This window comes from Pseudophryne corroboree, chromosome 5, assembly GCF_028390025.1.
Source record: "Pseudophryne corroboree isolate aPseCor3 chromosome 5, aPseCor3.hap2, whole genome shotgun sequence".
NCBI classification, from domain to species: domain Eukaryota; kingdom Metazoa; phylum Chordata; class Amphibia; order Anura; family Myobatrachidae; genus Pseudophryne; species Pseudophryne corroboree.
The window spans coordinates 52,125,327-52,197,415 of record NC_086448.1 but is presented as its reverse complement, the minus strand read 5'-3'; the positions used below and the strand labels follow the sequence as shown (position 1 = coordinate 52,197,415).

Sequence of the window (72,089 nt, the reverse complement as noted above, 5' to 3'; positions counted from 1 at the left end):
CGCCCTGGGGCTGGGGGAGGGGCTTCAGGTCTAAGCCTTATCCCCCTGCTGGCAAAACCACCGGGTACTGTGGGCTACTGAAAATGGTTTAGAGAGAAAACCTGACCTGCACCCATGCCCTGATGATCTAGTGGGATCGCCTGTACTGCCACAGTGTCCACCGCCAGCGCGCGCGGCCCGCCTCCCACTGACCGCGCCGGATCGCGATAAAGACCAGGTCCCGCAAGCGAGACCCACTTACCACCTCCCGAAGCGCGGCAACACGATCTCGGAGAGCCCCCGTCGTGTGTGCCTGACGTGAAGAAAACCGAAGCCTCCTGCTGTAGTTACCTGGCAACCAGGGCTCGGGAGTATACAGCGCCGCCGGGGAGAGCTGGAGCTGCAGCAGTGAATGTCTTCTGCTGCTGCCCTTGAAGTCTTCACCTTTTTCTTCAAAAAAAGCTCTTCTTCGGGCTGCCTGGAGCAGCCCCTCTGTTATGTGCCTGCTTACTGCAGCACCAACTACAAAACTGAGCTCCTGTGCAGGGAGGCGGGGATATAGAGGAGGCAGCGTTGTGCATTCTGGGAACAGTCAAAGCTTTGAGCCTGTTGGTGCCTCGCATCAAGATCCTACTCTACACCCCAATGTCTATCCTTGTGGAGCCCAGTGTACCCCGCAGCAGAAAAAGGTACTTCTGCGCATGTGTATGTGGCGCAATGCGCACGAGCGACGTACTACTACAAAGAACGATGTACTGTAGTTTCACACAAGGTCTAGCAAAGCTTTTCAGTCGCATTACTGGCCGCAGAGTGATTGACATGAAGTGGGTGTTTCTGGGTGTCAACTGACCGTTTTCAGGGAGTGTTGAAAAAACGCAGGCGTGCAAGGAAAAACGCAGGCGTGGCTGGGTGAACGCAGGGTGTGTTTGTGACATTAAGACAGGAACTGAACAGTCTGAAGTGATCGCAAGCGCTGAGTAGGTTTTGAGCTACTCTAAAACTGCACAAAAAAACTTTGTAGCCGCTCTGCGATCCTTTCGATCGCACTTCTGCTAAGCTAAAATGCACTCCCAGTGGGAGGCGGCATAGCGTTTGCACGGCTGCTAAAAACAGCTAGCGAGCGATCAACTCAGAATGACCACCAATATTGGCCCTCATTCCGAGTTGTTCGCTCGCTAGCCGCTTTTTCGCAGCAGTGCACACGCTAAGCCGCCGCCCTCTGGGAGTGAATCTTAGCTTAGCAGAATTGCGAACTAAGTATTCGCAATATAGCGAAAAGATTTTTCTTTGCAGTTTCTGAGTAGCTCGAGACTTACTCTTCCAGTGCGATCAGTTCAGTGCTTGTCGTTCCTGGTTTGACGTCACAAACACACCCAGCGTTCGGCCAGACACTCCCCCGTTTCTCCAGCCACTCCCGCGTTTTTCCCAGAAACGGCAGCGTTTTTTCACACACTCCCATAAAACGGCCAGTTTCCGCCCAGAAACACCCACTTCCTGTCAATCACACTACGATCAGCAGAACGAAGAAAAAACCTCGTAATGTCGTGAGTAAACTACCAAACTTCTTAGCAAATTTACTTGGCGCAGCCGCAGTGCGAATATTGCGCATGCGCAGTTAGCGGAAAATCGCACCGATGCGAAGGAAAATTAGGAGCGAACAACTCGGAATGAGGGCCATTGTTTTTAGGCCAAAAGGTTGCACCGAGGTAGCTGAATGACTTTGCTAAGCAACACAAGTGTGCGGCACTGCAGTGCCCATCTAGGAGTGGCACTGCAGTGTCAGACAGGATGGCACTTTTAAAAACTAGGCCCCAAACAGCACATCATGTAAAGAAGAAAAAGAGGTGCAATGAGGTAGCTGGATGGCTAAGCTAAGCAACACAAGTGTGCGGCACAAACACCTGGCCCATCTAGGAGTGGCACACAGTGGCTGAATGTCGAAAGTGTCCCGCAATTTTTCGGGCCACTGACAGCATCTCAAAAAATTCTGCACCACCAAATTAATTGTATGTGCAAAACATGGGACGTGCTGGAATTTGCCCAGATGTAATGCATGCACAATATTGGTGGACTTATACGGCAGTACCCCTGAACTTACACGGCAGTACTCCTGGACTTATACGGCTGCACCACTGGACTTATACGGCAGTACCACTGGACTTATACGGCAGTTCCACTGGACTTATACGGCAGTTCCACTGGACTTATACGGCAGTTCCACTGGACTTATACGGCAGTACCACTGGACTGGAATTATACGGCAGTACCACTGGACTGGACTTATACAGCTGTACCACTGGACTTATACAGCAGTACCCCTGGACTTATACGGCTGCACCACTGGACTGGACTTATATGGCAGTACCCCTGGATTTATAGGGCTGCACCACTGGACTGGACTTATACGGCAGTACCCCATGACTTATACGGCAGTACCCCGGACTTATACGGCAGTACCCCTGAACTTATATGGCTGCACCACTGGACTGGACTTATACGGCACTACCCCTGGACTTATACAGCAGCACTACTGGACTTATGGCAGAACAGGACACCACCACTGGATTTATGGCAGCATAGGACACCACATCTGGACTTATGGCAGCACAGGACACCACCACTGGACTTATGGCAGCACACCCTCAGATCACCTGGACTGCAGCTCACCTTCATATAATCAGGGGATGAGCTGCAGTCCAAGTGATCTGGGGGTGAGCTGCAGTCCAAGTGATCTGGGGGTGAGCTGCAGTCCAAGTGATCTGGGGGTGAGCTGCAGTCCAAGTGATTTCGGCCAGATCACTTGGGCTGCAGCTCACCCCCAGATCTCTTGGACTGCAGGGACAGTGAGGAATAAATAAAATAAATGTAAAAAAATTATATATATGTATATATCACAGCCGCCCGCCGCTCACCGCTGACCAACGCTCACTGCCACGCGCTGCACCGCCACTTAAAGCTGACCACCGCAGACCACAACTGGCGGTGGTCAGAGGGACATCAACGCCGCAGCAACAAAGGACAGCTTAGTACTGCCGCATCCCCCGCAGACCATGGGCTCCTCCGCCACCGCCGCCGACAGTCCCTTCCACACCTCCGCTGCACATATCAGGTAATGTTTGCCTGCTTCCCTATGTCCCCTGCTGTCACTTTCCCTGTCCCTTCTGTCAATCTCTCTGTCCCTGCTGTCACTCTCTGTCACTGCTGTCACTCTCTCTCCCTGTCCCGAAATGTGTATCATACCGTGTGCTGTAATGTGAATTTCGTCTCATACCGTTTGCTGTAATGTGAATTTCATCTCATACCATTTGCTATAATGTGAATTTCGTCTCGTACCGTGTGCTATAATCTGAATTTTGGCTCATACCATGTGCTGTTATGTGAATTTCGGCTCATACCGTGTGCTATAATCTGAATTTCGGGTCATACCGTGTGCTGTAATGTCAATTTCGGCTGATACCGTGTGCTGTAATGTGAATTTCGGCTGATACCGTGTGCTGTAATGGGAATTTCGGCTGATACCGTGTGCTGTTATGTGAATTTCGTCTCATACCGTGTGCTGTTTGGGAATTTCGGCTCATACCGTGTGCAATAATGTGAATTTCGGGTCATACCGTGTGCTGTAATGTAAATTTCGGCTCATACCGTGTGCTGTAATGTGAATTTTGGCTCATATTGTGTGGTATAAGGTGAAAGGGGCACAGAATAGTATAAGGGGTCCTACTACACTGAAGGACATGCCCCCATTTGAGTGGCCATGCCCCCTTTTCCGGAGGCGCGCGCATAACTAGTGCCTCCCCAGCCAATGTCCTCACCGCACGTCACTGCACATAAGAGCAGGTCGCCACCCCACGTGCCACACCACTTTCCCTCACAGACACTGAGGAGACACGTCCTCTCACTACACTCTCCAATTCCGAAGTGAAAACGGCGGTGATGCGCAGCTCCTTATATGGAATCCAAAACCTGCGAGAATCCGACAGCGGGATGATGATGTTTTGCCTCGTTCTGGTTTCCGAGTCTGGTGGGAAGTCCAGAACCAGGCTCGGGAGGTGATATTCGGGTGGGTTCAGTTCTCAGGGAAGCGATCCTGCTCATCCCTACTAAAAACACTGTAATAAAGATAGTACTAGGTGTGACATAATGGGGATACAGTAAACAAAAAAACTATGAACTTCAAATATCAAAGGCTGAGGCAGAAGACTAGTCAGGAACACTCCAAGGTCAGGGCTGTCAGAACAGGATCATAGGGCCTAATTCAATTATCGAATGACTGCGCATGCGTATGCACTGCAATGTGCAGGCGCAAGGCCAAACAGCGACAGAATGGTGCATACATTTTGATCACTAGGCGTACGCAAGGTGGTTGATAGGGGCCCTCATTCCGAGTTGTTCGCTCGGTATTTTTCATCGCATCGCAGTGAAAATCCGCTTAGTACGCATGCGCAATGTTCGCACTGCGACTGCGCCAAGTAACTTTACTATGAAGAAAGTATTTTTACTCACGGCTTTTTCTTCGCTCCGGCGAACGTAATGTGATTGACAGGAAATGGGTGTTACTGGGCGGAAACACGGCGTTTCAGGGGCGTGTGGCTGAAAACGCTACCGTTTCCGGAAAAAACGCAGGAGTGGCCGGGGAAACGGTGGGAGTGCCTGGGCGAACGCTGGGTGTGTTTGTGACGTCAACCAGGAACGACAAGCACTGAAATGATCGCACAGGCAGAGTAAGTCTGGAGCTACTCTGAAACTGCTAAGTAGTTAGTAATCGCATTATTGCGAATACATCGGTCGCAATTTTATGAAGCTAAGATTCACTCCCAGTAGGCGGCGGCTTAGCGTGTGTAACTCTGCTAAAATCGCCTTGCGACCGATCAACTCGGAATGAGGGCCAGGAAGCGGACATTTGGGGTGGTAACTGGCCGTTTTCTGGGAGTGTCAGGAAAAACGCAGGCGTTCCCAAGCGTTTTCAGGGAGGGTGTGTGATGTCAGCTCCGGCCTCGATCAGCCTGTTTGTATCGCATTGTAGGAGTAAGTCCTGGGCTACGCACAGACTGCACAGAATGGAAAAAACATTAGATGGTGAGTGAGATGCGAAAGGATTTGCAGCTGTCCGCTGTCTGGCAAAGTTTTCGCACGGCGTACAAATGCATTTGCACGCTTGCACGGGGCGGGTTTTCACTCTCTATGGGCGGTGGTGACTATCTGGTCGCAGTCCTCTGCAGATTTGCAGAGGACCGATCTGGTCTGAATTACCCCCAAAGTGAGAAGACAAGCAAAGTCAAAACGATGAACCAAAACACCAATTGTGAACAAGAGAACATCTGGTCACTACTGAGCAGGAACGATCACCTCCACGGCACAAGTGAAATGACAGTTATTTAAAGGCTGGGTAGCCAATGGGGTGGAGTGTAAATTCCAGATTCTTTTAATGAGTGACCATTCGCTGAGAAGAGAAGAGAACCTACTCTATCTTCTAGGCAACCTGCTACTTCTGACACACATCGCTGGGTAAATTTTATAAGGGTCGGTTTTGCCGTCTATTGCAATCCTATGAACGGGTGGTCTTCAGGTTGCCGACTGTCAGGATCCCGGCGCACAGTATACCGGCGCCGGAATCCCTTCAGCCGGCATACCGACAGTTTTTCTCCCTCGTGAGGGTCCACGACCCCCCTGGAGGGAGAATAAATAGCGTGCACCGTGTCCGCAGCGAGCCCGCAAGGGGCTCATTTGCACTCGCCACGCTGTCGGTATGCCGGCGGTCGGGCTTCCGGTGCCGGTATGCTGGTCGCCGGGAGCCCGGCCACCGGCGTACCATACCACACCCCTATGAACACTGCTGTCGAATTTCTGTCTAAAAAAACTGTACTGTATTTACTAGTGATGTGCACCGGACATTTTTCGGGTCTTGTGTTTTGGTTTTGGGTTCGGTTCCGTGGCCGTGTTTTGGATTCGGACGCGTTTTGGCAAAACCTTACCGAAAATTTTTTGTCGGATTCGGGTGTGTTTTGGATTCGGGTGTTTTTTTCAAAAAACCCTCAAAAACAGCTTAAATCATAGAATTTGGGGGTCATTTTGATCCCATAGTATTATTAACCTCAATAACCATAATTTCCACTCATTTTCAGTCTATTCTGAACACCTCACACCTCACAATATTATTTTTAGTCCTAAAATTTGCCCCGAGGTCGCTGGATGGCTAAGCTAAGCGACCCAAGTGGCCGACACAAACACCAGGCCCATCTAGGAGTGGCACTGCAGTGTCAATCAAGACAGGATGGCCCTTCCAAAAAATACTCCCCAAACAGCACATGATGCAAAGAAAAAAAAGAGGCGCACCAAGGTCGCTGTGTGACTAAGCTAAGCGACCCAAGTGGCCGACACAAAAACCTGGCCCATTTAGGAGTGGCACTGCAGTGTCAGACAGGATGGCACTTCAAAAAAATAGTCCCCAAACAGCACATGATGCAAAGAAAAAAAGAGGCGCAATGAGGTAGCTGTGTGACTAAGCTAAGCGACCCAAGTGGCCGACACAAACACCTGGCCCATCTAGGAGTGGCACTGCAGTGTCAGGCAGGATGGCCCTTCCAAAAAATACTCCCCAAACAGCACATGATGCAAAGAAAAAAGAGGCGCACCAAGGTCGCTGTGTGACTAAGCTAAGCAACCCAAGTGGCCAACACAAACACCTGGCCCATCTAGGAGTGGCACTGCAGTGTCAGACAGGATGGCACTTCAAAAAAATAGTCCCCAAACAGCACATGATGCAAAGAAAAAAAGAGGCGCAATGAGGTAGCTGTGTGACTAAGCTAAGCGACCCAAGTGGCCGACACAAACACCTGGCCCATCTAGGAGTGGCACTGCAGTGTCAGGCAGGATGGCCCTTCCAAAAAATACTCCCCAAACAGCACATGATGCAAAGAAAAAAAGAGGCGCACCAAGGTGGCTGTGTGACTAAGCTAAGCGACACAAGTGGCCGACACAAACACCTGGCCCATCTAGGAGTGGCACTGCAGTGTCAATCAAGACAGGATGGCCCTTCCAAAAAATACTCCCCAAACAGCACATGATGCAAACAAAAAAAGAGGCGCACCATGGTGGCTGTGTGACTAAGCTAAGCGACACAAGTGGCCGACACAAACACCTGGCCCATCTAGGAGTGGCACTGCAGTGTCAATCAAGACAGGATGGCCCTTCCAAAAAATTGTCCCCAAACAGTACATGATGCCAAGAAAAATGAAAGAAAAAAGAGGTGCAAGATGGAATTGTCCTTGGGCCCTCCCACCCACCCTTATGTTGTATAAACAGGACATGCACACTTTAACGAACCCATCATTTCAGCGACAGGGTCTGCCACACGACTGTGACTGAAATGACTGGTTTGTTTGGGCCCCCACCAAAAAAGAAGCAATCAATCTCTCCTTGCACAAACTGGCTCTACAGAGGCAAGATGTCCACCTCATCATCATCCTCCGATTCCTCACCCCTTTCACTGTGTACATCCCCCTCCTCACAGATTATTGATTCGTCCCCACTGGAATCCACCATCTCAGGTCCCCGTGTACTTTCTGGAGGCAATTGCTGCTGGTGAATGTCTCCACGGAGGAATTGATTATAATTCATTTTAATGAACATCATCTTCTCCACATTTTCTGGAAGTAACCTCGTACGCCGATTGCTGACAAGGTGAGCGGCTGCACTAAACACTATATCGGAGTACACACTGGAGGGAGGGCAACTTAGGTAGAATAGAGCCAGTTTGTGCAAGGGCCTCCAAATTGCCTCTTTTTCCTGCCAGTATACGTACGGACTGTCTGACGTGCCTACTTGGATGCGGTCACTCATATAATCCTCCACCATTCTTTCAATGGTGAGAGAATCATATGCAGTGACAGTAGACGACATGTCAGTAATCGTTGGCAGGTCCTTCAGTCCAGACCAGATGTCAGCACTCGCTCCAGAATGCCCTGCATCACCGCCAGCGGGTGGGCTCGGAATTCTTAGCCTTTTCCTCGCACCCCCAGTTGCGGGAGAATGTGAAGGAGGAGATGGTGACGGGTCACGTTCCGCTTGACTTGACAATTTTCTCACCAGCAGGTCTTTGAACCTCTGCAGACTTGTGTCTGCCGGAAAGAGAGATACAACGTAGGTTTTAAATCTAGGATCGAGCACGGTGGCCAAAATGTAGTGCTCTGATTTCAACAGATTGACCACCCGTGAATCCTGGTTAAGCGAATTAAGGGCTCCATCCACAAGTCCCACATGCCTAGCGGAATCGCTCTGTTTTAGCTCCTCCTTCAATGTCTCCAGCTTCTTCTGAAAAAGTCTGATGAGGGGAATGACCTGACTCAGGCTGGCAGTGTCTGAACTGACTTCACGTGTGGCAAGTTCAAAGGGTTGCAGAACCTTGCACAACGTTGAAATCATTCTCCACTGCGCTTGAGTCAGGTGCATTCCACCTCCTTTGCCTATATCGTGGCCAGATGTATAGGCTTGAATGGCCTTTTGCTGCTCCTCCATCCTCTGAAGCATATAGAGGGTTGAATTCCACCTCGTTACCACCTCTTGCTTCAGATGATGGCAGGGCAGGTTCAGGAATGTTTGGTGGTGCTCCAGTCTTCGGTACGTGGTGCCTGAACGCCGAAAGTGGCCCGCAATTCTTCGGGCCACCGACAGCATCTCTTGCATGCCCCTGTCGTTTTTTAAATAATTCTGCACCACCAAATTCAAAGTACAGATGTGTCCACTTACATCTTTGCTTTTTTACAAATTTGGCACAACATGCAAAACACGGCTAAGTTATTTTTCACAAGTAACGAGTGGATGAATTTTAAAATTTTTGTTTGCCATTATAGAATATGTATAAAGTAACATATTAAAGAATAAAATTAAGAAAAATGACAAGGCATGGCTAAATCTCTGAGTCTATGGCATGCAAAACTGTGCCATACATGGTGGGATATAGCAAAGATGTATGTGGACACATCTGTATGTGCAAAACATGGGACGTGATAGAATTTGCCCAGATGTAATGCACGCACAATATTGCTGGCGTTGTCCGATGTCACAAATCCCCAGGAGAGTCCAATTGGGGTAAGCCATTCTGCGATGATCTTCCTCAGTTGCCGTGAGAGGTTTTCAGCTGTGTGGCTATTCTGGAAAGCGGTGATACAAAGCGTAGCCTGCCTAGGAACGAGTTGGCGTTTGCGAGATGCTGCTACTGGTGCCGCCGCTGCTGTTCTTGCTGCGGGAGGCAATACATCTACCCAGTGGGCTGTCACAGTCATATAGTCCTGAGTCTGCCCTGCTCCACTTGTCCACATGTCCGTGGTTAAGTGGACATTGGGTACAACTGCATTTTTTAGGACACTGGTGAGTCTTTTTCTGAGGTCTGTGTACATTTTCGGTATCGCCTGCCTAGAGAAATGGAACCTAGATGATATTTGGTACCGGGGACACAGTACCTCAATCAAGTCTCTAGTTGGCTCTGAATTAACGATGGATACCGGAACCACGTTTCTCACCGCCCAGGCTGCCAAGGCCTCAGTTATCCGCTTTGCAGAAGGATGACTGCTGTGATATTTCATCTTCCTCGCAAAGGACTGTTGGACAGTCAATTGCTTACTGGAAGTAGTACAAGTGGTCTTCCGACTTCCCCTCTGGGATGACGATCGACTCCCAGCATCAACAACAGCAGCGCCAGCAGCAGTAGGCGTTACACTCAAGGATGCATCGGAGGAATCCCAGGCAGGAGAGGACTCGTCAGACTTGCCAGTGACATGGCCTGCAGGACTATTGGCTTTCCTGGGTAAGGAGGAAATTGACACTGAGGGAGTTGGTGGTGTGGTTTGCAGGAGCTTGGTTACAAGAGGAAGGGATTTAGTGGTCAGTGGACTGCTTCCGCTGTCACCCAAAGTTTTTGAACTTGTCACTGACTTATGATGAATGCGCTGCAGGTGACGTATAAGGGAGGATGTTCCGAGGTGGTTAACGTCTTTACCCCTACTTATTACAGCTTGACAAAGGCAACACACGGCTTGACACCTGTTGTCCGCATTTGTGTTGAAATAATTCCACACCGAAGAGCTGATTTTTTTTGTATTTTGACCAGGCATGTCAAGGGCCATATTCCTCCTACGGACAACAGGTGTCTCCCCAGGTGCCTGACTTAAACAAACCACCTCACCATCAGAATCCTCCTTGTCAATTTCCTCACCAGCGCCAGCAACACCCATATCACCATATCCTGGTGTACTTCAACAGTGACATCTTCAATTTGACTATCAGGAACTGGACTGCGGGTGCTCCTTCCAGCACTTGCAGGGGGCGTGCAAATGGTGGACGGCGCAAGCTCTTCCCGTCCAGTGTTGGGAAGGTCAGGCATCGCAACCGACACAATTGGACTCTCCTTGGGGATTTGTGATTTTGAAGAACGCACAGTTCTTTGCTGTGCTTTTGCCAGCTTAAGTCTTTTCTTTTTTCTAGCGAGAGGATGAGTGCTTCCATCCTCATTTGAAGCTGAACCACTAGCCATGAACATAGGCCAGGGCCTCAGCCATTCCTTGCCACTCCGTGTCGTAAATGGCATATTGCCAAGTTTACGCTTCTCCTCAGACGCTTTTAATTTTGATTTTTGGGTCATTTTACTGAACTTTTTAATGTGTGGAATTATATGCCAGTATCAATAGCAATGGCCTACTACTATATTTACTGCGCACAACTAAAAGGCACCACAGGTATACAATGTAGATGGATGGATACTAGTATACTTAATGGATGACGAGTGACGACACAGAGGTAGGTACACAGCAGTGGCCTACCGTACTGCTATATACAGTATACTGGACCTGGTGGACACTGTCAGCAAACTGCTAAACTAGTCTAAAAAAAAGGCACCACAGGTATACAATGTAGATGGATGGATACTAGTATACTTTATGGATGACGAGTGACGACACAGAGGTAGGTACACAGCAGTGGCCTACCGTACTGCTATATACAGTATACTGGACCTGGTGGACACTGTCAGCAAACTGCTAAACTAGTCTAAAAAAAAGGCACCACAGGTATACAATGTAGATGGATGGATACTAGTATACTTTATGGATGACGAGTGACGACACAGAGGTAGGTACACAGCAGTGACCTACCGTACTGCTATATACAGTATACTGGACCTGGTGGACACTGTCAGCAAACTGCTAAACTAGTCTAAAAAAAAGGCACCACAGGTATACAATGTAGATGGATGGATACTAGTATACTTTATGGATGACGAGTGACGACACAGAGGTAGGTACACAGCAGTGGCCTACCGTACTGCTATATACAGTATACTGGACCTGGTGGACACTGTCAGCAAACTGCTAAACTAGTCTAAAAAAAAGGCACCACAGGTATACAATGTAGATGGATGGATACTAGTATACTTTATGGATGACGAGTGACGACACAGAGGTAGGTACACAGCAGTGGCCTACCGTACTGCTATATACAGTATACTGGACCTGGTGGACACTGTCAGCAAACTGCTAAACTAGTCTAAAAAAAAGGCACCACAGGTATACAATGTAGATGGATGGATACTAGTATACGTTATGGATGACGAGTGACGACACAGAGGTAGGTACACAGCAGTGGCCTACCGTACTGCTATATACAGTATACTGGACCTGGTGGACACTGTCAGCAAACTGCTAAACTAGTCTAAAAAAAGGCACCACAGGTATACAATGTAGATGGATGGATAGTATACTTAATGGATGATGAGTGACGACACAGAGGTAGGTACAGCAGTGGCCTACCGTACTGCTATATATAGTATACTGGACCTGGTGGACACTGTCAGCAATCTGCTAAACTAAAATGCACCACAGGTATAGGAATGTAGATGGATAGTATACTTAATGGATGACGACACAGAGGTAGGTACAGCAGTGCACTCTGCACTGTACTCCTCCTATATATAATATTAATTATACTGGTGGTCCCCAGTCCCCACAATAAAGCAGCACACTGTGAGCACAGATATGGAGTGTTTTTCAGGCAGACAAACGTATACTGGTGGTCACTGTCAGCAAAACTCTGCACTGTACTCCTGCTATAGCTGCTCCCCAGTCCCCACAATTAAGCAGTGTGAGCACTCAGCACAGATATATCATGCAGCACACTGAGCACAGATACGGTATGGAGCGTTTTTTTCAGGCAGAGAATGGATAAAAACTAAACTCTGCACTGTACTTCTCCTAACAGCTGCTCCCCAATCCTCCCCACAAGTATAGTAATAAACAAACACAAGCAATCAAATGAAATCAACTGTCTTCTGACTTCTACTAAACGGAGAGGACGCCAGCCACGTTCTCTCCCTATCATCTCCAAAGCACGTGTGAAAATGGCGGCGACGCGCGGCTGCTTATAGAATCCGAATCTCGCGAGAATCCGACAGCGGGATGATGACGTTCGAGCGCGCTCGGGTTAACCGAGCAAGGCGGGAGGATCCGAGTCTGCTCGGACCCGTGTAAAAAAGGTAAAGCTCGGGGGGGTTCGGTTTCTCGGAAACCGAACCCGCTCATCACTAGTATTTACTAACCATCTGATTTCAGTGCTCAAAGGCAATGTTCATTATTTATATTTTTTCCTAAAACCTCATAAGATTTGCCCTTCTCAATAGAATTTGCCATCAAACAGAAGTGTAATTCTGACAGTAACTACGGACACTGATGAACATTTCCTATTGCACATACTTGTTTAAAAACTTCACAAACCACTTATAATAACTCCTCAAATCACAGTCTCCATGCGGGCTCACTCCTCTCTAGCTGGCACACACTAGTGCTCTGACACCGTCAGCACTAGGGTGACTAGCAGACACTGGTGCTGTGCCAGAGTCTTGTGCACATGCGCAGGTCTCCGGGGAAATGGCGCAGCAGTCATTTCCTGGTGATTTTCTTACTGCACATGCGCAAATCACCTGGAAAATGGCCACCTTCATGGGACTTTGGAGGGGTAAGTATTCAAGAAATGGGTGCAAGGTACAGAGGCGTAACTAAGGGGGGTCGAGCAGGGCACATGCCCTGGTCACCCCTTGGCAGGGCCAGTAGAGGGGAGCGCCGGCCAGGGCATCATGCCCACTTGCCCCCGCTATATTGCTGTGTATGCCCCCGGTCCCATACATGCACGCAGGGGGGATATCCGAGTACCACCGATACATCAGCGCTGCTGACCGATATTAGCTTTTGTGTTTTTTATGAGGGAGGACCTCCGGCAGCTGTGTCTGCTTGAATGTAGTCCACATCTCCTCTCATACAGGGCCGCGTGTGTGTTCAGATGCTGGGTAGTGCCGCTGGGGAGTGCGGGGGGTGCGAGGAGTGGGGCTGAGCGTGTCTTCACTGTCCCTTCCGCCTACCTCCTCACGGCCGAGTAAAGCCCTGCTAGGATGCGGGGAGCCTGCCAAAGTAGCTACATATTCCAGGGACACCTGCTGAGCACATTCCAGGGCACATTCCTCCTTAAGACCTCAAGGTAACTGCTTTACTGGGCAGCTCTTCTCCCGTCTCATTATACCTCTCTCACTATTCCCCCAATGTCTCTCCCCATGCCCCCTTCTCTCTCTCTCCTCCGTGCCCCTCTCTCTCCACCCCCATGCCTCTCTTGCTCTTTCTCTCCTTCCAAGCTCCTCTCTCAGTATTCCCCCTCTGTCTCTCCCCATGTCCCCTTCTCTCTCTCTCCTCCGTGCCCCTCTCTCTCTCCACCCCCATGCCTCTCTTGCTCTTTCTCTCCTTCCAAGCTCCTCTCAGTATTCCCCCTCTGTCTCTCCCCATGCCCCCTTCTCTCTCTCTCCTCCGTGCCCCTCTCTCTCTCTACTCCCATGCCTCTCTTGCTCTTTCTCCCCTTCCAAGCTCCTCTCTCAGTATTCCCCCTCTGTCTCTCCCCATGCCCCCTTCTCTCTCTCTTCTCCATGCCCCTCTCTCTCTCCACCCCCATGCTTTCTCTTGCTCTTTCTCTCCTTCCAAGCTCCTCTCTCACTATTCCCCCAATGTCTCTTCCCATGCCCCTTCTCTCTCTCTCTCTCCTCCGTGCCCCTCTCTCTCTCCACCCCCATGCCTCTCTTGCTCGTTCTCTCCTTCCAAGCTCCTCTCTCAGTATTCCCCCTCTGTCTCTCCCCATGCCCCCTTCTCTCTCTCTCCTCCGTGCCCCTCTCTCTCTCCACCCCCATGCTTCTCTTGCTCTTTCTCTACTTCCAAGCTCCTCTCTCAGTATTCCCCCTCTGTCTCTCCCCATGCCCCCTGCACTCTCTCTCCCCATGCCCCCTCTCTCCATGCCCCTCCCCCTCTCCCCCCATTCCTCTAATACCCCTTTCGGGCTGCCAGCTATGAACACGGGTTATTGGCACATAAACGCTCATAAACCGTGTTCATGTGTGGCCTGAAAGGTGCCAGGGTTGAAATGCCGGGTCGACGCAGTATTCCAACCCAGGTAGCGAGCAGGGTTGAACACATGTTCAACCCTGCTCGCTGTGTGGTGTGAAAGGGAGCCGGGTCGATGCGAACCATTTCCCGTTCACTGAGTGTGGACGGGAGGCGCTTGGAGATCATGTGATATCCAAGCGCCGCCCCTCGCCGTGTCTCCACTGACAATATCTTGGGTTGTTCACGGCAGCAGCTGGGCTCCTGAGGCGGGTCACACCCTGGAAGCTCCCGTGTCAGGCTCCCGGTCGCGACCTGCCTCAGGCCGTCTGAAAAGGGAATAACTCTCTCCATACCCCCTCTCTCCCCTCCATGCCTCTCTCTCTGTCCCCATGCCTCTCCCCATTCCTCACTCTGTCCCCAAGCCTTCCCCCATGTCTCTCTCTCTCCATGCCCCCGCCTCTCTCGCTCTGTGATATATATATATATATATATCAAAATAAATCCGGAAAACCCCCTCTCAAAATCCTGCGTTTGCCCCTACGGCCGTCCCTCATCACGCTGCTATGTGAGGGGAGGAGAGCACTGTGCCTCTCATGCCCCTTAATGAGCTGTGTCTGGTCTCCGTTTGGTTTGTTCATAGGCGTGCGCAGCTAATTTTATTAGGGGGTGCACCGCAGGAGGGGCGTGTCTGGCACTATGTTACATTCTAGCAGTAAAATCACATGGCTTAATCTAATTTCTCCCTAGTTCCTATTAATAAAGTAGATATAATACACCCCAGAGAAATAAAATGAAATATAATGGGCGACCACCGGCCGGTACGGACTGTCCGCTATGGCATAATCCTGAGTGCTAGCTGCCGCTGCAGCCTATCGCTGCTTACACTTCCCCAACCTATCCCTGACCCAGTGGCGGAACTAGAGAGTGGTGGGCATAGGTGCATATGCATTCTCCTCCCCACCCCCCACCCCTTGCACACACACCACGCCCCTAAGCACCTACACCCTAATCTTGAGTGGGGCATTCTGAGAAGTACAGGAGATTTAGGAGGCCGAACATTTGAGTTTAAATATAACAAAAGTAACGTTTAAAATATACACATATGCCATCACACTCCTCCTCTGCAGGACACCAGCATTTGTCATACATGTCCCCATGCTCACCAGCTACTGACAGTAGTGCCCATATTTCACATTGTGCCACACGGTATGAGCCAAATTCACATTATGTCACACCGTATGAGCCGAAAAAACATTATGCCACAAGGTATGAGCCAAAATATATATTATGCCACACAGTATCAGCCGAAATTCACATTATGCCACGTTATGAGCCGAACATTCACATTATGCCCAGCGCCGGCCCAAATCAATTTAATTAGCATCTCACTGGCTCCGAACGCCTTTGCCTGATTGACAGGCAGAGGCGGTCGTGGGGCAGGAGGGGGCATGCCAATGGGGGGGAGGCGTAGTTGTACAGGCAGGGAGCTACTTGCCAGGTACAAAAGCATCACCGCCGTGCGATGTTCTGTACCTGTGCGGGGGGGGGGCAGGGCCTGTGCAGGGCGGTCCCCCCGAATGTCAGAGTAAATGATCGTAGCTGTGCTACATTTAGCACATCTACGATCAACTCTGAATTACCCCCAGTGTTCCTCCTGCTCCTCATAGATCATGTATGCTGCAGCAGACATAGAACAGAGGGGTGGGGTCAGAACTTTGGGGCCCCTGAGCCTCAGAACGTGGCTGTACTCTTCACATCTGCATGTTGCCGAGCCTGCTAACACACACAGACACACACACACACTAACAAACACTGTCAAATACACTGACACAAACCTTATGTTCTCCTTCCTGACCAGGCTCCATGGGATGGCTGTTGTTGTTACAGAGCCACCTGGCCCAGCAAGAGAAAGCAGGGCTGTACAGTGCACACAGATTGCCGGGCTCAGGGAAAGTTGGGGGCGTGGCCTAATTGCGGGTCCCCGTGACCACGCCCACTTATAGAAACCCTTTGAAATCAGCAGCAACTGGCCAGCCGGGGCAGGGAGAGGAGGCAGCGGCGCACAGGACCTGCAGCAAGCTGGGTTCACTCTACAGTTCTGTAGCAGGCGTGGCGTGTGGGGGGTGCCGCACATTAGGGGGTGCCTGTGCGCACCAGGCACCCCCCGTGCGCACGCCTATGGGTTTGTTAACCAATCAGAGCTCACGGAACGGCTCCTGAATGGCTGCCGGTCCACGAGCTCTGATTGGCTAACGAACCGACGCCAAGATACCCGCCGCCAGTCCTCATGGAGCAGAATTGAGGGGCAGGAGAGGCACTGTGCTCCCCTCACATAGCAGAGGCAGCGGTGAACGGGTGAGTGGGGGGGGGGAGAATGTGTATCTTAGGGCTATATGTATCATCTTTCACTGTATGGGGCAATGTGTATCTGGCAATGTGTATCTGGCACTGTGGGGTAATATGTATCTGGCACTGTGGGGCAATGTGTATCTGGCACTGTGGGGTAATATGTATCTGGCACTGTGGGGCAATGTGTATCTGGCACTGTGGGGTAATATGTATCTGGCACTGTGGGGCAATGTGTATCTGGCACTGTGGGGTAATATGTATCTGGCACTGTGGGGCAATGTGTATCTGGCACTGTGGGGCAATGTGTATCTGGCACTGTGTGTACTATGTAAAAAAGGGACTCTGCCTGCGTACTGTGTAAAAAGGGGACTTTTCCTGCGTACTGTGTAAAAAGGGGACTCTGCCTGCGTACTGTGTAAAAAGGGGACTCTGCCTGCGTACTGTGTAAAAAGGGGACTTTTCCTGCGTACTGTGTAAAAAGGGGACTCTGCCTGCGTACTGTGTAAAAAGGGGACTCTGCCTGCGTACTGTGTAAAAAGGGGACCCTTCCTGCGTACTGTGTAAAAAGGGGACTCTGCCTGCGTACTGTATAAAAAGGGGACTCTACTGCCGTATTGTGCAAAAATTGAATGAAGGTGTGCTGGGAGACGACACAAGGGGTAGGTGATAGTGTGCTGAGAGGTGACACAGGGGGTAGGTGATAGTCATGTTGGCATGCCCCATTTTCAGTAGCCATGCCTCTTCTGGTATGTGGCCACGCCCATTTTTTGGCGCGCACACATATAGTTGATCTTATGATTTGGGGGTTTTTTTGGGGGGGAGAGGGGGCACAACTCTTCATCTTGCCCTGGGCTCCGCAAACCCTAGTTATGCCTCTGGCAAGGTGTGCTGTGTGGTCCCTCCTGGATGCAGGGGCCTGTGTGCACCGCACACCTTGAATCCATTCTAGATACACCATGGAGTATGGAGGGGTTTTGTATGCCATCCTGGTGGCCGGGATGGCAGTGGTCAGATGACCGACAGCGGCATCCCGACACTAAACATCCCAACATTGGAGCGGGTAAGTATTTTTACCCAACCCTACCTTAACCCTAACGCTCTCGGGGTGGCAGCTAGGACTAACCCTCGGGGGTGGTGGCTAGGGCTTACCCCGGGGGTAGTTGCTAGGGCTAACCACCCACCCTAGTGCCTAACCCCTCCCCCACTAGTGCCTAACCCTATGCCCCTTGGGCCCTAATCCGAGCCTCAATACATACCATCGGGATGTCGGCTGTCGGTGTTTTTGACATCAAACTTTTTTGACATCGAGCATAAATTAAAATCTAAGATAGCAGATGCAAGGCAGACTGGCGATGGGTCCCCTACAAATAGACTACTTAGAGTATGAAGAGCCCGTGCCCAACATCATTCCTGCCAAAGTGGTCCAGGGACACAATATTGATGACCCTGATGCCAGCCACAGTCTGGGTTATGAATATAATGATATCTATGCTCACTTTGTCATTGTTTGCTTATATGTGTAACACAAGTGTTCAAATAATACACACACACACACACACACACACACACACCAAAGGGTGTATTTGCGCCCCCATATCAATAGTCAGTAATGGGCCCTTTGTTACAATTAAAGGTGTTGAATTACACAAAAATAGTGAAATATTTCCATCTCTCCGAAGCTGCTGGACTGCCCCATGAGACAGTCTACCTGCACTGTCGGCCCCTTCTCTATGACAGGAGCCAGGTCCTGCAGTAGAATGTCACACTGCAGGGAAGCCGTCATGGAAGGAAGGAAGGAAGGAAGGAAGGAAGGAAGGAAGGAAGGAAGGAAGGAAGGAAGGAAGGAAGGAAGGAAGGAAGGAAGGAAGGAAGGAAATCATTGAATTAAATTTTTTATTCCAAACATTTTAATCAATGGAGGCATTGGGGATGGTAATGATCAAACAGTCTTCTTTCATCGCCTTTTCTCTTCTGAGTTGCTGTAAAAGAAAGAAAGAAGGATTAGATTACAATATGACAGCAGATAAGAAACACTTGTGTCTCTGTCCCGAATTTTAATTTCTATTCCATTTTACCAGAACAGTGATTCCTCGCCTGTACTGGTAGGTTAAAACAAAATAATAATAATTATTGGCCTACAAAATGGCATTGTACTCACTGTCCAGTTAACCACAGATACTGTATGTGGACAAACGGAACTGGTGAAACAAAAGATGACATCGTTGTGACAGAGGTTGCTGGCAGGCTCTAAATGACTCCAAACATGGCACTTAGTAAATGTAGCCCTATCTTTGTGACTTGCTCCATATTTCTTTGCCCTCCAGAGATGTTTTGAAAAGGAAGACAGCTAAGATAAATAACTATCAACTGTACATGACTTGCTGTTAAAGAAAAAAAAACCGTCTATGTGGGTTTGCTGTTTTAAAAAGGAAGATGAACAATGGCTGACTAATGGATGCACTGGATAGTTGCGCATTATTCCACGCTGTGTGCCTGCATGCTAATTAGCATTCAACTATCTGTCTCAAGCTGCCTCCTTCGGAAGTTCAGCCGCCTGAGTTCTCTAACATACCCAAAACTAATGAACTGAAGTTCTTGTACTGAATGGTTTACTGCTGACCCTTCCCTGACCTGGCATTGTGGCTGGGATTTGTGCCTTCACAGCGTTTGTCCTCCGAAGGATTAAATTGTTACCCGCTGTTTACTTTAGATTATTTGTTATATCAGAAAAGAACACAATTGTGTTTGAGGAGAATGCACTTTATTCATGTCTGTTTTCTTGTTTGCCGGCACAGAACCCTTTTGATCAGTAGAGTTATTTTTACACTTTGACTTTGCTATTGGTTCTATGCCATTTATTTGTTCATGTCTTTTACAGATGCGGAGACTAACAATTTAATTTGAAAAAAAATTATTTTAATGAAAATGCATCACATAAATATTTACTTTTCCCTGAAAACGGTCAATCAAGTGCTAGGCCAAGAAAGTGGTTTTAAATCACATTTTATGATCGTACAAACTGTTTTATCTTAGTAATTTCAGTTTGCTTCACCTTTACTGGCCAATGTACTATTCTGTCCCATCAGCTTTGGTACTAATGGGCCATGCATGTGTAACCCACAAATCACCAAAGATGATAGATGGGGAAAAGGCAGAATAGTCACAGTGTCAGAGTAGGGTATAAGGGTCAGCAGAGAATTTAATGGTAGGTGTTGAAAGAGGGGTGTGCTACTGCGCAGTCTCCGGTATTCCTGTTCTCCAGGGAGGCTTCATGCCCTATGACAAAATGGCTGACAAGATCTCTACTGGGCATGTCATTGTCTTTTCGTTGACAATAGTGACATGGTGGGAGACAGAAGTCTCCTACTTGCCTCCAGAGAGACCTGCAACGACCTGCAATCCACAACATTTTCTAATGTTCCTGGACCACTACCCAGTGCCTACATACACTGACCAGGTGCTGAGCTGTATGACTCCCCAGTGGTGAATTTCTCAATAGGCACATGAGGCATATGTCTAGGGGCGGTACATGTTTGGGGGTGGCACTTGGATGCTTTTGTTGGTACTGTCAGCCAGATATGTACCAGTAACTGCAAAATATTTCCACTGTCTTGTACCATATGCCATCTTGAATGAAGTGCAAGGGCCGGATGTAATGCCATTTAAGTTGGACAGAGGTGCGGGTCATCGTCCGAACGCAGACATTTTTTAAAGCGGCAATCAATTACAAGTAAAGATGTGCACCGGAAATTTTTCGGGTTTTGTGTTTTGGTTTTGGATTCGGTTCCGCGGCCGTGTTTTGGATTCGGACGCGTTTTGGCAAAACCTCCCTGAAATTTTTTTGTCGGATTCGGGTGTGTTTTGGATTCGGGTGTTTTTTTTCAAATACCCCTCAAAAACAGCTTAAATCATAGAATTTGGGGGTCATTTTGATCCTATAGTATTATTAACCTCAATAACCACAATTTCCACTAATTTCCAGTCTATTCTGAACACCTCACACCTCACAATACTATTTTTAGTCCTAAAATTTGCACCGAGGTCGCTGGATGACTAAGCAAAGCGACCCAAGAGGGCGGCACAAACACCTGGCCCATCTAGGAGTGGCACTGCAGTGTCAGACAGGATGGCACTTAAAAAAATTGGCCCCAAACAGCACATGATGCAAAGAAAAGAGAAAAAGAGGTGCACTGTGGTCGCTGGATGGCTAAGCTAAGCGACACAAACACCTCAATATCACAGGAATTATTCATTCTAATCAATGGTATTATTGGTCCAAATCACTGGAAGAAAATGACAAAATCACTGGAATTATTTGTTCTAATCAATGGTATTATTGGTCCAAATCACTGGAAGAAAATGACAAAATCACTGGAATTAATCGTTCTAATCAATGGTATTATTGGTCCAAATCACTGGAAGAAAATGACAAAATCACTGGAATTATTCGTTCTAATCAATGGTATTATTGGTCCAAATCACTGGAAGAAAATGACAAAATCACTGGAATTATTCGTTCTAATCAATGGTATTATTGGTCCAAATCACTGGAAGAAAATGACAAAATCACTGGAATTATTCATTCTAATCAATGGTATTATTGGTCCAAATCACTGGAAGAAAATGTCAAAATCACTGGAATTATTCGTTCTAATCACTGGTATTATTGGTCCCAATCACTGGAAAAAAATGGAATGGATGGATACTTGCAGTGACACAGAGCTGCAAGATACAGCAATGGCCTACTGTACACAACTATATACTGTTGGGTCACCAAAATGCTGCACTGTAATACTATATACTGCTCACAAAAATGCAGCACAGATATGGAATGGATACTTGCAGTGACACAGAGCTGCAAGATACAGGAATGGCCTATTGTACACAACTATATACTGTTGGGTCACCAAAATGCTGCACTGTAATACTATATACTGCTCACAAAAATGCAGCACAGATATGGAATGGATACTTGCAGTGACACAGAGCTGCAAGATACAGCAATAGCCTACTGTACACAACTATATACTGTTTGTTTACCAAAATGCTGCACTGTAATACTATTTATACTGCTCACAAAAATGCTGCACAGATATGGAATGGATACTTGCAGTGACACAGAGCTGCAAGATACAGCAATGGCCTACTGTACACAACTATATACTCAGAGCCGGCCATAGGCGTAGGCAAACTAGGCAATTGCCTAGGGCATTTGATATGCCTAGGGGCAGCAGCTACAGCCACAGTCTCACACAGTATATAGGCATGCTGCATATCATTTTAGTCAGCAGAAGCTGCTTGTGCATCCTAGCCACATAGCAATGCAAATAAGATGCATTTTCATAAAAAAAGGTGCCCGATGTTAGCATTGAGGCAAGATTTATGAGGACACATCTGTTTCCAAGCAGAGGCAGAGGTCACAGTGTTAGTGGCAGTGTGAGTGCTGTGTGCATGTGAGTGGGTTGGTTGTGCAGTAGTGTTCAGAATATGTGTAAGGAGCATTATGTGTGTCATGTAAAAATGCCTTAATAATGTGCAACATATGTGTAAGGGGCACTGTGTGTCATTATGTGTATAAGGGCATTAATAATGTGCGACATATATGTAACAGGGTACTACTGTATGTGTGTCATTATGTGTATAGGGGCTCTAATAATATGCAGCAAATGTGTAGTGGGCACTATGCTTGTCATTATGTGTACAAGGGCGTTAATAATGTGCGCCATATGTGTAAGGGACATTATGTGTAAAAGGGCATTAATAAAGGTTGTCATAATGTGTAAGATGCATTATGTTTATAAGGACATTAATGTGTCTCATATGTGTGAGGGGCATTACTGTGTGGAATTGTGTATAAATGCATTACTAATGTGTGGCATTATGTGTATAAGGTGCTCTACTATGTGGCGTTGCGTATAGAAAGGGCACTACTGTGTCGTCTAATGTGAATAAAGAGCGATAGGGTGTGCTGTAATGTGAATAAGGAGCAATTCAGTGTGATGTAATGTGAATAAGGGGCTCTACTGTGAGAAGTAACGTTTATAAGGTAAAGTGATACTACTGTGGGATGTAATATGAATTATGACACTATTGCATGATCAAATGTGAATAAAGTTGCAGTACTGTGTGGCGTAATTGGAATTGGGGTTACTATTGTGTGGCCATGCCCCTTCCCAGCAAAAACACCCTCCTTTTTGGGTTGTGCGCCGAATGTGCATACTGTTCCTATTTAACCACTTAACTGACGATTTATTTAAAAAAAAAACGCTCCGAAATTGTCGTTTTTTTTACTGAGTGAATTAGGTGAAGAACATGAATTTAACCCTATCCCAAATGATGTTAGTTAAAAAAAAAAAAGGGGGGGGGGGGGGAAATATATATTTTTTGATTTAAAAAAATATATATATATTTTCCCCCAAACATCGATAGGTAACATCGCGACCATCGGAACATCGGTAACATCGCGACCATCGCGGCTTTCATTTTGAAAGCCGAGACAGCCTCGAGGTATGCAGGGGGGTTCTGGGGGCAGCTAGGGAGGATTTATTTACACTCCCCAGCGGCTGCCATTGTCTGCAGCCGCTGGAGGGAACAGATCCTGCCGTGCTGACCGATCGGCAGTGATCGGCAGCACGGCAGACACGGGGAGAGTGCAGGGAGGCAGAGGGTCCTTCCGGTCCCTCTGACAGCAGCAGCGGAGTCGCTGCTAACATTCTCTATCTGACTGGTCGCATCCTGTGCCACCAGGTCAGATAGAGCACTTACAGGCATGGTCACATCTGATGCCACCATGCCAGGCAAGTGGTTAAAATATAGGCGGTACAAACCCCAAAATAAGGACTGCTTAGTGCAGCATGGTTTTGCCCAGTTGCATGCTTTTTATAGCAGTGTCCGCGGGCGGGCGGTGGGGGGGGGGGGGGGGGGGGGCAGTTGGGAGATCCTTTGATCACCCGCTGCTCTGCTTTGCAAAGCAGCAAGTGATCTCTGAATAGATGCTGTGTGCACGTCATCTATTCAGTGCTGGGAGGTGAGCAGGGGCTGCCCAGCTGCTCGGGAAGCGTTGGGCACGCTCCCAAAATGCCCGACAATGGGTTAGTGTTTTAATGCCATGCCCACTCAGTCCACGCCCACTTCCCACCGAGGTCAAGTCCCCTCTGTAGGTTGCACGCGGCTGGGCCGCACGACCGTCACAACCCTCACAACCTAGAAGTTGGGAGGTATGCAAACTGCAGCATATTGAGATAACAGATTGCAGTTTGCGATCCTATTTCTAACGTAGTTTGTTACACAAGCTTTACATTTGTAAAGCAACATTTTATTGTATAAGCTAGTATGTTCTATTAAGGCTCTGCATGGGTTTAATAGGGGCTGATAACACTTTGTGTAATTGATGCCTTCAGGATTTAGATTTAGAAGTTGCAAAAATCACAGTAGCATTAGCAACAAACAGTATAGAGAAAATGAAATAAGCCGGAATAATAGCTCACAGGATATATAAATTCTCATTAGCTGATTCTCAGAGTGCATATGCTCATATACCGCACGTTACCCGGGTTCTGCCACTCTTCAACATTCCCTGAAAGTAATAACATGAGAATTACTGTAGGAATAGGTTTTAAAATGCATAAAACAAAAGTAAACTAAAATAAGATTTTACTCACCGGTAAATCTATTTCTCGTAGTCCGTAGTGGATGCTGGGGACTCCGTAAGGACCATGGGGAATAGACAGGCTCCGCAGGAGACTGTGCACTCTAAAGAAAGATTTAGTACTATCTGGTGTGCACTGGCTCCTCCCTCTCTGCCCCTCCTCCAGACCTCAGTTAAGGAAACTGTGCCCGGAAGAGCTGACATTATAAGGAAAGGATTTTGGAATCCCGGGTAAGACTCATACCAGCCACACCAATCACACCGTATAACTTGTGATACACTTATCCAGTCAACAGTATGAACGACAAAAGGGCATCAAACAATGGATGCCAACATAACATAACCCATTATTAAGCAATAACTATATACACGTATTGCAGAAAGTCCGCACTAGGGACGGGCGCCCAGCATCCACTACGGACTACGAGAAATAGATTTACCAGTGAGTAAAATCTTATTTTCTCTAACGTCCTAGTGGATGCTGGGGACTCCGTAAGGACCATGGGGATTATACCAAAGCTCCCAAACGGGCGGGAGAGTGCGGATGACTCTGCAGCACCGAATGGGCAAACTCAAGGTCCTCCTCAGCCAGGGTATCAAACTTGTAGAATTTTGCAAATGTGTTTGAACCCGACCAAGTAGCAGCTCGGCAAAGCTGTAATGCCGAGACCCCTCGGGCAGCCGCCCAAGAAGAGCCCACCTTCCTTGTGGAATGGGCTTTCACTGATTTTGGATGCGGCAATCCAGCCGCAGAATGAGCCTGCTGAATCGTGTTACAGATCCAGCGGGCAACGGTTTGCTTTGAAGCAGGAGCACCCAACTTGTTGGGGGCATACAGGATAAACAGCGAGTCAGTTTTCCTGACTCCAGCCGTTCTGGCTACATAAATCTTCAAAGCCCTGACTACATCTAGTAACCTGGAATCCTCCAAGTCACGAGTAGCCGCAGGCACTACAATAGGTTGGTTCATATGAAAAGATGACACCACCTTTGGCAGAAATTGGGGACGAGTCCGTAATTCTGCCCTGTCCACATGGAAAACCAGATAGGGGCTTTTACACGACAAAGCCGCCAATTCTGACACACGCCTAGCCGAAGCTAAGGCCAATAGCATGACCACTTTCCACGTGAGATACTTCAGCTCCACGGTCTTAAGTGGCTCAAACCAGTGGAATTTCAGGAAACCCAACACCACGTTGAGATCCCAAGGTGCCACTGGTGGCACAAAAGGGGGCTGAATATGCAGCACTCCCTCAACAAACGTCTGAACTTCAGGAAGAGAAGCCAGTTCCTTTTGAAAGAAAATGGATAGGGCCGAAATCTGGACCTTTATGGATCCCAACTTCAAGCCCATAGTCACTCCAGACTGTAGAAAGTGCAGAAATCTGCCCAGTTGGAATTCCTCTGTAGGGGCCTTCCTGGCCTCACACCAAGCAACATATTTTCGCCATATGCGGTGATAATGTTTTGCTGTCACGTCCTTCCTAGCCTTTATCAGCGTAGAAATAACTTCCTCCGGAATGCCTTTTTCCGCTAGGATCCGGCGTTCAACCGCCATGCCGTCAGACGCAGCCGCGGTAAGTCTTGGAACAGGCAGGGCCCCTGTTGCAACAGGTCCTCTCTGAGAGGCAGAGGCCATGGGTCCTCTGTGAGCATGTCTTGCAGTTCCGGGTACCAAGTCTTTCTTGGCCAATCCGGAACAATGAGTATTGTTCTCACTCCTCTTCTTCTTACGATTCTCAGTACCTTGGGTATGAGAGGAAGAGGAGGAAACACATAGACCGACTGGAACACCCACGGTGTTACCAGAGCGTCCACAGCTATCGCCTGAGGGTCCCTTGACCTGGCGCAATACCTTTGTAGCTTTTTGTTAAGACGGGACGCCATCATGTCTACCTGTGGCAGTTCCCATCGATTTGTAATCTGAGTGAAGACTTCGTGATGAAGTCCCCACTCTCCCGGGTGAAGGTCGTGCCTGCTGAGGAAGTCTGCTTCCCAGTTGTCCACCCCCGGAATGAACACTGCTGACAGTGCCTGCACGTGATTCTCCGCCCACCGAAAAATCCTGGTGGCTTCCGCCATCACGACTCTGCTTCTTGTGCCGCCCTGGCGGTTTACATGAGCCACCGCGGTGATGTTGTCTGACTGAATCAGCACCGGTTGGTTGCGAAGCAGGAGCTCCGCTTGACTCAGGGCGTTGAATATGGCCCTTAGTTCCAGGATATTTATGTGCAGACAAGCCTCCTGACTTGACCACAACCCTTGAAAGTTTCTTCCCTGAGTGACTGCCCCCCACCCTCGGAGGCTCGCATCCGTGGTCACCAGGACCTAGTCCTGTATGCCGAACCTGCGGCCCTCGAGAAGGTGAGCACTCTGTAGCCACCACAGAAGAGACACCCTGGCCCTGGGGGACAGGGTGATCAGCCGATGCATCTGAAGATGCGATCCGGACCATTTGTACAACAGATCCCATTGAAAGATCCTCGCATGGAACCTGCCGAAGGGAATGGCTTCGTACGATGCCACCATCTTTCCCAGGATTCGCGTGCAGCGATGCACCGACACCTGTTTCGGTTTTAAGAGGTCTCTGACTAGAGTCACGAGCTCTTGAGCCTTCTCCTCCGGGAGAAACACCTTCTTCTGGTCTGTGTCCAGAATCATGCCCAGAAAGGGCAGACGCGTCGTAGGAATCAGCTGCGACTTTGGGATATTCAGAATCCAGCCATGCTGTTGCAACACTTCCTGAGAGTGCGCTACGCTGATCTGCAACTGCTCCCTGAACCTCGCCTTTATGAGGAGATCGTCCAAGTATGGGATAACTGTGACTCCTTGCTTTCTCAGGATCACCATCATTTCTGCCATTACCTTGGTAAATATTCTCGGTGCCGTGTAGAGCCTAAACGGCAACGTCTGGAATTGGTAATGACAGTCCTGTACCACAAATCTGAGGTACTCCTGATGAGGCGGATAAATGGGGACATGCAAGTAAGCATCCTTGATGTCCAGAGACATCATAAAATCCCCCTCTTCCAGGTTTGCAATAACCGCTCTGAGCGATTCCATTTTGAACTTGAATCTTTTCAGATAAATGTTCAGGGACTTTAAATTTAATATAGGTCTGACCGAACCGTCCGGTTTCGGTACCACACACATTGTAAAATAGTATCCCTTTCCCTGTTGAAGAAGGGGAACCTTAACCACCACCTGCTGGAGAAATAGCTTGTGAATCGCCGCTACCACTACTTCCCTTTCTATGGGGGAAGCTGGCAGGGCCGATTTTAGGTAACGTTGAGGGGGCATCACCTCGAATTCCAGCTTGTATCCCTGAGACACAATCTGTATAGCCCAGGGATCCACCCGTGAGCGAACCCACTGGTGGCTGAAATGTCGGAGACGCGCCCCCACCGCTCCTGGCTCCACCCGTGGAGCCCCAGCGTCATGCGGTGGATTTAGTGGAAGCCGGGGAGGACTTCTGTTCCTGGGAACTAGCTGTAAGGTGCAGCTTTTTTCCTCTACCCCTGCCTCTAGCAAGAAAGGAAGCACCTCTGACCTTCCTGCTTCTTTGTGCGTGAAAGGACTGCATTTGGTAATACGGTGCTTTCTTAGGTTGTGAGGGAATATATGGCAAAAAGTTTGACTTCCCAGCAGTAGCTGTGGAAACCAGGTCCGAGAGACCGTCCCCAAACAATTCCTCACCCTTGCAAAGGTAACACCTCCATGTGCTTTTTGGAGTCGGCATCACCTGTCCACTGCCGAGTCCACAGTACCCTCCTGGCAGAAATTGATATTGCATTAATTCTAGAGCCCAGTAGGCAAATGTCCCTCTGGGCATCCCTCATATATAGGACAGTGTCTTTTATATGCCCCAGGGTCAGCATAATGGTATCCCTGTCCAAGGTATCCATTTCCTCAGACAGTTATCTGTCCACGCTGCTACAGCACTACACATCCAGGCCGACGCAATTGCCGGCCTCAGTAGAGTCCCTGAATGTGTATAAACAGATTTCAGGATACTTTCCTGCTTTCTATCTGCAGGATCCTTTAGGGCGGCCGTATCCTGTGACGGCAGGGCCACCTTCTTAGATAAGCGTGTGAGAGCTTTATCTACCCTAGGGGAGGATTCCCATCGCACCCTGTCCTCTGGCGGGAAAGGGTACGCCATAAGTAACCTTTTGGAAATCAGGACTTTCTTATCAGGGGAATCCCACGCTCTTTCACATAACTCATTTAACTCATGTGAAGGGGGAAAAGTCACCTCTTGCTTTTTCTCCCCATACATATAAACCCTCTTGTCAGGGACAGGGTTTACATCTGATATGTGTAAAACATCCTTCATCGCTATAATCATGTAGCGGATAGCTTTTGTCCTTTTCGGTTGCAATTTTGCATCATCGTCGTCGACACTGGAGTCAGAGTCCGTGTCGACATCTGTGTCAACCATTTTGGGTAGTGGGCGCTTTTGAGACCCTGAGGGCCTCTGCGCTGTAGGATCAGGCATGGGTTGAGACCCTGACTGGCCCAAGGTATCAGCTTTATCCAACCTTTTATGTAAGGAGTTTACATTATCATTTAACACCTTCCACATATCCATCCAATCAGGTGTCGGCACCGTCGGCGGCGACACGTCATTCAACTGCACTTGCTCTGCCTCCACATAGCCCTCTTCGTCAAACATGTCGACACACGCGTACCGACACACCACACACACAGGGGAAGCTCTAAATGAGGACAGGACCCCCACAAGGCCGTTTGGAGAGACAGAGAGAGAGTATGCCAGCACACACCCCAGCGCTATATGACCCAGGAATCACACAGCAACTTAGTGTTTACCCAGTAGCTGCTGTATTATGATTAATGCGCCTAAATTTATGTGCCCCCCCTCTCTTTTTTACCCTTCTACCGTGATTCTGCAGGGGAGAGCCTGGGGAGCTTCCTCTCAGCGGAGCTGTGGAAGGAAAATGGCGCTGGTGAGTGCTGAGGAAGAAGGCCCCGCCCCCCTCAGCAGCGGGCTTCTGTCCCGCGATTTTGTGTAAAATTAATGGCGGGGGCTCATGCATATAACAGTGTCCAACTGTATATATGCAGCTTTCGCCAGGAGGTATCAATTGCTGCCCAGGGCGCCCCCCCCCCTGCGCCCTGCACCCTACGGTGACCGGAGTGTGTGGGTTAGTGTGGGCGCAATGGCGCACAGCTGCAGTGCTGTGCGCTACCTCATGTGAAGATAGGAGTCTTCTGCCGCCGATTTCGATGTCTTCTCCGCTTCTGCCGGCTTCTGTCTTCTGGCTCTGCGAGGGGGACGGCGGCGCGGCTCCGGGAACGGACGACAAGGTCAGGTCCTGTGTTCGATCCCTCTGGAGCTAATGGTGTCCAGTAGCCTAAGAAGCGCAACCTAGCCGCAGTTAGTAGGTTTGCTTCTCTCCCCTCAGTCCCACGTAGCAGAGAGTCTGTTGCCAGCAGAAGCTCTCTGAAAATAAAAAACCTAACTAAAATACTTTCTTATTAGCAAGCTCAGGAGAGCCCACTAAAAGCACCCAGCTCTGGCCGGGCACAGATTCTAACTGAGGTCTGGAGGAGGGGCATAGAGGGAGGAGCCAGTGCACACCAGATAGTACTAAATCTTTCTTTTAGAGTGCCCAGTCTCCTGCGGAGCCCGTCTATTCCCCATGGTCCTTACGGAGTTCCCAGCATCCACTAGGACGTTAGAGAAATGAACGATACCTCAACAATGCATCCCTAGTATTTGTTTATAGAGAAATGATTGTGTCTAGAACATCTCAGGGGTCTGACCTGTATTAGTACCACCTAGACTGGGAGAGTGCTGTATATCTGGGGTTTCTATTCTATTCTTTCCATGGTCTAAAACATTTGACAGAGCTATTTGATCCTGCATAAAATGCGATTTCTAGCTGTATGAAGCTATCTGCACTTTGTAAAAAAAAGAATCAGCATTGTAATTGAGCAGATCTATGTAGCCTGCAGCCACACATCCAATCCCCTGCAGCCACACACTACATAGATCTGCTCGGCCGCAATGCTGATCATTTTTTCACAAAGTACAAGCTTCAAATAGTTAGAATTCTCTAGCTTAGAATTCTCTAGCTTTCTATGTAACGGGAAGATAGCTCAATGAATAGTGTTTGACTACAATGCCACAGGCAATGGATTTGAATCCCGTCAGCATCTAGAAAACTAATAAAGGACAGTGTGACCGAATAACAAAAAAATCTCAAGTTAAGTTCATGAATGTTGTATAGATATTAGCGACGGCAGGGTTGGGGGAAGGAGACGGGCGGTCAGGAGATGCTGGGCTTCAAAAAGTGGGGAAGCTACAAGTGAAAGTAATTAAAACAGATAATTGACAAGTGCTGCCAACAGCGCCCCCTACCCTGCAGCGCTTTGGGCATACTTAGTTATGGCCCTGACATTTGATATTTAATTCAGGGCCTGATTTAGAGCTGTACATGAACCAGATAGTTTACATACACTATATGGACAAAAGTATTCGGACGCCTGACCATTACACCAACAGGGACTGTAATGACATTGTATTCAAATACAAAAACTTTAAAATGGAGTTGGTTCCCCTTTTGCAGCTATAATAGATTCCATTCTCCTTGGAAGGCTTTCCACAAGATTTGGGGTGTTTCTGTGGGAATTTGTGCCCATTCATTCTGTAAAGCATTTATGAGGTCGGGCACTGATGTTGGGCGCGAAGACCTGGTTCATCCCAAAGGTGCTCAATGTCAAGTTCTTCCACACCCCAAACTCATCAAACCATGTCTTTATAGTAGAGATGAGCGGGTTCGGTTCTCTGGGAACCGAACCCCCCCAAACTTCACTACCCGAGCCCGGATCCGAGTCAGGCTCGAGTTTTCCCGCCTGACTCAGAAACCAGAACGAGGCAAAACATCATCATACCGCTGTCGGATTCTCGCGGGGTTTGGATTCCATATAAGGAGCCGCGCATCTACGCCATTTTCACTCCGGCATTGGAGAGTGTAGAGAGAGGACGTGTCTCCGTCCTCAGTGTCCTCAGTGTCCGTGTCTTGTGCTGCATCTGTCCAGTCACAGTGGTTGTGTCCTCTGCTGCCATATGTCCAGTGCTGCTGTATAAGTCCAGTCCAGTGGTGCTGTGTTGTCCTGCATCAGTTCAGTGGTGGTGTCTTGTGCTGCATCAGTCCAGTGGTGCTGTGTTGTCCTGCATCAGTACAGTGGTGGTGTCTTGTGCTGCATCAGTCCAGTCACAGTGGTTGTGTCCTCTGCTGCCATATGTCTAGTGCTGCTGTATAAGTCCAGTCCAGTGTTGCTGTGTTGTGCTGCATCAGTTCAGTGGTGGTGTATTGTGCTGCATCAGTCCAGTTACAGTGGTGGTGTCCTCTGCTGCCATATGTCCAGTGCTGCTGTATAAGTCCAGTCAAGTGGTGCTGTGTTGTGCTGCATCAGTTCAGTGGTGGTGTATTGTGCTGCATCAGTCCAGTTACAGTGGTGGTGTCCTCTGCTGCCATATGTCCAGTGCTGCTGTATAAGTCCAGTCAAGTGGTGCTGTGTTGTGCTGCATCAGTTCAGTGGTGGTGTATTGTGCTGCATCAGTCCAGTTACAGTGGTGGTGTCCTCTGCTGCCATATGTCCAGTGCTGCTGTATAAGTCCAGTCCAGTGGTGCTGTGTTGTGCTGCATCAGTTCAGTGATGGTGTATTGTGCTGCATCAGTTCAGTCCCAGTGGTGGTGTCCTCTGCTGCCATATGTCCAGTGCAGCTGTATAAGTCCAGTCCAGTGGTGCTGTGTTGTGCGGCATCATTACAGTGGTAGTGTCTTGTGCTGCATAAGTCCAGTCAGAGTGATGGTGTCCTCTGCTGCCATATGTCCAGTGCTGCTGTATAAATCCAGTCCATTGCAGTGGTGCTGTGTTGTCCTGCATCAGTACAGTGGTGGTGTCCCTGTGCTGCTGTATATGTTCAGTAGTACTGCCGTTTATGTCCAGTGATACTGCCGTATATGTCCAGCGGTACTGCCGTATAAATCCAGTGATCCTGCCGTATAATTCCAATGATCCTGCCGTATAATTCCAGAGGTACTGGCGTATAAGTCCAGTCCAGTGACACTGCACATATGTCCAGTGGTACTGCCGTATAAGTCCAGTGGTACTGCCGTATAATTCCATTGATCCTGCCGTATAATTCCAGTGGTACTGGCGTATAAATCCAGTGATCCTGCCATATAATTCCAGTGATCCTGACGTATAATTCCAGTGATCCTGACATATAATTCCAGTGGTACTGGCGTATAATTCCAGTGGTACTGGCGTATAAGTCCAGCCCAGTGATACTGCCGTATATGTCCAGTGGTACTGCCGTATAAGTCCAGTGGTACTGGCGTATAAGTCCAGTGATCCTGCTGTATAATTCCAGTGGTACTGGCGCATCAGTCCAGTCCAGTGATACTGCCGTATATGTCCAGTGGTACTGCCGTATAAATCCAGTGGCACTGCTGTATAATTCCAGTGATCCTGCCGTATAATTCCAGTAATCCTGTCGTATAACTTCAGTGGTACTGGCGTATAAATCCAGTTATCCTGCCGTATAATTCCAGTGGTACTGCCGTATAAGTCCAGTCCAGTGGTGCTGCCATATAAGTTCAGTGGTGCTGTCCTGTGCTGTATATTATTTACTCCAAATAAAGGGGTTATTAATATTTAATCCAAATAATTTTTACAGGGCTTGCCCTGTGGGGTGTAGGGGTACGCTCGCCTGTGCTGCATATTATTATAATAGCTCCAAATAAAAGGGTTATTATTATCCAAATTAATTTTACAGGCTTTGCTGTGTGTGTGTGGTTTAGGGGTACACTATCCTGTGCCACCAATATTGTGCGTGTATTACATCTGGGCAAATTCCAGCACGTCCCATGTTGTTTTTGCTGCATACTTGTGTCGCTTAGCTTAGTCATACAGCCACCTCATTGCACCTCTTTTTCTTCTGTGCATGATGTGCTGTTTGGGGCCTATTTTTTAAATCTGCCCTCCTGTCTGCCACTGCAGTGCCACTCCTACATGGGCCAGGTGTTTGTACCGCACACTTCTGTCGCTTAGCTTAGTCATACAGCCACCTCTGTGCAACTTTTAGACCTAAAAACAGTGGGGATCATTCCGAGTTGATCGCTCGCTAGCAGTTTTTAGCAGCCGTGCAAACGTTATGCCGCCTACCACTGTGAGTGTATCTTAGCTTAGCAGAAGTGCGAACGAAAGAAACGCAGAGCAGCTACAAAAAAAAATTGTGCAGTTTCAGAGTAGCTCCAGACCTATTCAGCGCTTGCGATCACTTCAGACTGTTCAGTTACGGATTTGACGTCACAAACACGCCCTGCGTTCTCCCAGCCATGCCTGCATTTTTCCTGGCACGCCTGCGTTTTTCCGAACACTCCCTGAAAGCGGTCAGTTGACACCCAGAAACGCCCACTTCATGTCAATTACTCTGCGGCGGACATTGCGATTGAAAAGCCTCGCTAGATCTTGTGTAAAACTACATCGGCTGTTGTGAAAGTACGTCGCGCGTGCGCATTGCGCCGCATACGCATGCGCAGAAGTGCCGCTTTTTCACTTAATCGCTGCGCTGCGAACATTTTTATCTAGTGAACAACTCGGAATGACCCCCAATATTGTGAGGTGTGAGGTGTTCAGAATATACTGGAAATGAGTGGAAATGAATATTATTGTGGTTACTAATACCGTAGGATTAAAATTACCCCCAAATTCTGTGATTTTAGCTGTTTTTATGTTTTTTTCAAAAATCATCCAGAACCAAACCCAAAACACGAAAGGGTGGTTTTGGCAAAACCAATCCAGATCCAAAACACGAGGATGGAACTAGAACCAAAAACCAAAACACGAAAAGTGCCCGCCGCACATCTCTACTTTATAGTCCTTGCTTTGTGCACTGGGGCACAGTCATGTTGGAATAGAAAAGGGCCTTCCCCAAGCTGTTGTCACAAAGTTGGAAGCATAGCATTGTCCAAAATGTCTTGGTATGCTAAAGAATTAATATTGCCCTTCACTGGAGACTAGAGGCCTAGCCCAAACCCTGCAAAACTGCCCCATACCATTATCCCTCCTCCACCAAACTTCACTGTTGGCATAATGCAATCAGGCAGGTAACGTTCTCCCAGGATCCGCCAAACCCAGACTCACCCATCTGACTGCCAAACAGAGAAGCGTGATTCGTCACTCCACAGATCACATTTCCATGGTTCCACAGTCCAGAGTCGGTCTGCTTTACAGTGGCGTAAGTTCGCCCCAGTCGCCCGGAGGCATGATAAAATGTTGGTGCCCCCCCTATACATATAGGAATATATATATATATATATATATATATATAAAAATGAAGAAGTGGCACTCACGGGATTTGATTGATAAAAATAAGACTCAGGACACGGCGGTCTCAGAAGAAAGATCTTTCAGCTGAGACCGCCATGTCCTGAGTCTTATTTTTATCAATCAAGTCCCGTGAGTGCCACTCCATTGATTTAGCTACAAGGTCCCACAGACCTGTTAGGAGGCACCTGGGCATTAACTGGAGGAAGGAGAGAGTGCCGGCACTTTTATATATATATATATATATATATATATATATATATATACACGCCATATGTAGATATCTGGTACTTGGGGTGAACAGTAGCAGCATACTCACAATAGTACTTTCACAATAGTAGTATACATACACATACCCAGGGCCGGCAACAGTCATCTTGGGGCCCGGTACAGTGATATCTCAGGGGCCCCCTCAGAGCAATGGAATTTGCTGCGCTATATAATAAACTGTTATTAAATAAATATATATATGTTTATTTATCTACAGTATACAGATACATAAATATGTATATCTCTCCTTCTTCCCCCACACACACCACTGCCTGTCTCTCCACAATAACTCCATGATGATTCCCTGCTCACTTCCCTGCCGGACACTAAATGGTATATACTTGGGGCCCCTCTGATCCTTGAGGACCGGTACAGGTGTCCCCTTTGACCCCCCCCTGTCGCTGGCCCTGCGCATACCTCTTTCACTTACACAAACCTCTTTCAATTAAACAGACACACACATGCCTCTTTCAATTACACACACACACACACACACACACACACATGCATCTTTCACTTACACACACACGCCTTTCACTTACACACACACACCCGCATCTTTCACTTACACACACATGCATGTCTTTTACTTACACACACTCACATGCCTCTCACGTAAACCCACACTTACATGCCTCTTTCACTTACACACATATGCATCTTTCAATTACACACACACACAATTACACACACACACACACACACACACACACCTTTTTCAATTACACACACACACACACAATTACACACACACATGCCTCTTTCACTTAAACAGACACACCCATGCCTCTTTCAATTACACACACACACACACAATTACACACACACACACACACACACACACACACACACACCACGCCTCATTCAATTACACACACACACTCACATGCCTTTCACTTACACACTCACATGCCTTTCACTTACATACACACACGCCTATTTCAATTACACACAAACACACAGTTACACACCCACAATTACACACACATGCCTTTCAATTAAACAGACACACATGCCTCTTTCAACTACACACACACAATTACACACACACACCACGCCTCATTTAATTACACACACAATTGCCCACACACACACTTACACACACAATTACACACACACACATGCCTCATTTAATTACACACACAATTACACACACACTTACACACACAATTACACACACACCACGCCTCATTTAATTACACACAATTACACACACACACACACGTCTTTTTCACTTAAACACACAACTTTCGTTAAAACACACAGACACACACACCTCCCTTAAAAACATCAACACACATAAACACAGCCAGTGTTGCCAATATTTATTAAAGATACCCCCAGTAATCAACCCCATATACACACACATACACCACACACACCACACATACACCACACATACACCACACATACACAGTGCAGCAGCATGAGGCAGGTGGTGCCAGTGCCTACCTTCGGCTAGCAGCAGGATGGAGGAAGAGAGAGCTATAGACGGCCAGCTCTTCTGGAAGTGCCTGTGATCAGCTGTGCGCTGGAGCTCCCCCTAGCTGCAGCCAGCTGCCAGCTCGTCTCTGTGGATACGAGGAGGCAGCTGCTGTAGCCGTGTCACGACACTGACACCGCTCCTCCATCCACATTCAGCGCAGCGGCGATGGATTGTCGGGCAGTGGGAGGCAATGGAGGACAGGTGCCCCCTTGAGGTCAGGAGCCCGGCGGCAGCCGACTCCACTGCCTCCCACAGTTCCGCCACTGCTGCTTTACACCACTAGATCCAACGCTTGGCATTGGACTTGGTGATGTGAGGCTAGCATGCAGCTGCTCGGCCATGGAAACCCATTCCATTAAGCTCCTGCTGCACAGTTTTTGTGCTTACATTAATGCCAGTGAAAGTTCAGAACTCTCCAGCTGTGGAATCAGCAGAGTGTTGGCGACTTTTATGCACCATGCGCCTTACAGTCGTAGACCCCACTCTGTGATTTTACGTGTCTTCCCTTCATGGCTAAGTTGTTGTTGTTCCTAAACACTACCACTTTCTAATAATATCACTTACAGTTGACTGTGGAATCAGGGCCGAAACTAGGATTTTTGTCACCCGGGGCAAGGTAGTCATTTGGGAGCTGTCGTTTATTTTCAGTTTAATCACAGAACTGCGGCAGCTCCGACGGCTCTAAGCTGCTACCGTTGGTGCATAGGGAGAGGGTGTTAGGGGTCTCGGCGCCCCCTCCAATCTGGCGACCTGGTCGCCTGTCCCCCTAGCCCCCGCCCTAGTTATGGCCCTGCGTGGAATATACAGCAGGGATGGACTTTCACACACAGTGTTATGGCAGAGGTGGCATCATATCACAGGACCACACTTGAAGTCACTGAGCTCTACAGAACAACCCATGAATGTTGTCTGTAAATGGAGACTGCATGGCTAGGTGTTTGATTTTATACACCTGTGGCAACAGGTCTGATTGAAACACTTGAATTCAATAATTAACAGGTGTGGCCAAATACTTTTGGGGTTAGTCAGAGTTATTAGCAAACCCAAAAAGTTAGAAATTGGGCAAAACAATGTTGCACTGCAGGTGGGGCAGATGTAACATGTGCAGAGAGATAAAGGTTTGGGTGGGTTATATTGTTCCTGTGCAGGGTAAATACTGGCTGCTTTATTTTTACACTGCAATTTAGACCAGGCTTTTTCAACCAGTGTGCCGTGGCACACTAGTGTGCCGCGACCAGTTGCAAGGTGTGCCGCGGAGCCAGAGCAGCTTCGTGCACCTTCAGAGTGAACTGTTGGCCCGGGCTCTTCTTAGAGGATCAGTCGTGCTCCGCCCGTGACTTATGCCTTGAAGACGCGGCGGTGTGATATCATAGGTCACGGCCACCGCGTCTCACCACCCAGCCAGCCAACCCGCCTGCATACACAGCTTTCCTTGCCCACCCACATCCACACCTGCCTGACCGCCCGCTGCTCAGTATTCGCAGCACTCCACTATGAACAATCCCCGCCACTGAGGAACAGGGAGGAGGACAGCTGACCGGTAGGGGCTAATATTTGTTATTTTTTTTCTCCTATGGGGAGCAACAGGATTTATGTGGGGAGAATAAGGATTTATGGGGGGAACAATGTGAATAATTCATGTGGGGAGCAATAGGATTTATGTAGGGAGCAATACGATTTATGTGGGGAGCAATGTGATTGTTTTTTCTGCGTTGGCCAATGTATGTGTTGATTTTTTTTTACTATGAGGGCCAATGTGTGTTTTTTGTTTATTTCTGTGGGGAACTGATGGTGTGCCTTGGCAATTTTAAAATATTGATCGGTGTGCCGCGAGTAAAAAAAGGTTGAAAATCACTGATTTAGACTTTAGTTTGAACACACCTCACCCAAATCTAACTCTCTCTGCACATGTTACCTCTGCCCCACCTGCAGTGCACATGGTTTTTGCTCATTAGTGTGCTTTTTTGGTTCGCTAACAACTCTGAATAACCCCCTTTGTCCATATAACAAGAAAAAAACGGCTGCGCTGTGTGTCAGGAGATGTTTGTCCATATAGTGTATACTGTATCTTCAATGTTTGTGTGACAGTGCATGTGCAGACCAGGTCCTTCATCCTCGCATGCAGTGCTCCCTATGCTGCGGTCTGATTGACAGGTAGCCGCCATTTGGGGGTAGCGAGGGGATGACAGCATTCTACAAAATGGGGGCATGTCAACCCCGTTTTGTAAGCAGCGCAAATAGCACAGCCGTCCTGAGTAACCTAAAGAACACAGCAGCTGATCTAAGTAGTTTGTAGAAGGTGTCTAATAACACAAGTCGCCTCTTGCTGCTTCCACATAATTTAGGAGTAGCGGTTGCGATAGCCGTCACAGCTGCTACTGCACTGTCTCCATCTCTCAATCACCGTCTCTCTGCTCTATTGGGATGTGGTCAGGATCCCAGCAGACAAAATACCAACAGCGGGATCCCATAGGAATCCCGACGGAAGGTAAGTACTGCCCTCGAGGTTAGGATTAGGTACTAGGGGGAGGGTTAGGCTGCAGGAGTGGGGGAGGTTAGAGTTAGACTATGAGAAAAGTTAGGGTTAAACTGCAGGAGGGGGAAGTTAGTGTTAGGATGTGGGATATTAGGGGTAGGGATTAGGGGTTTGTGGCATACTTGCCTACCTGACCCTCTCCATGAGGGAGAAAATGCTCTGTTCCTGGACTTTCCTGGTAATGTATGATTGCCATCACCTGTGGTGAAACACCTTTCTTATCAATTAACTAGCTCACCACAGGTGATGGCAATCATACATTACCAGGAAAGTCCAGGAACAGAGCATTTTCTCCCTCATGGAGAGGGTCAGGTAGGCAAGTATGGTTTGTGGTGGTTTTGCACTTAGGAGATAGGAAGGTGCAAAACCACCAGGAATTAGAACCTGTGGTTTAGTAAAGTACAGTACAAGGGGCATTGTTTTTCTGGAATTCCAAAATAAGAGCAAACCCTATACCGGATTTCTCAGCTGAAGGCATATGTAGGGGATGTAGTTAATTTACCGGCTGTCAGGATCCCGGCAGTCCGGATACCGACACCAAATTCCCGACAGCTGGAATCGCAGCGCACCAGGGCTATTCCCAAAAAGTGGGAATAGATCCTGTGGTGAGCCCAACGAGCTACCGAGCCCGTTAGGGGACTGTTAGCGCTGGCCCGCTGACGGAATTCTGGCGGACGGGATGCCGCTGTCGGGTTATTCATAATCCATATACAGTACACATACCCAGCACTTTCTAAAACATGAATAAGAAAATATATTCAAGAATAATACTAAAAGTGTTTATTCTATTTTTAATGAACCTGAATATTTTATTTTATTTTTAGCTAAGGAAAGAAGGCAGATCAGACCTTGCAGCTTTATCTTTTTGATGAATTATTTTTGGAAAGGACAAACAATGTATCCGGCATTTTCACTGCTATTTATGGAACTGAAGCTGTATCGGATGGTTTCAGTTTTATGGCTGCTTTAGAACCCACGTGAGATTAAATGATGCTGCTCCGGGATCACAGATATTCCAAATGAAGGCAGAAACGTTTCAGCGTCACGTACAATTATTTCTGTGCATTTAGGATTGTCAGGTTCTGTATAAGGAAAATTCTGTTCAATTATTTACATTTGGATTCTTTAAAGATCAACAAACATTGAGCTGCATCAATCAGTGAACACCTCCGGCTCTCTGCACCACGGTGCACCCGTGATAGGCAGCGTTAGACAGTACTGTATGGTTTTTATCATCAGAATAAAGGCTTGATTTAGAGTTGCACGCAGTGGCGATGTCTGATGCAAACGATCCAGGCGCGGGTATGATGCTGACGCCTGACAGAGGATGCGTCTAAAGACACCGGAGTCCATGTTTGGACAGTGAAAATGCAGCTGCAACAGAGCTGGTGCGAGCTGCAATGTTGCCATCGATGATGCATCTCAGAATGCGGCATGACGGAGTAGCGCTGCTGACAGCGGGTGTCTCAGTAGGCTCAGAATCGGTTGCATCCACCTTTGAATCAGGTATAAGAGTCTATGGCTGGGTACCCCCCCCCCCCCCCTCCCCCATTCAAACCCTGAAAGTGTATTTTATTCCATCAAACTGTATATATAAATAGATAAGTTCAAATATATAAAGCTCTTACACAGAGCCAGCCCTAGGTATAGGCAGTATAGGCAAATGTCTAGGGGCATCTGAAAAGCCTATGGGCATCTGGGTAGGCTGGACATCTAAATTCTGATTCGCAATTTCAGGCTGTAGGCTGAAGACAAGACAGTGTAGGCTATTGCACTGTTGGTGGCTACTCTCAGTGTCAGCACCAACAGGGGTCTTCCCAGCATCATAACACCCATCATCATCTCCAAAGGTGGTACTCCCAGCAACAGTAGCAACAGGAATACTCCCATCAGCAACATGGATACTCTTAGCTCTTCTCAAACCATAGCCTGCCGTGCCTGCAGGGCCACATGTCTCCAAATGGCTGCAACGATCACTCCTATCTCTCTTCTCTTCTGCTACGGAAAGGTCAGGTCAGTCTTCTCTGAGGGTTGGGGCAATAAATATGGGCTTTATTTTATTCCTGAGGAAGCCAATGATTTTTTTCCTGTGGGGCTCAATGTGTTTGGGTTTTTTTTTTTCCTATTGGGGAACAATGTTTGGGTGTTTTATTCCTGGGGGCACAATGTGTCTGTTTTTTCTCTGTGGGGGGCAATGTGTGTTTTTTAATAATAAAAATAATAATAATAATAACCAAAGTAATGGATATAGATGGAGGTTGAGTGCTCCAATGTTTCTCGCATAGGGTGCTATTAAGCCTGGAGCCAGCCATACATGGTTGAGAGATGATGGTCCTCTGCCATGGACGGTAGAGGACACGCCAATGTTATTTTCTCATACGTCCTAGAGGATGATGGGGTCCACTTATTGACCATGGGGTATAGACGGTTCCGCAGGAGCCATGGGCACATTTAGGACTTTTCAATGGGTGTGTACTGGCTCCTCCCTCTATGCCCCTCCTCCAGACTTCAGTTTTAGAAATGTGCCCAGGAGACTGGATGCACTCTGAGGAGCTCTACTGAGTTTCTCTGAAAAAGACTTACGGTATGTTAGGTTTTTTATTTTCAGGGAGAACTGCTGGCAACAGACTCCCTGCTTCGTGGGACTGAGGGGGCAGAAGCAGAACCAACTTCCTGAAGAGTTTCATGGCTCTGCTTCTGGCTGACAGGACACCATTAGCTCCTGAAGGGATCTGAACGCTAGCTGTGCCTAGATGCTCACTCCCACAGCACGCCGTCACCCCCCTCGCAGAGCCAGAAGTCTGAAGACAGGTGAGTATGAGAAGATAGATCTTCTTGCAACTAAAGTGACGGCTGAGGTACGGCGTGGCTGGCGGGAGCGCAGCGCGCCATTGCTGCCCACACACACAGAGCACTGCAGGGTGCAGGGCGCGGGGGGGGGGGGGCGCTCTGGGCAGCAAAATATTGCCTTAAACCGGCGCAAAGTGGGCATAAGATGCCGCTGGCACAGCCCTACCCCCGCCAGTATAAATATTAACAGACCTTGCTGAGTGGAAAACTCATGTTGACATTTTTCCATGTCGACCGTGTTCAGGTCGACCTGTTGATTGTGTCGATCTATTTCCTGTGTCGACCTAGCCACTGTCAACCAATAGGCGTCGACCTAATGTGTGTCAACCTAGACACTGTTGACCCTGAGTCCCATAGCCATCCATTGGTTATAAAAGTAACACTGTTAGATTGTAATAGAATTCAGGAGGATTCTGCTAGTCACAGGTTGCAGATTTTACATCAGCTGAGATATATAATATATATGTCACGTATTTATTCATCGATCAGAAAGGACTGCTTGCTTGGAAAGATGGATATAATAACATAGCAGAATGTGATATGATAGATAAATCCTTGTCACAAACATACCATAAAGGGTTTTAACTCAGCGCCATAACAAAACAAAAACAAAATAAACGGTGTGATTGATGGAGGGAAGGGGGAAGAGGCGCTATATGTTCAGCAAACAACAAGCTTGGGGAAAGCGACTGAATTGTTGTGCTATTAACTGTGATTGAATGTGATTCCTTGGGGCTTCATTTATGCGGAAATGTGATCACGAGAGATTGCGTTTATTGGGAAATGTACTGTAAAAGTCTGCTAGGCTGCAATGAAAAAAAAGGATCATCAAAATATAGGTCTTAATATTCGTTATCAAATTAAACATAATTGAACTTCACATCGTGTTCATTAAAAAAATTCTGTCTTTTTTGTTATTATTTTGTTATGATGTCCTGCAGCGATGGATTTTGGTGAGTCTGATTAATATAACCTGCAGGTGTAAATTTTGCTATCAGTGAAAAAGATTAGTCAAAGACTAAGGGCCTAATTCAGACCTGATCGCAGCAGCAAACTTTTTCTCTAATGGGCAAAACCATGTGCACTGCAGGTGGGGCAGATATAACATGTGCAGGGAGAGTTAGATTAGGGTGGGGTGTGTTCAAACTGAAATCTAAATTGCAGTGTAAAAAGAAAGCTGTCTTACATTTGCGGGCTACATGCAAAAGCAGACAGTATTTACCCTGCACAGAAAGAAAATAACCCACCCAAATCTAACTCTCTCTGCACATGTTACATCTGCCCCACCTGCAGTGCACATGGTTTTGCCCATTAGAGACAGGGCCATCTTTTTGTATGGGCTCAAAGGGCCCTAGGCTGATAGCTGAGGGTCCCCTCTTTCCAGCGGTACCAGATTTTTGAAAATCGGCCCTGGGGAAACGGAGATATCCAACTTGAAAGCAGTGGTCCCCATCAAAGCCTGTTAATTGCTATTCTCAGCCATATATCTGAGGTTCTGTCTGACTTAGAGTGTTTCTGAGGGTATAATCCAAAAGCTGGGACTCTCCCCTTTTGGTGGTCACTGGCAGCTTGTCTCTACTATGCCCAGAACCAGAGATATCAGCCTTCAAGCAGCTGGTCCCTGCTCCAGCTCCACATGCCTAATATGCAGTTTTATATATTTGTTGGTGGATTGCTCTGGCTCCTGATCTCTGATCCCCAAGTCCCCAGAACCTCCTGAAAGCCGGGACTCTCTAGATTTGTATCCAATACAAAGCTAAGAAATCTATAATCAGGAACTTGAGATATCTGCAGTCAAGCAAGCTGCCCTTCCACCAGAAAATGATGAATATTAAGCCCACTCCAATATCCACCCCTACCCTACGTATTAAACACCCCCTACCATTCATGTACCAGGGCCCATTCATTCAGCCCATGCCCCCTTCTACAGTTTAGCCCCATCTGTGCAGTAAAGGAGTAATTAGCAGAAATTACCGCTCCAGGTCATACATGCTGAGTGGAAGATAACCACTCCCTACTGCCCGCAGGACATCAAAACTGCCGCTGATAGCACCCCCTACCGTTGGATGATGGGTAGGGGGCCCATTGCATTGCTGTGCCCAGTGCTGTGCTGCTGTTAAGACGGCCCTGATTAGAGAAAGATTTTTCTGCTGCGATCAGGTCTGAATTAGGCCCTAAAATAATTTTCAGCAATAGCACTGATACACATTACAAAATCTGGTTGAATTCATTTGAGGGAAACTTTAAACGGCCCAGCGTTGCCTGCAAGAGCCAGGAAGCCATGCGTTACTGTGACCGGACGGTCCCGTACGAAAAGCCCTCACCGCTTTCGCGTCCCATCCCCAGTACACAGAATGGATGTTCAGGTCACACGGGACCTGGCCACATAGGGGATTCCCGCTTACCGTCAGTAACCGCCTGTTACTGACTCCACCCACTGCGCCGTGGGCGGATTTATGCTGCCACCACCAAACTCCTAACCTGCCGTGGCGTTTGGAACCACGGTTCTGCTCTGTAAGTGCCGACACGCTGCCTTACCACACCTGTGTGGTGTTGACGAATCCCCACTAGTCGCTGGACTAGGCCTCTTCTGGTAGCTGGCGGAAGGCGGAACTTCAGTGGCAAACGCAGGATTTGCATGGGGGGTTTCCAGAACTGGGTGGAGCCAAGCACGGGGGTGGGGACTGAGATGACCCAGTATATGCTGGGTCCGTAAAACTAGTGTGTCTGTGTATATATATAAATATATATATATATATCTACACGTATATACACCTATGTATATATTTATATACATATACACATATACACATAGCATATTAAACATGCATATATATATATACATATATATATACACATACAGTACACGTATATATACGCATGTGTATATATATATATATATCATATGTGTGTGTGTTTATATGTATGTATGTATATACATGTGTATATATGTATGCACAAATTTCACATGGATATATATGTACTATAATTAAAATAAAGTAAACTTTTATTAACACTTACAAGTGCCACCAGGAAGAAAGCAGGCTGCAGAGGACGCTAGACAGCCATTAATAATACTCATGCAGCAAAAAAAAAAAGTGTTTTTTTTTTTTTGGTGGAGGGGGGTTTCTGGGTGCTCGGAAACCCCCCCCTGGGTGCGCCACTGAACTTGGAGATGCTGGTTCACCCTAGACAGCCGGTGAACGGGGCTAGGTTTCGCATAGCCCTGTAGGTCACAAGATGACGCAATCTTCTTGAGGCAGATGATGTTTTAATGCCAACAAATAGTTCTGAAAAGAACTCAGCAATACAGCAAGATGTCACAGCAGAATGAAACTGGTATAATACACTTTTCATGGGGCAAGTGCCTCCTTTTATCCTACTCCAATACACAATACCACAGGGGGTAAGTCCGCCCTGTGGTTTACAACCAATCAATGTTTACCCGTGGGCGGTGCATGCCTTGGTCACATGCACAGCTACCATTGTCCTCTATGGACAGTGGGGAGTGGTCACTCTCCTTTGACCGTCCCATCCTGGAGGATCAGGATACGCCCCGGTGCCGTTCAGTCTAGGTTGGGGGAAGTTTTCCCGCCTAAACTGACATTCAGAAACCTGCCCGGGACTTAGCCCACTGTCTGCAGCCTGGATTCAGGCTCCAGAGCTGGGCAGCCTAGATCCCCGGTCAGGGTTTCCTGGCCATTACGGTTGATCCCTATGGAGCTGTTAGGGTCTCCTGCCCTGTGCTGCCACGTCGTCATGGCAACCGGGAGACAAGTGCTAGCGGAGTAACCTGAGCGCAGCTGATACTCCGGTTCGGGTCTTTTGCTGTGCAGTGGTTACAGGCTCTGTGCACGGCAGGGGATCCGGTGCTGGTTTTTGTGCTCACAGTCTGTGAGGTCTGAGTGGGGCGTGGACAGCACCTGCTTTATAAGGCCTCTTCTCAGGTTAAGCAGATGCTGCTGAATCTTTGTTGGTTAGTCAGTTCCTGAAAGTTAGCCAGTACTGTGTAGCTTTGTATTTGTTGTTGCTTACTGCAAATAGGCCTGGGGATTTGGTACTACACTCTGCCAATCCAGACCTAGCAGTAAGACTGGAGTCAGTCGTTTAGCTTGCTGGGGTTCTTTTACTACTCTGTGAACTTAGCAAGTTTGCGGCTGTATTCTAAGACTTGCCTGCCTAAATCCTGTCTCACTGTGCAAGGTGTCAGGTGTCAGTTTAGTGGCAGTAAGCTGAACCTGTGCACTGCAAGTGAGAATTAGGATTGTGGAGACTCTCCTTGTGTCTATCATTCCATCTCTGGCCAAGGAGTTTACTGCCACACCCGTTGGTAACCCTTTAGGGTTTTGCTGTTGCCCTTAGCAACAGCATTTCGGGTTCTCTACGTATTAAAACACAACATCTTGCTTTTCCCATCTGAGCATTACTAATACTAGGGAGACACCCAGTTCCTTAGCCTCTGGGCTTCTCTGATCACTTTGTGTGTATTTTGTTACCATATCACCTTCTGTGTACGTAATGTCATATTCCCCAGTCTGTCTGTGAGTTCATTTGTTTTGCATACCTATCCGTTCAGACACCAGTACATTCCTGCAGGCACTGGTGTGCATAACAGTTCAAACACCAGTACATTCCTGCAGGCGCTGGAGTGCATAACAGTTCTGACACCAGTACATTCCTGCAGGCACTGGTGTGCATAACATATTCAGCAGCCTAATACTCCTGTTGAAATTTTGTGGGAATATGGAGCATACCCCTCAAAATACGTTGCAACAGGTGGTCGATCAGGTGCAGGTCCTGACTCGACAATTTAATGATTTGTCCATTAATATGCACACCTCCCAAGCCGCTGGCGGAGCTCCCACAGCAGCAGCACCTTCAGGGGTTAAGGAGCCGAAAGTAAATCTCCCGGATCGTTTTTCTGGAGATCGCTCGCAGTTCTTTTGTTTCAAGGAGAGCTGCAAGCTATACTTCCGGCTTAGGCCTCAGTCTTCTGGGTCGGAGATTCAGCGGGTGGGCATAGTGATTTCCTTGCTACAAGGAGACCCACAGGTCTGGGCATATGGGTTGCAGCCTGACTGTCCGTCGCTTAAAAGTGTTGATGCTTTTTTTACGGCACTGGGCATGTTGTATGATGACCCTGACAAGACGGCCTCAGCCGAGGCTCAGATTTCGATCCTTAAGCAAGGGCGAAGGCCAGTTGAGGTTTACTGTACGGAGTTTCGGAGGTTGGCCCATGATACCCAGTGGAATGACCCAGCCCTGAGACACCAGTACCGAAGAGGTCTTTCTAACCAGATAAAGGACCAACTGGTACAATATCCCTTGCCTGATAGCTTGGATCAGCTCATGCAGTTATCCATCCGGGTGGATAGACGGCTGAGAGAGCGTAGGCTTGAAAGGGAGACTGAGGTTTCCTTCTTTCCCAAGGGAACCTCAGACTCTGAGGAATTTTCTGAGGAGCCTATGCAGATTGGGGCTACCCGCCTCTCCTCGCGTGAGAAGACGCGGAGGAGACAGCAGGGGTTGTGTTTGTACTGTGGGAATAAAGGTCATGTGGTAGTATCATGCCCAGAAAAGCCGGAAAACTTCAGGGCCTGAGGGTGATGGGAAATATCCTGTCAGGCCAGAAGTCAGAATTTCCCAAGAAGACTTTTATCATTCCGGTGACCTTGAAGATCCTCGGTCAAACTGTCAAGACTGAGGCCTTTGTGGACAGTGGGGCCGACGGGGTTTTTATGGACCGCCAATTCGCCCTGAAACACTCTGTTCCCTTAGTACCCTTGGCATCGGAAATTGAGATTTGTGGGTTAAACGGTGAACCATTATCCCAAGGTAAAATTACCTCTTGCACTAGCCAGATTTCTTTGTTTATTGGAGCCACACACTCTGAAAAATTGTCCTTTTATGTGACTGTCTGTACTTTTGCCCCATTGGTGTTGGGGTTACCCTGGTTAAGGGCCCACAATCCTCAATTTGACTGGGTCTCTGGGGAGATTCTTAGTTGGGGTACTGATTGTTTCAGGAGTTGCTTGAGCCTTCCAGTCAGGCTCTCGCAGCTAAGTTTGCCAGGATTGCCAGGGTGTTATGCAGATTTTGCGGACGTGTTCTCCAAAAAAGTTGCAGAGGTACTACCTCCCCATCGCCCCTATGACTGTGCCATTGATTTGTTGCCAAATGCTAAGCTTCCCAAGAGCAGGTTGTACTCCCTGTCACGTCCTGAGACTCAGGCTATGGCAGAGTACATTCAGGAGAACTTGGCTAAGGGATTTATCAGACCTTCACAGTCTCCAGTTGGGTCGGGGTTCTTCTTCGTGGGTAAAAAGGACGGTTCGTTGCGACCCTGCATCGACTTCAGGGAATTGAACCGTATCACGATTAAAAACTCATACCCACTGCCCCTCATTTCGGTCTTGTTTGACCAGCTTCGTACTGCCACCATTTTTTCTAAGATTGACCTACGCGGTGCGTACAATCTAATCCGAATAAGAGAGGGGGATGAATGGAAGACTGCCTTTAATACCCACTCAGGGCATTATGAATATTTGGTGATGCCTTTTGGGCTCTGTAATGCCCCGGCAGTCTTCCAGGATTTCATGAATGATGTGCTCAGGGAATATTTGGATAGATTCTTAGTTGTATACTTAGATGACATCCTAATCTTCTCCCATTCCCTGGAGGAACATCGGAAGCATGTACGCTTAGTCCTCCAGAAACTCAGAGACCACCGGCTTGGGGCGAAGCTGGAGAAGTGCGAATTTGAAGTTCAGCAAATCGCATTTCTAGGATATATTATCTCCCCAGAAGGTTTCCAAATGGAGGGTTCCAAGGTACAGGCAGTCCTGGATTGGGTGCAGCCCACTAGTTTGAAGGCGCTTCAGCGTTTCCTGGGCTTTGCGAATTTTTATAGACGATTTATCGCTGGATTTTCGTCTATAGTGGCGCCCTTGGTGGCACTCACTAAGAAAGGGGCGGATGTTGCTCACTGGTCTTGTGAGGCTAAAGCGGCTTTTGCCCGTCTCAAAAGAGCATTTGTATCGGCCAAGGTGCTGCGACACCCAGATCCAGAGCGTCCTTTTGTGGTGGAGGTGGATGCCTCTGAGATGGGTATTGGGGCAGTGCTTTCTCAGATGGGAGTGTCTGATAATCGCCTTCATCCCTGTGCTTACTTTTCCCGTAAATTTTCGCCTGCCGAGATGAATTATGACGTGGGTAACCGGGAATTGTTGGCTATTAAGGATGCACTCGAGGAGTGGAGACACTGGCTTGAGGGGGCTAAGTTTGTGGTCTCAATTCTCACCGACCATAAGAATCTGTCATATTTAGAGTCAGCGAAGCGTCTCAATGCCAGGCAGGCACGATGGGCTTTGTTTTTTGCTCGCTTTAATTTTTTGATAACATATCGCCCTGGGTCAAAAAACATCAAGGCTGATGCGCTCTCGCGGAGTTTTGCTCCAATCCAGGAGACCACCGAGGAGCCGTTGCCCATTGTGTCCCCATCATGTATTAAAGTGGGCATTACCCAGGACCTCTTATCATTAGTCCTTAGAGCACAGGAGCAGGCTCCTCCAGACCTTCCGGTAGGTCTTTTGTTTGTGCCTCCTAGGTTAAGACAGCGAGTGTTCCTGGAATTCCATGCCAAGAAGTCGGCAGGTCACCCGGGTATTGCCAGAACTCGGGAGTTGCTATCTAGGGCGGTGTGGTGGCCCTCGGTGGCTAAGGATGTGGATCAGTGGGTTCGGGCATGTGACATCTGTGCCCGAAATAAGACTCCTAGAGGGGTTCCTGTTGGCCCATTACATCCACTCTCTATCCCATCTAAGCCATGGACCCACATTTCAATGGATTTTGTGGTGGACTTGCCCAAATCCTCGGGGATGACAGCCATCTGGGTTGTCGTTGACAGGTTTTCGAAGATGGCGCACTTCGTTCCACTGGTTGGGCTGCCATCGGCCAGACGCCTGTCTGAATTATTTATGCTGCATGTTGTGCGTCTCCACGGGTTGCCACTTGATGTGGTCTCTGACCGCGGATCCCAGTTTGTGGCCAAATTCTGGAGGGCATTTTGTTCCGATCTCCAGATTTCTGTCAGCTTGTCGTCAGGCTACCATCCGCAGTCTAATGGGCAGACTGAAAGGGTGAACCAGTCCTTGGAGCAGTTCCTCAGGTGTTATGTCTCCAAGTGTCAGACTGACTGGGTTGCTCATCTGTCCATGGCGGAGTTTGCCTATAACAACGCGGCTCACTCTGCTACAGGGATCTCTCCCTTCCTTTGTGTGTATGGGCATCATCCTAAGGCCAATTCTTTTGACCCCCTGGACTCCACGCCTGGTGGTTCCTCTGTGGTTTCGGTCCTTAGAGGTATTTGGCGGAAAGTGAAGAAAGCCCTTGTGTCTGTGTCATTAGTGACCAAAAGGGTTTTTGATAAGCGGAAAAGACCCTGCAGCTTCAAATTAGGAGACTTCGTCTGGTTGTCTACCAAGAATTTGAAGTTGAGACAGCCATCTCATAAGTTAGGCCCCCGGTTCATCGGCCCTTATAAGATCACCAGGGTTATCAATCCGGTGGCATTTCAGTTAGATCTGCCCCGTTCTTTGGGTATCAATAAAACATTTCATTGTTCCCTTTTAAAACGGGCGATTAGTAATCCTTCTTCCAGTGGAAGACCTTCCCCTCTTCTGATACGTGGCCAGAGGGAGTTTGTTGTTGAAAGGATTCTTGACTCCAAGATGGTTCGGGGTCGGCTGTCATTTTTGGTGCACTAGAAGGGGTATGGCCCGGAGGAGCGGTCGTGGGTGCGCAGTTGTGATCTTCATGCCCCCAGACTGATACGCTCTTTCTTCTCGCAGTTCCCCGATAAACCCGGTGGTAGGGGTTCTTTGACCCCTCGTCAGAGGGGGGGTACTGTTAGGGTCTCCTGCCCTGTGCTGCCACGTCGTCATGGCAACCGGGAGACAAGTGCTAGCGGAGTAACCTGAGCGCAGCTGATACTCCGGTTCGGGTCTTTTGCTGTGCAGTGGTTACAGGCTCTGTGCACGGCAGGGGATCCGGTGCTGGTTTTTGTGCTCACAGTCTGTGAGGTCTGAGTGGGGCGTGGACAGCACCTGCTTTATAAGGCCTCTTCTCAGGTTAAGCAGATGCTGCTGAATCTTTGTTGGTTAGTCAGTTCCTGAAAGTTAGCCAGTACTGTGTAGCTTTGTATTTGTTGTTGCTTACTGCAAATAGGCCTGGGGATTTGGTACTACACTCTGCCAATCCAGACCTAGCAGTAAGACTGGAGTCAGTCGTTTAGCTTGCTGGGGTTCTTTTACTACTCTGTGAACTTAGCAAGTTTGCGGCTGTATTCTAAGACTTGCCTGCCTAAATCCTGTCTCACTGTGCAAGGTGTCAGGTGTCAGTTTAGTGGCAGTAAGCTGAACCTGTGCACTGCAAGTGAGAATTAGGATTGTGGAGACTCTCCTTGTGTCTATCATTCCATCTCTGACCAAGGAGTTTACTGCCACACCCGTTGGTAACCCTTTAGGGTTTTGCTGTTGCCCTTAGCAACAGCATTTCGGGTTCTCTACGTATTAAAACACAACATCTTGCTTTTCCCATCTGAGCATTACTAATACTAGGGAGACACCCAGTTCCTTAGCCTCTGGGCTTCTCTGTTCACTTTGTGTGTATTTTGTTACCCTATCACCTTCTGTGTACGTAATGTCATATTCCCCAGTCTGTCTGTGAGTTCATTTGTTTTGCATACCTATCCGTTCAGACACCAGTACATTCCTGCAGGCACTGGTGTGCATAACAGTTCAAACACCAGTACATTCCTGCAGGCGCTGGAGTGCATAACAGTTCTGACACCAGTACATTCCTGCAGGCACTGGTGTGCATAACAGGAGCTCCAGAAAACCACTCAGCTTGTTTCAAAGCTGAGCTTCTCCTCTCTATTCCAATGCCACTTTCAAGTCTGAGGCTGGAAGAGAAAGCATTCCGTTTTTGGGGAAAAGGTCAGGGAGAATCCATCAGCCTGCACAGCCATGGATTCCCCCGTCCTAGGACACACAACCAAGTAAGTGCATATTACCTTAAAATACATTACATTTCACATACATGTCTGTTAAATATACACTGAGCCTGTGTCCTGCACAAGCTCCACATACCCAGGCACTGCAGTGCCTCATAACACAATATATTTTTATATATAAATTATATACACAAACCAAGGTTTTGTTTTAAATACTGTGCCCAGCGCTCAACGCTGGGCTCCCCTAGCCCTGCAGCCTGGCTGCTAGGGCTCTCTCAGTGCTCAGTGCTGGAGGTATGGGGCTGGCTTCCCCCATCCTCCAGCCTGCCTGTGCAATGCCTGCCACTGGGGTCCAGGGAGCTGGCTCTCCCTGTCCCCTGAATGCGGCACTCACTTTGTGGCCTCGCCGCATGGTGCGGCGCACTCCCCTGATCTAAAGCCCGGCGGCTCAGGACGCTTGTCCCGGCCGCCGCAGCTCTGTGTCTCTGGAGCACTGAGGTGCCGGGAGCGTAGCTCCCGGTCCCTAGTGTCCACTGCCCTTCACTTGCCTCCGCCGCTTGGGAGCCGGCTAGCCCGGTCCCCCGTGAGCGGCGCACCCCCCAGCATCGCAGCAGCCCAGGACGCGCTCGTCCCGGCTGCTGTGCCCGGCCATCTATGTACCGCTGAGGCACCGGGAGCAGAGCTCCCGGCCCCCAGCAGAGGCACGCACAGAGCACGCTACAGCGGGAACTGATCTCCCAGCCACAGCGGCTCCCCCTTCTCTCCCGGAGCGCACATACAGCTCAGTGCGCCCCGGGGGCTGCCCTCACTGCTGCGGTCGCCAGAGAGGTCCGGGACCGCCGCACACAAAAAAACCATTATTAAACATTTTAAACACATGGCGCCTAGCGCCGACAACATTTTAAATATGGCGCCAAGCGCCCATTGTCCCCATAATGGCGCCGGGCACTAGGGGTTAACCGGGGGCTGTGCTCACGGACTCCGGCGGCGCACACCGATCGCTGCAGCGGGAGCTGATCTCCCAGCTGCAGCGGCTCCCCTCTCCCCCGGTGCGCACACACAGCTCAGTGCGCCGGGGGGGTGCCCTCACTGCTGCGGGCGCCAGAGAGGTCCGGGACCGCGGCACACAAAAAAAACATTATTAAACATTTTAAACACACAGCGCCTAGCGCCGACAACATTTTAAATATGGCGCCAAGCGCCATTGTCCCCATAATGGCGCCGGGCATTAGGGGTTAACCCCTTCAGTGCCACGGCCGCCATTAACCATGTGACCACTAGGGCGGTCCGGCCACAGTTACCCTCCTCAGGTTTAGGGAATGTAATACCCTATCATTCACAAAAGACATTCCACTGTTTATACACAAAATCCTAAGGAATGTCGGAACCCATTGGAGCCAGCTGTTTATGCTGTGGCTCATACTGTACTTGATAATATCATGGGTGTCTCCTCTGGGGAGGGGTTAGCCAGGTGGGAGGTCCGGGGGGTATGGTGCAGGCAGATGGGTAGTGCAGAGGCATGGCAACAGGTTTGCATCATCATGGCCTCGATCCCGCTACACAAAGCAGTGATTTCAAGCATTGTGAAGCAGGGGTGGAACTGTGATGATGCAAATCGTTGCAAATCGCTTTATCAAGCTGCCAGGACTGCCCACTTCACTCGGGAGTGGGTGGTGGCAGCAGCGGAGGGTGGAGACTTGCCTATTTTCTAGGCGTCCAGGAGATCCACCAGAGATTCTCAAATCTTCTGGAATTTCAGGGAGAGCAGGTGCTTGAGTAGGGTGCTTTTGGGGGTGTTCAAAATGTGTAATGAGACTGTCCATGTTCATCTAAGGCCAGACTGGTCACCAGGCACTTTTGGTCGGTAGCCTGATGGGCAAGTCTAGCTGCCTGAATGCCTGGTTGAGCAGCTCCACCTCCTGGCGCTAAGCTCTACTGTCATGCAGAGAGATGGGGCATGCTGTAAGGCCATGTCCCCATTACTCGCGACCAGGGCAGTAACTAGGGTGGTGCGGACGGTGCTCAGCACATAGCACATTTGCCATGTGGGCGGAACCATCTACATCCACCCACAGTCTTTGTTGTGTGTTTGCGTCGGTTCCCCAACCCCAACCCTCTTACCTTAGTGCTCTTTCACAGCCTGCTGTACCTGGGACTTTTACTCTCAGTGGCCAGATGCTTGTTACCTATATTCTCTGGCCATGCCTACCACAAGCTGAAGCACAGCCTCTAGTTGTCAGTTCATACCACAGCAGGTGACAGGGTTCAGGACTACTCCAGTCCACAATTCCTTCTAGCTGCCCCTCCTGCTGTGCAACTGCTGACATCGGACATCTATCCAACCGGAGAAGAGTTGCCCCACAGTGGCTGTTTGAAGTCCCGAACCTGCAGACCTCCGCCATTTTGGATAACTGCTCCCGGTGAGTGTGTGTCATAGACCAGAAGCTGCACAAACTGTAGTCTCTCACCTCTGCTGTCCACTGATCCCTGGGTGCTGGCGTTTTCTTGCTGCCTGTTACCTGGCCCTGGAGACATTCTCTCCAGTTCCATAAAGGGCCATTCTAGGACACAGCTTATATGACAGGGATTTCTTCTACCTTGTCTATGCTGTGCTGCTTTACTGTGGCATAATGTTTATAAGGGGCTCTGATGTCTGGTGTAACATTTATAAGGGGACTACTGTGCGGTGTAATGTGAGTAACAGACACTACTGTGCGGTGCAATGTGAGTAACAGACACTACTGTGCGGTGTAATGTGAGTAACAGACACTACTGTGCAGTGTAATGTGAATAATGGACACTACTGTGCGGTGTAATGTGAGTAACAGACACTACTGTGCGGTGTAATGTGAATAATGGACACTACTGTGCGGTGTAATGTGAGAGACAGACACTACTGTGCGGTGTAATGTGAGTAACAGACACTACTGTGCGGTGTAATGTGAGTAACAGACACTACTGTGCGGTGTAATGTGAGTAACAGACACTACTGTGCGGTGTAATGTGAATAATGGACACTACTGTGCGGTGTAATGTGAATAACGGATGGTACTGTGCGGTGTAATGTGAGTAACAGACACTACTGTGTGGTGTAATGTGAGTAACAGACACTACTGTACGGTGCAATGTGAGTAACAGACACTACTGTGCGGTGCAATGTGAGTAACAGACACTACTGTGCGGTGTAATGTGAATAATGGACACTACTGTGCGGTGTAATGTGAGTAACAGACACTACTGTGCGGTGTAATGTGAATAATGGACACTACTGTGCGGTGTAATGTGAGTAACAGACACGACTGTGCGGTGTAATGTGAGTAACAGACACTACTGTGCGGTGTAATGTGAGTAACAGACACTACTGTGCGGTGTAATGTGAGTAACAGACACTACTGTGCGGTGTAATGTGCATAACAGACACTACTGTGCGGTGTAATGTGAATAATGGACACTACTGTGCGGTGCAATGTGAGTAACAGACACTACTGTGCGGTGCAATGTGAGTAACAGACACTACTGTGCGGTGTAATGTGAGTAACAGACACTACTGTGCGGTGTAATGTGAGTAACAGACACTACTGTGCGGTGTAATGTGAGTAACAGACACTACTGTGCGGTATAATGTGAGTAACAGACACTACTGTGCGGTGTAATGTGAATAATGGACACTACTGTGCGGTGTAATGTGAGTAACAGACACTACTGTGCGGTGTAATGTGAATAATGGACACTACTGTGCGGTGTAATGTGAGTAACAGACACTACTGTGCGGTGTAATGTGAATAATGGACACTACTGTGCGGTGTAATGTGAGTAACAGACACTACTGTGCGGTGTAATGTGAGTAACAGACACTACTGTGCGGTGTAATGTGAGTAACAGACACTACTGTGTGGTGTAATGTGAATAATGGACACTACTGTGTGGTGTAATGTGAGTAACAGACACTACTGTGCGGTGTAATGTGAGTAACAGACACTACTGTGCTGTGTAATGTGAGTAACAGACACTACTGTGCGGTATAATGTGAGTAACAGACACTACTGTGCGGTGTAATGTGAATAATGGACACTACTGTGCGGTGTAATGTGAGTAACAGACACTACTGTGCGGTGTAATGTGAATAATGGACACTACTGTGCGGTGCAATGTGAGTAACAGACACTACTGTGCGGTGCAATGTGAGTAATAGACACTACTGTGCGGTGTAATGTGAATAATGGACACTACTGTGCGGTGTAATGTGAGTAACAGACACTACTGTGCGGTGTAATGTGAGTAACAGACACTACTGTGCGGTGTAATGTGAGTAACAGACACTACTGTGCGGTGTAATGTGAATAACGGACACTACTGTGCGGTGTAATGTGAATAATGGACACTACTGTGCGATGCAATGTGAGTAACAGACACTACTGTGCAGTGCAATGTGAGTAACAGACACTACTGTGCGGTGTAATGTGAGTAACAGACACGACTGTGCGGTGTAATGTGAGTAACAGACACTACTGTGCGGTGTAATGTGAGTAACAGACACTACTGTGCGGTATAATGTGAGTAACAGATACTACTGTGCGGTGTAATGTGAATAATGGACACTACTGTGCGGTGTAATGTGAGTAACAGACACTACTGTGCGGTGTAATGTGAATAATGGACACTACTGTGCGGTGTAATGTGAGTAACAGACACTACTGTGCGGTGTAATGTGAATAATGGACACTACTGTGCGGTGTAATGTGAGTAACAGACACTACTGTGCAGTGTAATGTGAGTAACAGACACTACTGTGTGGTGTAATGTGAATAATGGACACTACTGTTTGGTGTGGTGTAATGTGAGTAACAGACACTACTGTGCGGTGTAATGTGAGTAATAGACACTACTGTGCGGTGTAATGTGAGTAACAGACACTACTGTGTGGTGTAATGTGAATAATGGACACTACTGTGTGGTGTGGTGTAATGTGAGTAACAGACACTACTGTGCGGTGTAATGTGAGTAACAGACACTACTGTGCGGTGTAATGTGAATAATGGACACTACTGTGCGGTGCAATGTGAGTAACAGACACTACTGTGCGGTGCAATGTGAGTAACAGACACTACTGTGCGGTGTAATGTGAATAATGGACACTACTGTGCGGTGTAATGTGAGTAACAGACACTACTGTGCGGTGTAATGTGAATAATGGACACTACTGTGCAGTGTAATGTGAGTAACAGACACTACTGTGCGGTGTAATGTGAATAATGGACACTACTGTGCGGTGTAATGTGAGTAACAGACACTACTGTGCGGTGTAATGTGAATAATGGACACTACTGTGCGGTGTAATGTGAGTAACAGACACTACTGTGCGGTGTAATGTGAGTAACAGACACTACTGTGCGGTGTAATGTGAGTAACAGACACTACTGTGTGGTGTGATGTGAATAATGGACACTACTGTGTGGTGTAATGTGAGTAACAGACACTACTGTGCGGTGTAATGTGAGTAACAGACACTACTGTGCGGTGTAATGTGAATAATGGACACTACTGTGCGGTGTAATGTGAGTAACAGACACTACTGTGCGGTGTAATGTGAGTAACAGACACTACTGTGCGGTGTAATGTGAGTAACAGACACTACTGTGTGGTGTAATGTCAATAATGGACACTACTGTGCGGTGCAATGTGAGTAACAGACACTACTGTGCGGTGCAATGTGAGTAACAGACACTACTGTGCGGTGCAATGTGAGTAACAGACACTACTGTGCGGTGCAATGTGAGTAACAGACACTACTGTGCGGTGTAATGTGAATAACGGTAGAGCCATAACTAAACACTTTGGTGCCCTGTGCCAAAAAGAGCATTGGTGCCCCCCCATACTACAGTTAGGGGTGTGGTCTTTTGGGGAAGGGGCATGACCACAACACAATAGTACCCTCAAATCAAATTCCCCCACACAGTAATGCCTCTTATTTACATTACGTAACACAATAGTGTCAATTATTAGTGATATACCACACAGTAGTGTCCCTTATACATGTTATACACATTATGCCCGGGTGTAGTATGAGTGGCCAGCGGCCGGGATCCTGGGGGCCAGCATACCAGCGCCGGGGTCCCGACCGCCGGCATACCGACAGCTGGGCGAGCGCTAATTAACCCCTTGCTGGCTCGCTGCGCTCGCCACGCTATTTATTCTCCCTCCAGGGGGGTCGTGGACCCCCAAGAGGGAGAATATGTGTCGGCATGCCGGCGGTCGGGATCCCGGCGCTGGAATGCCTGTCACCGGGATCCCGGCCGGCGGCATACTGAAGACCACCCATTATGCCCCTTTCCTCCAAACCCCCTCAGTATGCCTCACTCTCTAAATTTATAACAACTTTACCTGGTCCTCCCAGTCCCTGCAGACACTACAGGAGACAGGGGAGCGGGCAGAGTACACGCGGCAGCCAGCTGCAGAGCTGCCCGCTGTAATGTATATTAGTAACCATGGGCCTGGCAGAGAAGAAGCCTAGCACACTGCTACTATTATACAGTGCAGCGGGCGGTAGAAGACTGCTAGGGGCAGTTGGAGGAAGCCGGTTTCCGTTCACCGGCCATATGTGCTCTGTGAGGGTGCACCGGCCGCAACACCCTAGTTACGGCCCTGATAATGACACTCCCTCTTCAGTCGGAGCAGGGTACGCCCTCTTCAGCACCGCATGCATGGGTTCTAATTTCCCAATATCCTTGAAATGCTTTTTGATAGTCAAGTGAGCTGTAGAATAATACTGTTACAGATTTGCACCTGGGCTGAGTTTAGTGGTGACTGCCGCTTTTAAAAGTGTGAAAAGTAGACAGGTTGTTGTCCTCTCCTCGAGGAACGGGTATCCTGTGGATAAATCGACAATGTATTGGTCGACAGTTAATAGGTCGACACCATAGGGCGAGTTACATTAGGTTGACAGATGAAAGGTCAATAGGTTCAAAAGGTCAATGTGACAATGGTCGACACATTATTGGATGTTTTTCACGTTTTCCCAACATTTTCTTGATTTACTATCCACATGAACATCCAGGGATGGACTGGGGCTTTTTGGCCAGGGCATTTTGTGAACATGGCACATCCGCATTTTCCTACAGACAAACACTACGGGCATGGGGGAAGGGGCGTGCCACGAGTCTGGGGGCTGGGGGTGTGCGTGTGTGGACTCACGGCACCCCCCCATTTTCCTAGAGACACACACTTCGGGCAGGGAGCGGTCAAACCAGAGAGCCGGAAGCTGCACTATGCGCGGCCTTCCCACCTGTCTCCATGGGACCGGCCCACCGGCGCTTCTGGCATATGCCAGATGGGCAGTCCGGCCCAGTGAACAATGCATCTATGATAATAGTAACCTATGACTAGGAAGGCGAACCACCTTGGCGAGTGAAGTAAGCCTACGAGGGTACACGTTTGTACTGAAGGTGGTCATGGTCACATAACGTGGAATATAGAAGATTTGGCCCAAAAAAATTTGTGTCGATGATTTTTTTTTTGTGTGTCGACCATTGTCATATCGAACTCTTCGCCCTTCCTTTTGTAGCTGTCAACCTCTCAATTGTCAAACTTTTGTTGTCGAACTACTGACTGTCTATCTAGACATTGTAGATCTATTTATTATACGGTATAATATGCCTGGAAGGCATAGATTTAGCCCCCTCTCGCCTCCCCCACATGATCCATAGATATAACCCCTTGTCTATGGTATATGGACACTAGCATACATATCAGTCAGTCTTCACAAACATGGCCGCCGCTCTCCTGCCCTGTTATCAGTACTGTTTCTCTCCTAGTAACGAGTACACTGATTGAAAGTGACATGCCAGCACACGCTACACGGTCACAACAATGCTGTCCGCCAATCGGAGCAGCCGTCTCAGACGCAGCGGCCCCGTTCTCGGCTGAGACACGCTCTGCCATTGGCGGAGGAGCTGTCAGTGTGACGGTCGGCTGTGAGGGCTGTAAGATGGGGGGTGTCTCCTCCTGACGCAGCAGGCTGTATTATCCCTATATCCTGCTTGTTTCCGGTGTGTACTGCCTGCTGTGTACACTGCCCTGTGCCGGCTGGGAGGTAGGTGCTGTGGTTGTGTCTGTGCTGTGTGTTGTCTGTCACATCTGCCAATATGAGTGTATTTCCACATGTGTACTTAAGAATTCTGAGTATTTCTGCTCTTCCACATAGTGTTAGGAACTAACTATCTGTATAGAAAATATTCATCAGTAATTCTGCTATACACAGTACTACTTCCCTCTGTATACAAAATGTGTACATTGGGGACCCAAATATCTCCCCAGATTTACAGCATTTAATGGTCTGTCACTGTTTTACTGCTGGCCAAATGCCCAGTACAACTTCCATATGTGTACTAAAGAATTCTCAGTATTTCTGCTCTTCCACACAGTGTTAGTTCCATCTGTATAGGAAATAATTATCTGTAATTCTGTTCTACGCAGTACTACTTCCCTCTATATAAGAAAAACCTGTAAGTAATTCTGTTCTACACAATACTACTTCCCTCTGTATATGACATATTTATCAGTATTTCTGTTCTACATAGTGATACTCCACTCTGTATAGTAAATGCTTCTCAGTATTGATTTTTATTTACACAGTGCTACTTCCCTCTGTATACAAAATACTTCTCAGTATGTCTGTACTACACAGTACTACTCCACTATGTATATGAAAGACTTCCCAGTATTTCCAGTGTACACAGTACTACTTCCCGCTGTATACTAAGTATTTCTGTTCATTTACACCGTGCTACAATCCTCCATATACTAAAACATTCCCAGTATTTGTGTACATTCTTCTACGCAGTACTACTTCTCTCTGTTAATTAAATACAACATGTTTATGTTCATCTACACAATGCCACTTTCCTGCATACTAATTAATTAAAAGAATTTGTGTATGTACTGCACAGTACTACTCTCCTCTATAGACTGAATCATTCTTAGTATTTGTGCTCTTTCTAACACTAATTGCAACGTGCCTCAGTATACTAATTCATTCTCAGGATGTTCTACTTAGTACAACGTCCCATAGCTTATTACCTGTAGTATTTATGTACTTTCTTATACACCGTGCTAATTTCCTCAGTATACTAAACAATTCTCAGTATTTGACATTTTTTTTTTACAGTTCTTTTGTTCTTGGGTCGCTTTGACTGAAACATTAGTGTTATTTACTGTAATCTGTATGTCAGGTCTATGGGAATCTGAATAGTGCTACTTATCATGGTCAGTGTAGTAAATGTCATGCATACATTAGAGATGTTTATTTCAAATATCAGGGTGACATTATGGTCATTTGTGGTTGGGGAGTTGTGACCCTTTGTTTGCCGACAGCATGTGATATATGTGTATGTGTTGCAAAATGTTCCTGGAATATATGCCCTTATGTATCAATGAGTGATATATTTCACTGTGAGTGATAAATTGCACCAGCCAATCAGATCGACTGTTTGAAAAATGACAGGAGTGGATTGGCTGGTGCAGTTTTTTTCACTCACAGTGAAATTTATCACTCATTGATAAATAAGGGCAATAATCTTCATACTGTGGCCTGTTTATACCTGTCAGAGCATAGACTGTATTACAGCGGTGCTGTTTTGGGCCAACATTCACAGCTGATCTTATTTCATCTAATACTGCTATCAGACATGTGACCTGGGAATTTGCCGGGTTAGGAAGCCTACATATTCCCTGGTATCGGCTTCATGACCCTGGCCGGGAGCAGGGTTATGGACTCAGGCCCGTCCTGGGTTGTTTCCTTTCACAAATGCAAAATTCCGGGATATAGCTGCATGTGATGTTTCTATGTAGAAATGCCCCATGTCCCTTCATGCACTGCCCAAGCATACTTGTCTCATAGAATTAGGGATGAGCATCGATGATTCGTAATCATTGATGGTTTATGGCCAATGTGGAAAACTTTTGCCATCGATGGGAGGGAACCAGTTGGTTTCCCTCTATCGATGGCACAGCAGAAACTAATCTTTTTTACTTCATTGTTTTGCAGTGTGCAGGGACATGGGGAGTAGCTCCGTCCCCGACACCCCCTGAAGCCCCACCCCCAGGCTGTGATTGGCCCGCGTGGCCAGTCACTGAAAGAACCATCGATGGTCTCCCGTGTCATAGTTGGACATCATCGATGGTCACTCACAGCTTCACCATCGATGGTGAGCACACCACTGGCCATGCCTACATGAAATTGCATAGCAGTGCTTCTCACGGTGCATGTAGGAGGAGCTTATTAATAACAGGGGATAAGTATCATGCCGTGGAGGGAGATATAGTACCAGCCAATCAGCTCCTAACTGTCATGGTACAGGCTGTGTTTGAAAAATAAATGACAGGAGCTGATTGGCCGGTACTTTATCTCTCTCCAAGCTTTCATACATTTTCCCTTGTGTCTCCACACATTCTATAGAGCAGATTTAATTAGGCGTAGAGGCAGCAGGAATGGGTCCCGGCGGCTTCCTTGTGTCTAATGTGGAAGGCTCGCAGCCTGCGGAGCTGTGTACAGAATCTGGCAGATAATTGCGCAAGGCAAGCAGCACAGAATATTTCAGCACGGCCATGTTTGCAGTAGGATGGGCTGGGCCGACATACCAACAATATAAGCATCCGATTTAGCCTTTTTTTATTGTGCGGTCCTAAGTGATGCTGATGTCTGACAATGCTCAGATCATTACCGGGCTGGTCTGTCTCTGATCATCTTCTGAGCAGCATCCTGTGTGACCTAGATGTGCCCGGGCTGCAGAGCGTCAGCGGCTGTGCCCAGCTGAAGCACTGATTTATTTTATGTGTAATGTTACATTGCATATGTCATAAGTGTTTAATCAATAAAAGTACCGCCCTTGCATGTATTTAATGCATTTTGATCTTCTGCATTAGGGTGGTCATTCCGAGTTGTTCGCTCGCTAGCAGTTTTTAGCAGCCGTGCAAACGCTATGCTGCCACCCACTGGGAGTGTATTTTAGCTTAGCAGAAGTGCGAACGTTTGTAACGCAAAGCGGCTACAAATTATTTTTGTGCAGTTTCAGAGTAGCTTCAAACCTGCTCAGCGCTTGCGATCAGTTCAGACCATTCAGTTCCTGATTTGACGTCACAAACACGCCCTGCGTTCACCCAGCCACGCCTGCGTTTTTCCTGGCCCACCCGTGTTTTTCCGAACACTCCCTGAAAACGGTCAGTTGACACCCAGAAACGCCCACTTCATGTCAATCACTCTGCCAGTGTGACTGAAAAGCATCGCTAGACCCTGTGTGAAACTACATTGTTCGTTGTAATAGTGCGTCGCGCGTGCACATTGCGCAGCGTACGCATGCTCAGAAGTGCCGTTTTTTTGCCTTATGGCTGCACAGCGAACGAATAACTCTGAATGACCACCTATAACTTTACACAGGCAGGAACAGTAGTTATTAATACCCTTTATAAGTATGTATTATTGGTATGTTATACCAGTGACACTGGAAAGAACATTTCTTATAGACAGTACTCTGTATTGTATTCTGATTCTCCGCGGCCACCGACTGTCTCCTCCCTGCACTGTAGAAAGTATAATTCAGTTTTCTATTCCGCTGTCTTGTATTACATTGTAGTTCAGTAACTCCTCTAAGTTCATTTTGTCACGTAAGATGAATTGTATATTCATGTAGCATCGTCTGGTATTTCTGCTACGGCTCACCTGTGTATCTCCATACAGATGGAGTAGTCTTTACTTCCTTTTTCCGTTCACAAGATTAAGCTCTCATTTTCATATGGTTTAGTTTGTGACTGTGGTCCCGGCATGTGTCGCTTATGTGCTTATCTGTACATTCTCCAGAGATCAAAACGGTTTTATGTCGTCTAATACCTGTTTAATATCTTTTATTTTCTAGGGTTTGCGTTCCCTTATCTCCTGAAACAAAGGCACGTTCATTGGTTTAAATAATAAAATGCCTGCAGGTAAGGATCCCTGGTTTCATTCAGACTTTTCATTTTGGAAACTAAACTGTTTAAAGGGACAGTAACACTAAATATGTATATAGTATTTGGTCTTTAGTTTGCATTGAGGCCTGGCGGAGGTTTCAGTTCCTTACATTGTCGTGATATGCTGACATCGCATGTTTTCTGTGTGTGCCGCCGGGCATGCCGGCAGGTTTCAGAGAATTTAATTACCCCGTTGTTATTTTTTTATTATTTTAGATATATATATATATATATATATATATATATATATATATATATATATATATTTTGCTTTGGTGCACTAAATCAGTCTGCACCTGTTAGTTTCTAATTTTGGAACACAGGAAAACTGTGATCTCTCAACAGTCCTGGTTTTTGGAAACAAAATGGGCGTGACTTCTTTAAAAGTCTGCGGCATCGGCCATTTGGGCATTTTATTAGGCGGAATGGCCTGGACTGTCCCAGTTTTCTGTACCGTGTACTATGTAGTAACAAAGACAGCAAAAATGGGGTTTAACTGCCAGCAACGAATCCGATTCTGGGGGAGATGTATGAAGCAGTGAAAAGAGTGGAGAAGTGAGCCAGTGGAGAAGTTGCCCATGGCAACCAATCGCCATTGAAGTAACATTTATCAAGTGCATTCAATAAAATTATAAGTAGCAGCTGATTGGTTGCCATAGGAAACTTCTTCACTGGCTCACTGCTCCACACTTTTCACTGCTTCATACATATACTCCTCTGACCCATTGGTGGTATAGCCTATACCAAGGTGTAGGCAGCCTATGGCACTCTAACTGCTGTGAAACTACACATCCCAGCATGCCCTCTCAGTTTTTTCATGGCCTAACAGTAAAACTGTGGCAAGGCATTCTGGGATGTGTAGTTCCACAGCAGCTGGAGTGCCACGTGTTGCCTAGCCCTGGCTTAGACAATAAAATATGATGTCTGGTTGGTGTTACAGGACCTCTGCTTTGCTGTACTGTATAGCAATGATGGCGATGGTAGAAAAGAATTTACTTACTATAACTATTTCCTAGCTTTACTACCGTAGTTCCAATGCTCTCACCCCTGTTGGACATGTACTACTTGTCTATAAGGAGAATGCCCAGTCTATCCATGGCTTTTTTGTTTTGCATTTGGAGGCTGAACATTGTTTTCTGTTTTTCGTCTGTCACATTTGGGTTCCATTCTGTTGCGCGCTGCTGATTGCTGCTCATTTAGACGATGATAATGGTGTGTTTTTGTTGTACTTGATTAAAATGACAGCTCTGGATTCTTACTCTGATAAACTCCTTTTATCTCCCAGTAAATTGTCGGTTTTCCAATGTAACTACATTAGACTCTGTCCCTTCAGCTTGTGTATGGTATAGTGCTTTACCATGTTCTGCTAAAGGGACTCCGGTTGTAGTTACTAAATATAACATTTGCAATATCGCCTGCTTAGAATATTTTAATTTAGGCGCCCCTTCACATAGCCGATATAAATGCCTCAGAATGGCGGGCGTGAACGGGAACAGATTTCAGCCAGGGCTGAAGAGGAAATGAGGATCCCGGGAATGACGGATGGGCACCTTAGTAAAGTGTTACTGGTTGGCAGTGTGGTTTTAGTGTATGACTGTGTTACACAGTGATTTCTGTTTGCTATGAAGCCCGCATGCACAGTTTATTATTCGGGGGAGGGGTGTATCTCTCTTCTCTTTCACCACACCCTAACCTTTTTGGGCCTTCTATAAGGGTCCAGTTCTCCTTAATCCTATCTCCTGCCAGGGCCGCGTTGTATCACAGGGTAGGTGAGAGAAAGTGGGTGTACTAAGGTGACAATAGTGACAATTACAGGTAGAGTAAGAGGTAATTGGATGTGATTACAGTGAAATCACATGGCAGACAGGGATCTGGCCTACAGAGGTGTCCTCATATACTGTTGCTCAACTCGCACCAAATGTGTTTGGCTTCCCGGCGGTTGGGATGCTGGGAGTCATGTGACAGACGCCGGAATCCCAACACCACTCAGGAGACCGGTACCAGAACACCAACAGCCGACATCCCAAAAGTAAGTAGCAAACAGAGAGGGGGGCGCTCCCTCCCTTCCCGGTATCCCCCCAGCATACTGTCTAATAACTGCAACAATACCTGAACCCACTGGTGTTTCTATAATGGGTGTAGTGTGTGCGGTGCACACGGGCCCCTGAGTCCGGAGGGGTCCCCACCGCACACGCTGCACCCATTTTTAAAAAAACTCACCCCTCTGGAGTCCATTTTCATGGAGTTCTGCACATGCACAGTAGAGAAATCTCAGGTAAAATGGCCGCTGCGCCATTTTACCCGGAGATATGCGCATGCGCAGTAGAATCTGAGCCTTCTAGCGCTCAGACTCTACAGCGCTCCGGGCAGAGAGGAGGGGGCCTGAACGGAGGAGGCTGAACACGGGCCTCCTCCTCTCTTAAAGCGCCCCTGCCTGAACCTATCTGGTAATAGAATTTCAGAGATATTTGTTACATGAATTTGCAAATATATGGAAAAGCTGCTGAGCCACGTCAAGGCTTCTCTGATATCGACAGTCCTACTCTGACTAATAGCAGTGCCCACATAGGGCCATGTGATTTGTCTACAGCACAGGTTCTCAAACTCGGTCCTCAGGACCCCACACAGTGCATGTTTTGCAGGTCTCCTCACAGAATCACAAGTGAAATAATTAGCTTCACCTGTGGACGTTTTAAAATGTGTCCGTGAGTAATTAATACACCTGTGTGCCTGCTGGGTTACCTGCAAAACATGCACTGTGTGGGGTCCTGAGGACCGAGTTTGAGAACCACTGGTCTACAGTAAGGCCTCATGATAAAGGCTCATACAAAATTACATCCAGATTGAGGGCTAGCTTACCCGAGAGCCACCCCTAAGATCTCCCATTAGCACTACAAGGACCAGCATGCCTTCCAAATGCTGCTCCCATTCAGTGACTTCTCACACATGCAAACAAACAGCGGTAGCAGATGTAAACTATTGTGGTTAGGGTTAGGCACTGGTGGTGGTGGCTAGCTCTAGCCCCCACCCCTCAAGGGTTATCCAAAGCCACCACCCCGAGAGGGTTAGTCCTAGCCACCACCCCTGGACTACCAGTATTTCATACCGAACCCCCTCTTGGCGTGCCAGGTTTATACATGTGTTTGCAGCTGAGTCAGAATCTATGTAAGAAGAGCGCCACAAGCTCCGTTGGGCTTAATCTGTGACTTGGTACGCATGTAAAACCTTATTCCTGTGAATTTGTATTCTTGTATTGTTGAAAGTGTTTTAACGTATGGGATTGTTGTGTGGTTGGTTACTGCACAGCAGCAGAGTGCAAGTCCCTTGAGAGGGTGATTAAGTCAGATGGTAACGCGATTGATTTACATCTACTATACCTAGTTTGCAGGAAGTATATGAACAGAGGCTTTTGAATAAAGTACATAACATACAGTACTAGGATACTTGTCCCACCTGAATCATGATGTGATTGCAATGCTGTATCAAATAAATGATATCTATTTTATGCCGCAGTAGTCGATTGAATTTTTTTTTTCCCCAAGAGTGATAAACATGTTAAATTGTACTCGCTGTCCTTGAGGAAGTTTGGTTAGGGGGGTTCTTTTATGCTTTTTTATGACTTTCCTGATTGCACATGTAACTCATTTCGTTGACTGTTCATGTACGTGAATTGTTGATGACAATAAAGTTGAATTGATTGGTCAAAGCCACATCACTGCGTCTCTACGGCACTGTGCGCGGCTTTTCACAGTTTCTGCAATGTGTATGATAAGGTATATACGGTATGCGTCTCCGTTGTGCTGAGCGTCTCGCGCCACATGGCGTATAGACACTGGGAGTACGAGGACACATTTGTATGACGTGGAAGACCGGCATGGCTGATACAGAGGTGACCATTACACTTAGGACCAGTCTTTCCACTTTCAGATCTCCAGGATTTCCTGGTCTTTCCTTTTTATCTTTATCTTATGCTGCGACTACTGGCATGGTGCAGTGACTTCTTAAAAAAAAGAAAAAAAAAAGAAAAAGAAAAAAAAAGCCTATTATACTAAAAAAAAATAGTGTTTTTGTTTAATGCCAGTGGCATGCCCCGTGCTAATGCTTAACTCCTCTGTGTGTGTATGTTTCTCTGAAAAGTGCTTTTGCATTTGCTATTTTGTATTACTATTCAGATTTATTTATTTATTTAAAATAAGTAATAAGTAGGACTAATACTTAACATTAACTTGTTCTTATTTTCAAGTTCACCTATCTCTCAGTGTACTTTGTATGTATTATTATCATCATCCTTTATGTATATTACACCATAAGTGTTCTGCAGCGCATAACGCAGTACATAAACAAATGAACAAAACAAGAACAGTGACTTATAGTACAAAACAATATAGAACCGATACAAGGTATATAAACGTAGCTGTATCAGTGATCGCGCTGAGCCCCCCAAAAAAAGTGGGTCCCAGGGACCCCTCACTTTTAAAAATTGGGGTCCTACCGGTCTTTTTTGGGTCCCATCGGAATGAAGGTTCTTATTCATCTTAACCTTGTGTGGACACTACAAAAGTGTTGCAAGGTGGGGGGATGGGGTGACAATGCTCCAGGGCTGTGTAGCATGCAGAACACCCTGCACCAGAGGTATAACTAGACATTTTGGTGCACTTAGGCAGAAAGTGAATTGGTGTTCAACCTCCCCAAATGCAAAGTATAGGTAGTGCGCGCCAGAGGCGCGCTGCAAAATTTTAGGGGCGTGGCTTCACGGGGAAGGGGCGTGGCCACATAATAGTGCCAATTCACATTACACCACTCAGTAGTGCCGCTTATACACATTGCACCAGGTAGAACCTCCTATGCACACTGTGCCAGGTAGAGCACGTTATACACTTTGCTCCAGGTACAGCGCGTTATACACCTTGCTCCAGGTACAGCGCGTTATACACCTTGCTCCAGGTACAGCGCGTTATACACCTTGCTCCAGGTACAGCGCGTTATACACCTTGCTCCAGGTACAGCGCGTTATACACCTTGCTCCAGGTACAGCGCGTTATACACCTTGCTCCAGGTACAGCGCGTTATACACCTTGCTCCAGGTACAGCGCGTTATACACCTTGCTCCAGGTACAGCGCGTTATACACCTTGCACCAGGTAGATGACAATATGCACATTGCGCCCGGTAGAGCGCGTTATACACCATGCGCCCGGTAGAGCACGTTATACACCATGCGCCCGGTAGAGCACGTTATACACATTGCACCAGGTTGAGCACGTTATACACATTGCACCAAGTTGAGCACGTTATACACATTGCACCAGGAAGAACACTTAGACACATTGCACCAGGAAGAACACTTGGACACATTGCACCAGGAAGAACACTTGGACACATTGCACCAGGAAGAACACTTGGACACATTGCGCCAGGAAGAACACTTGGACACATTGCACCAGGAAGAACACTTGGACACATTGCACCAGGAAGAACACTTGGACACATTGCACCAGGAAGAACACTTGGACACATTGCACCAGGAAGAACACTTGGACACATTGCACCAGGAAGAACACTTGGACACATTGCACCAGGTAAAGCGCATTATACACAATGCACCAGGCAGAGTGCGTTATACACATTGTGGCCACCATATCGGACCCCCAATTGTCGTCCACAGACACAGTGGGTGTCAGTGGAGGGGGTATCAGATGGGGGTGTGTACAATGGGCACTGTGAACATGTTGTGGGGAGTGCGTATGATTGGCACTACGGTTGGTTCTAAATCGGAGTGGGAGAAGGGACCTTCCGACGTCACTAGGGGAGGAGACACGTCCACAGGGGGAGGAGGGCTAGGTGCCGCTGTAAGGAGTATGGAGTAGAAGATAGTATAAGGAAGAGAAGGAAAAGCACATGATAAGCCGTCACCCTGAGCGGCAGATGGGATGGATTGCGAGGTACAAAGGGAGACCGAATATAAAACAAAGTCTTTCTCTGGCTGGGTCCACAGGATTATCCACAGGATAACATTGGGATATGGTTGAGCGACAGCGGAAATGGCACCAACACGGTCACGAGCTTTCTGGCCTCCCAGGATGCATCGGGGCCTTCACCATATAGTCCCGCCCACTGACTCAGTCAAATCAGTTTTTTGCTTGGTGCGGCAGGAAGCCGCATGGTCACAGGGCTGCTGAGAAAGCATCCTCAAGCCTTTATTATTTTATTTTCTCTGACGTCCTAGTGGATGCTGGGAACTCCGTAAGGACCATGGGGAATAGCGGCTCCGCAGGAGACTGGGCACAAAAGTAAAGCTTTAGGACTACCTGGTGTGCACTGGCTCCTCCCCCTATGACCCTCCTCCAAGCCTCAGTTAGATTTTTGTGCCCGGCCGAGAAGGGTGCACACTAGGGGCTCTCCTGAGCTTCTTAGTGAAAGTTTAGTTTTAGGTTTTTTATTTTCAGTGAGACCTGCTGGCAACAGGCTCACTGCATCGAGGGACTAAGGGGAGAAGAAGCGAACCTACCTGCTTGCAGCCAGCTTGGGCTTCTTAGGCTACTGGACACCATTAGCTCCAGAGGGACCGAACACAGGCCCAGCCTCGGAGCTCGGTCCCAGAGCCGCGCCGCCGGCCCCCTTACAGAGCCAGAAGCAAGAAGAGGTCCGGAAAAATCGGCGGCAGAAGACATCAGTCTTCAACAAGGTAGCGCACAGCACTGCAGCTGTGCGCCATTGTTACTCAGGCACACTTCACACTTCGGTCACTGAGGGTGCAGGGCGCTAGGGGGGGGCGCCCTGAGCAGCAATGTAAACACCTTGGCTGGCATAAATACACCACATATAACCCCCAGGGGGCTATATGGATGTATTTTAACCCCTGCCAGAACTCGCCAAAAAGCGTGAGAAAAGGCCTCCGAGAAGGGGGCGGAGCCTATCTCCTCAGCACACGGGCGCCATTTTCCATCACAGCTCCGCTGGAAGGACGTCTCCCTGACTCTCCCCTGCAGTCCTGCACTACAGAAAAGGGTAAAAAAGAGAGGGGGGCACTAATTTGGCGCAGTTTTAATACTAACAGCAGCTATAAAGGGAAAAGCACATTTTATAGTGGTATTCCTGTCTATATATAGCGCTCTGGTGTGTGCTGGCATACTCTCCCTCTGTCTCCCCAAAGGGCTAGTGGGGTCCTGTCCTCTATCAGAGCATTCCCTGTGTGTGTGCGGTGTGTCGGTACGATTGTGTCGACATGTTTGAGGAGGAAAATGAGATGGAGGCGGAGCAATTGCCTATTATAGAGTTGTCACCCCCTAGGGAGTCGACACCTGAGTGGATGAGCTTATGGAAGGAATTGCGTGACAGTGTCAGCTCTTTACGACAGACAGTTGACGACATGAGACAGCCGGCTACTCAGCTTGTGCCTGTCCAGGGGTCTCAAACGCCATCAGGGGCTTTAAAACGCCCGTTACCTCAAATGACAGACACAGACACGGATACTGACTCCAGTGTCGATGATGAGGAGACAAACGTGACTTCCACTAGGGCCACACGTTACATGATTGAAGCAATGAAAAATGTATTGCATATCTCTGATAATACAAGTACCACTAAAAAGGGTATTATGTTTGGTGAGAAAAAACTGCCTGTAGTTTTTCCTGTATCCGAGGAATTAAATGAAGTGTGTGATGAGGCGTGGGTTTCCCCCGATAAAAAACTGATAATTCTTAAAAGGTTATTGGCATCGTACCCTTTCCCGCCAGAGGATAGGGCACGTTGGGAAACACCCCCTAGGGTGGATAAAGCGCTCACACGCTTGTCTAAACAGGTAGCACTACCCTCTCCTGATACGGCCGCCCTAAAGGAACCTGCCGATAGAAAGCTGGAGAATATCCTAAAATGTATATACACTCACACGGGTGTTATACTGCGACCAGCAATCGCCTCAGCCTGGATGTGCAGTGCGGGCCTGGCGTGGTCGGATTCCCTGACTGAAAATATTGATACCCTAGATAGGGACAGTATATTACTGACTATAGAGCATTTGAAGGATGCATTTCTATATATGCGTGATGCACAGAGGGATATTTGCCGACTGGCATCAAGAGTTAGCGCGCTGTCCATTTCTGCAAGAAGAGGTTTATGGACGCGGCAGTGGTCAGGTGATGCGGATTCTAAAAGGCACATGGAAGTATTGCCTTATAAGGGGGAGGAGTTATTTGG

The 72,089-nt window shown here is 47.9% G+C and overlaps 1 protein-coding gene and 1 long non-coding RNA gene across 3 annotated transcripts in view; one reads left to right on the top strand and one right to left on the bottom strand.

The window, feature by feature from the left end:
* Nucleotides 1-18,605: 18,605 nt before the first annotated feature.
* LOC134928772 (uncharacterized) lies at nucleotides 18,606-36,581 on the bottom strand. Its single transcript, XR_010177996.1, has 3 exons — nucleotides 36,466-36,581; nucleotides 24,218-24,306; nucleotides 18,606-18,709 (listed from the first exon to the last, which is right to left on the bottom strand). It is a non-coding gene; the product is annotated as an uncharacterized LOC134928772 (long non-coding RNA).
* A 23,210-nt stretch (nucleotides 36,582-59,791) lies between these two features.
* EFR3A (EFR3 homolog A) overlaps nucleotides 59,792-72,089 on the top strand; it is a 361,435-nt gene continuing 349,137 nt past the window's right edge. The window contains exons 1-2 of one of the 2 annotated variants that reach the window (XM_063921270.1): nucleotides 59,792-59,986; nucleotides 63,804-63,870. In XM_063921270.1, the coding sequence (XP_063777340.1) occupies nucleotides 63,861-63,870 (10 nt within the window). In that variant the 5' untranslated portion in view covers nucleotides 59,792-59,986; nucleotides 63,804-63,860. The remainder of the gene's footprint in view (nucleotides 59,987-63,803; nucleotides 63,871-72,089) is intronic. The other variant, XM_063921271.1, reaches the window with a different exon arrangement.